This window comes from Zonotrichia leucophrys, chromosome Z, assembly GCF_028769735.1.
Source record: "Zonotrichia leucophrys gambelii isolate GWCS_2022_RI chromosome Z, RI_Zleu_2.0, whole genome shotgun sequence".
In the NCBI taxonomy this organism is placed as follows: domain Eukaryota; kingdom Metazoa; phylum Chordata; class Aves; order Passeriformes; family Passerellidae; genus Zonotrichia; species Zonotrichia leucophrys.
This window is the reverse complement of record NC_088200.1, coordinates 2859397-2931485: the sequence shown is the minus strand read 5'-3', so window position 1 is coordinate 2931485 and position 72089 is coordinate 2859397.

Here is a 72089-nt window from a genome sequence, read left to right as displayed (position 1 = left end):
GTGTTACACATGTTCAGTTAGCTGACAATCACAGTGTCAGTAGAAATAGACATAGATACACATGTTACAAGTGGCCGTGTTTTAAATTAGCACCATATAATTTTCAATGGTTTAGAGACATGATGGACTTTCCATATGAGAAGCTGCAAAGACTTGGATTATTTAACTTGGAAAGAAGGATAATTACATGGGCTTAATTGGCCTATTTAAGATGATGAATAGTGTAAGGAAAGCTGATCATTCCTTCTCTTTGCACTCCACAGTAATATGAGAACCGGAGCTCATATGTTAAAATAAATGGTAGGTAAATTTAAAACAAATAAAGGAAATATCCTAAAGCACAGCCTGCCTGTGGAACTCATTGCTCTGCAGCATTAGACTTGAGGATGGATCTTAAACCAGGTGAGAAAATTTAACATTTAGAGGGCATGATGAAAGTCCTGTGCTCACAGGTGCATACATGATGCTGGCTTTAGAAGCCCTGTCAAAGCTAGGTTCTTCATGCTGGCAGTCCCCATCCTTGCCTGCCATGAGCCAGGCAGTGTGGCTGGGCTACTGGCTGGTGAGGACTGAGCAAAAATTGTTGAGCATTTCAGTCTTGTGCATATCCTGGGTAACCAAGTCTCTCCTCTCCTTCCAGAGAGGTTTCACGTCTTCCCTGTTCTTCCCTTTATCACTGGCATACCTATAGAAGTTTTTCTTGTTGTCCTTGTCATCCCTGGCCAGATTTAATTCTATAATTCTATCAGGGCATTATCTTTCCTTTATCTTTTTCATCATCTTCCCTGACTGCCTGGACAATGTCTCTTGTGTTCCTCCCAGGCTGTCCTTACCTTCATCCTCTGTAGGCCTTCCTCTTGTTTGAGCTCACCCAGAAGCTCCTTCTTCATCCACACATGACTCCTGATAATTTTATCTGGCTTCCTACTCATTGGATTCCATGGCTCCTGACCTTGGAGGAGGCAATCCTTGACTCCCTGGGCCCCTCTTCCCTCCATGTCTCCATGCCACAGCAAGCAGCCCCCTAAAGAGGCCAAAGTCTGCTCTCCTGAAGTGCAGGGCAGGAAGGTTTGTGAATGCCATCCTCATTTCCCCAGGGATCTGGAAATTTATCATTCCGTGGTCACTGCAGCCCAGCCTGCCCCTGAGCTCCACATTCCCCACCAGCCCCTCCTTGCTGGTGAGAGCAAAGTCCAGCACAGCACCTCCCTAAAGCCTGAGGAGTGAAGAGGATGACCTGATTTTTTTTCTTCTCTGTTAGGGGTGGCCTCCACTTTTGGCTGCAAATCTTAACAAATCAGTGATTTCATCAACCATCTCACACTCTGCTTTAATGTCCCTGATGAGCCTCCCGCTTAGATTTTGGTTTAGTTTGGTTCTGTTTTAGTTTAGGAAATCTCATTGCCACTAAAATCCCAAATTCTTGGTGAAAAATCAACTCCCCATCAGAAGCAATCAGATGGCAGGAATATGAGCATATTGTAATAGTTTCTTTTTTGAGATGAACAGAGAAAGTACAAAATATTTGCACTTTGAAACTTCTTCAGACATCTTAAACAGACATGGCAAAATTGCAGCATGTGGAAATGCCTGGGAAAATTTATTCTTCTAATCATAAAGTTCCATCCTGAAAAGAGACATTACAGTATCTTTACATTTCATTTGTGTTCAAATATTTCAACAAAAAAAAGCTTGATTAGTGCCAACAAAATTCCAGCCATGCAGAAATAGGATTGCTCTGTCAAGCAAGAACAGATTTTCACAGGTGAATAGATAGAACTGTCCTAGCTGATAGAAATGAAGTTATCTGTTTTGTTCTGCTAGTTTTGCAGCCCTGAAACCCAAACAAGATTATTCACCCCGTCTTCCCTTCAGTGTATCTCAAGCCATTTTGTTTCCCCTCAATATTTCTTAGCTGATTCCAATTAATTTGGTCTAGACATAGCACATTTCAGCCAACCAGAGGCAAAATTGCTGTGAGTGGGGAGCAGAGATCTCAAGACTGAAGCACCATTAACATCCACCTTTGCAAAAATCAACAGTTCATTTGTTACAACATTCAAGTGACTCTTGAAGGTGATCCAGTAAAGTGTGAAAATGCTATACATATAGCCACTAAAAACTCAAGACTACACAGAAGCATGATACCTGTATGATTGGAAATTCCTAGATTGGAAATTCTGCAAAGTGATGCGCAGATGTGTCTGGTGAAGTGAGAGTGTGCAGGATACAAAAGGCAATGCTGGAGGATGAAGTTTGTCTCCTCTAAATTCATCCTTGTAAAGCCTCTGAACATTACACCTGTTTCAGAAATGGAAATCAGCATCTCTCTCTCTCTTCCCCCATGTTGGTAGGTTGGAATTTCTTGTCACATCTCGTATGGATTCTGCAGATCGAAAAGACATCCTGGTTCCTGCAGGGGAAAGGAATAAAAGGCATGGGTGATCAGAGGAGATATAAAAACTTTGATTGTGGTTCTCCTTTACTTTTTACTTCATCACTTGGCAAGACATTTTTTAAACATGTGTTCTTGAGTGCTGCTTTTTCTTTATTTTAATTGTTTCTCTTTTGACATCAACATTTGGTACTATCTTGTAGGAATGCCTGATTATCTGATAGTGGTATTTTTGTGACTTTTTAAGGTTAGTTAAAACAAACACCTGTATTATTCAAGAAAGTGAAATCCATAACTTAGGCCTTCCCAAGCTCAGTGGAAGAATTATCATCTTGAGTAAAATTTATTATGCATGTTTATTATAATTTAGTAGGGATTTAGGAGACTTAAAATTTGAGGAAAATGGAGTCAGGAAAAATTCTGTATGGGAACAATCTGCCCAGTTGACTAAGTCAACTGGGTTGTGTGTAGAGATTATTTCTTTGCCCCAAACATGCTGAACTGCATCTCTCTTCTCTCAGCAATGGGAAAATACAGATTTTACCCTTTTTCCTCTTCTTTTTCCTTGACTCCCTGTTTTCAGCCACACAAAAAGGAACCTACTTCTCATCTTAGGCCCTGCTTTAGGATGATGTGTGAGGCAGACACTCATCATCCCCTTTTGTGAGCACTCTAATGGTCTGTGTGAGATCAGCCACTGGGCTGGGCTGGAGTTGTCAGGGTAATGAATGGGGAAGGGGAGCCCATAGGATGGATGATTAAATGTACCTGTGTCTCCTGTCACACTGCAACAATCAGCATTGTAAAATGTGACGCCATTTTTTTCATCATTTATAAAGTTACTAAAGATTATTTTAAAAATATAAAACTGAAAAAATATATGAAAATTACCACAAATTGTCAGCTTAATTTCACCAGTAATTATGCTGATTTTTTAAGATTTCTGTGTGTTGGGATAACAGAATCACTCTGTCATATGCAAGAAAAAAATATTGATTTATGGAAGCATCCTCACTTACAGTAGAATGGTGACCTTTTCCTGTGTCTGAAAGTCCCGATTTCCTACTTGTCATTCATTACACTTCTGAAAGTTGGTGTCTTATTTGACCTTAAATCCTTGGAAAACTCTGCATACTTCTTTGTTGGCTCATTTTGCTTCCCCCTTGAAGCAAATCCATTAGGCTGAAAAAATTACTCATTATGATCACTTCTATAAAGTGAGTTTCTGGCAGCAATTAGTTCAGACAGTTAGTTTTACACACTGATGAATGCAAAAAAATGTTGGCAAAACTTGCAGTATTTTACACACTGTGCTTCATGCTTCTTATATAGAATTTGAAAAACACAAGCAATTTTAGTCAGGATTCCAAGGTCTTTGACTTAGAAATTAGCACATTATTTTTTAAGGTTTAAATATAGAGTAGCTAATTCACCATTTACTCTGAAAAGCTGCTATCTTGAATTTCAAATGGTAATCCCCTAACAGGAACTGACTGATTTGACAATACAGATATTCTGACTTACTGTTAGATTTCTCTTTTCCTTTTAAATTGAAAGCCATGCAAAATATTTTGGGGTTGGTGTTGGGAGATGTATGCATATAAATATACACGCATATAACAACTGCAGAGTAGTTTCACAGGCTTTAGACTGAGTTTAGACTGAAACAACTGATAAATTATGTACCGTGCTCAAAACCAGGCAGCAAAAGCCAGAACAACCAAGGACTGGATCAAACTTAACATCTGGGCAAGACTTATGGCCCAGGGTCAAGCCAAACCTCAGGAAGCAGAGTCAAGAGGGATTCAAACCCATGCAGAACAGCCAGTCAGGAGTGAGAGGAGGGGAAAAGTCCATGCCACAGGGAAAGATTATTATTTTGAGAGGGCAACAGGTCTATTTGCAGAAGGCAGAGCTCCAAGTTTGCTTCCAAGCAGAGACTCCAGAGCTGGAATACCTCATGCTCCCATAATGCATGTTATAGCAGCTGAGCCTTCTCAGCCCAGGTGTGCCCAGGTAGTAAAACAGGATAGCAAAGCATTAACTTGTGACAAAACAGATAACATTTCATTTCAAAACAGGCAATTTAAGAAGGAACAATGCTTTTGATATTGGTGCTTGGCTGTACTGCCCAGTCCATCCCGATCAGTGGGCAAATGCCCATCTCTGGATCAATAGTGTATCAAGGGCTCTACCTGCTCATAGCCTGGAATTCCAGGTTTTGTGATGGATAAACACCTAAATATACTCATATTTTCCAAAAAAAACTGTGGTTTTTCCTCTAGCTTAAAAAAATTAGTCAAGCTATCTGGGCTCATATTTCCAACTCCTATTCAGGTTCCAAGCCCTGCACAATCTGTTCTCCTCAAAGCAGCACAGACCTTTTGTTTCCTATTACACCCAAGAAAGAAAAAGGTGCACTAGTAAAAATTATAGTGTGCTGGAGGAGGGGCACAAGCCAAAATTTTTTGCCATTCCAAAGGCCTGCATTTAATTTGCATGTTACTAACAGTTTCTGGCAGGGGAAGCAAAAATAGGGGTTTGTCCATAAAAATATACACCCCTTTAATTACAATAATGCATACTATAAAAATAATAAAGTACTAGAGCAGCCAAAAAGAAAAAAAAATTAGGTTTCCAGGAAGGAATGAATAACATAGGGTCAAAGTAAAATAAAAAAATTATAACTTTCCTCCTCTAATCTACATTTCTAATCTGTCTTGGGGTTTTCTTATGAATTAAAACTATGTTAAGGCACAGTGAGCTAGTTTAAGATATGAAAACAAACATGATCTGAAAACCATGTCTTTTTGAGCAATTGGTTTTCATTAATTGTTCCCTTCTTAAAGTTTCCAAGCAAGGAGTGAAAAAATATATATCTAGGCAGAAAGTCAAAATTCCTTTAAAATGTGGGATAGATTTTTTTTTTATTTTAATTTATTGCAAGCTAACTCCAGGAGGTAATTACAGCCAGTTTTTTATATTATTTTTGACATTGAGCCTAAAGTTTAAACTGAGTTCCATGAAGGATTTGACATCTGTAAAGCAAGTCAAAATTATGGCCTTTTCCTGTAGTAAGTTATGACGCTGGAAGCCCTGTGAGAAACAAATTTTCTAAGAGGGTTTGCTGTTCAACTGGACTGAGAACGAGCCAAGAATCAGACCACAGGACAGCAGTGTTGTCCTGGAATTAGGGCAGGTGGCTGGAGGGAAACATTGGTGGGTTAAATGTTTCCGTGTGGACATGAACTAATTTAAGAAACAACAACAACATTGACTCTGATGCTGAGAGTCTGTGTGTGTTCAGATGTGCAGGCTGACACAGCCCAGATTAGACATTCAATAGCACAGACACCCCCGCCCTCCCAAAAAAAAAAAAAAACCAAGCAGAAAACCACCACCCACAGAATTCCCCAGATCTGCTCAGTTGAAGCTGTAAAAAGAGTTCTTTTCATTAAGCTATAGAATGGGTATATTTATGATCAAACAATGGTGACAGGCAAGCAAACCTTAAATAGGAAAATATTAAAAACATTATAAGAGCTGTGCTGTTAATAATGATTGCTTTTCCAGATTCAGAACTTGAGGGTCTTCTTAGGAATACCCTTAAGTCAAAAGCACCTTAACTAGAGGATCATCTTTTCTTTCAAAAACTTCCATTTATAATGCACTTTTCTAAGTTCAGTTAATATCAAGATTGAATTTGTTATTGCAACTACACAGAGGAAAAGAGTTTATTGAGAAAAGCCACAGTTTACTGCAGGCCCTCTTCTCTGCCTGCTGGAAGAAACATCCTCCTTGGAAGCAGCTACGCTCCCCTCCAACAGGGCACTTTGAGAACTTGCTGCAAAAGGATTTGGCCTACTGAAGTCAGCAATTCTGCTCCTCTTTGGCAACTCAGCAGGATCAAAGAGGCAAAAGCAGTGCTTGCTGGTGAGATCTGTGCAGCAGGAAATGTAGGTTGCCATTCTCGGCCCATCTGCCTGCTGACTCCACCATCACCTCCTGCAAGGACTCCTGCAGGATGTGGGCTGAGCTGTAGCAGCTCCAGAGCACAGGAGGATGATTCATGTGCCCTGTGTCAGGTGGTGTCCCTCCTTGCTTGGGAGTACTCATCTTTCTTCACTGGCTCTAGGCAGAAACATGCTCAAATGCCTGTGAGGCCCAGCCATGGGTCCCACCCTCACTGCTCTCGCTGACACTTCCTTCTCTCTTTCCTGCATGTTGCCACAAGCTTCAGCTTGCACTGTGGACTAGATTACCTGACTTTATTTTATACTCAGCTTAATTGCAACTTAACTTGGGTATAAAATAGAAATATTTTATACTCCATAGAAATTTTCTCCAGAGGTGTGAAACCTGAGTGCACCCATACTTCATCTGCTCAGAGGCCATGTCCATCTATTTTTTTCCAACTTCCGCCTGTGCAAGGGACCTTACCTGGCAAACAGCAAGAAAAGAGAGTCAAAAGTAGTCTTTATCTAACAAAGACAAACTGGCAGCCAGTTTTGTGCTTCTGCTTCTCCATTTTGTGCTGCTCTTGAGCATTTTCATCAAAGTGCCTTGGCCTTTGTCTCTCTAACCCGTGAAATCACAGAGCCACAGGACAGAGTTGGTTGGGAAGCACCTTTAAATGCCACCATGCCCAACCACCCTGCAATGAGCAGGGACATCTTGAGCCAGACTGGATGGATCAGAGCCCCATTCACCTGCCCATATGCATCTCCAGATCAATATTCTCATGTGGATTAAGAGTGTGAGCTCTGGCCACAAGGAAGGCAAGAAGGTCTGAAGGGCTGCAGCAATGGAAATTGCAGTTTTTGTATTCTTGTCCTGTGCCTCCAGAACAGGGCAGCATCCACCAGAGAGGGAAGGATCACAGCTCTGGGTGCCTGGGAAACCTCAGCAGGGCTGTGTGGCCCTTTTAAATACGGGCAGCATGCAGGATTTTCAGCTTCTCATATAACACACGGGAAATTGTCTGGAAATCTGTCATCAGAACAAAACACTGTGCTCAATGAGGCTTTATCTTCAATCATAGGTCATCCAGGTGAGACTTTCAAATGATGGTTAACTATTAAAAATAAATAATTCAGAGAATTCAGGAGCTCTCTTTATGCAGCAGCACTGAATACATTAGATCTCTAAAGTCTTGGGAGGTAAAGGGGAGGGATAAAAATCCATATTCAGTTTCCTGAGAAAAATTGTTCCTCATCATAACCATCTATAAAAGATTATTGTCTTCATTTTATTTAATTATTCCATATGAAATAATTAAAAGAGGATAACCAGCTAGTTCAGTGGTGATAAATGTTTCAAGTGAGAACACAAAGGAGAGTAATAAATGCTTCACCAGTCCTCACCATTGTTACTAGGACTTTTAATACTTATATTTTTATTGTTCGCTGGAAATTAATTGTTTGTCTTCCCAAGAAGGTTTACTGCAACTCTGTAACTTCTGGAGGCTATACAGCATGTGCCAGGCTGTAAGTGCCACTGAAATGCTGTGAGCACAGGCAATTCCTGTATAATTGAAAGGAGAATGAATGTGCTGGGTCCAGATACTGACCCAAGCCCACAGCACCTGGTATGAATATATCATTCTCCAAGTTAATGCCAAATTTGAGAACCCTCTAGCAAAGAGATAGAATTGGCCTTCACAATGGGACTGGAGTGGGTGAGATGCCCTGTGCTCATTGCTCACTGTCATGTCGCCACCAGGACATGTGCTACACCCTCTTTGTTAAACTCAGAGATTCTGTCCAGCTACAACTATTTCCACCTTAGAGCACACAAAGGAAGTGAAAGAACTGTGCAAGCATCATCTTTGTCATGATGTCCTTCCATCTGGCCGTATAGGTGTCAGGGAAGGCAGGAAAACCAAGATTTATGGGTGTTTGAAACAAATCCTTCCATTTCTTATTCATAGTTTCCACAAAGCAGGTTAGACTTTTGTGAGCAGCACCAAGGAAGTCTGTGAAAAATCCAAATTTTGGTACATTCCTCAGAGAAATACACACATTTGTAGAATATTTGGCATTGTAAAAAAACCTCTAATGCTGATGAGTTAAAAAAAATTGAAAATTAAAGTATAGTGATTGATATCATTATATAGCAGAGTGATATTTGTGAATATGCTGAAGGACATTGAGTAAATTTAGTTTGCATGTTGTGATAACATCCAATAAAAGGAAATGTTACAATCCTGCTAAAAAGTATTACAATTAAAACTGAATTTTATATTAACAAAAATCAATAATTTTGGAAGGAAAACAGGAGCCAATCAGAAAAACTGATGTTTTCCAAAAGTGGTGCCTACTGTATGAGAACCCACATGCCCCAAATCCACTTCTTTCACAATAATTCTTGGTCTATACTGCCCCATACAGGTCCTGCTGGACTAAGTGAGCCAACAGTTAATCTTTTTAACCAGTGGGTCCCTTGTAATTCAAGGCGGTTGTGCAGGATTTGTATGTGTTCCCTCCCAACTGCACTTTCTGAAAATCCATCTTTCACCTCAAAGCCCCGTTTCATTGCATTTCCCTGTCATTCCACCTCATGTTTGCTTAGTAATTACAGGACAAAATTTTCCAGTGATCAAATCAAACTGCATTAATACGTGCCTGTGTGCAGCTCAGTGTGAAAGAACCCTCTTTCGACCCTTCGGGAGCTCATTATTACATACACAATCTTTGTGTTTTTATTAGTCAGACTTGTGATTTGTGTGGTAAGGGGGACTGACAATATTGTTTCACATACATCAAAGGCTGAAATGTACTTTAACAAGAGCCAGCAGGTTACACACAAGCCCCAAAACACTTGTTATAGGTGTGACTTGCCCAAACCAAACCTGGCAGTGAGTGTTGGCAGAAATTATTCCAGTTCTCTGTAGCAGCAGTCAGATCAGCACACGCAAAATGAGAATTATGAATCTTTTTTTTTTTTTTAAGAACAAAAAAGTCTACTTTTAAAACATCACTTAATGAAAGATCTTAGTCCAGCACAGTTTGGGTTTGGCTATGCCTTATTGAGACAATTAAGGTGTTCTTGATGGCTTATATTGTTCATCCACAAAATTCAATCCTTCAGCCTCTCTCTCTGATTAGTCCAACTATGATTTAGTTTACAAATTTATCTTCCTAAATATTTTAGAATATATGAGGAAAAAGGAAAGAGGAAATACTCTGCATGCAATTATCAGGGAAGGAAAGGGAGAAGGGTTTTTTCAGTCCTCTTAGCCTTCTTAAACTTACTAATTTTAAAAAATTTAGGGTCTTTCATTCTCATTTTTTTCATTTCATTCTTTTCTTATCTGGTTGCTGAGTTTCACAGAAAAAAACATCTCCTTTCTATTCAAGGGCAACACACATGTAGTTTTCCTCAAAGTCCATCACAAAGGAAACCAGTTTTAAGAAAACGTGTCACAAACTTCCCATAATTGCCAGTGAGATCACTTTTTTTCTCTGCTTTGGAGACTTTATGGGGAACAGAGACATTTGATCTGATGATTTTTCCACCCAGTGAATGAACCCTGGACTGCTCTGGTGCAAGGCTCCCCCTTCATTGCAAACAAATTCTGCAGGTTGCACATCTTCATTCTTTATACAGGGTGTGATCCAGCCTCACCATGGCCAGAGATAGTCTTTCAAAATGGGTTTAAAGCAACCCCCTTTAACTCACAGGCACATTTTCAATTGGTCTTAATGGAAATGGTGATGGAATTTCTCTGAGGAATGATGATGTTTCTTGTCTGAAGACCATGATCTGGTCTGGTGGTTCTGTGTTCTGAGAAAGGTTGATTATAAGAACAGGAACATGGAGCCCACCCAAAGCTGGGTGGGAGCTAAGACTGTTGATCTGCAGCACTTTTCAAATTAATTCAAAGAACCTTTCTTTTGTTGACAATTTCTCTTTTTTAGTTTGGTTTTTTTTTTTTAAAGCCATTTTAGAGAAAAGCAGGGGCATTTTCAAAAATCTCTTTCAGCAGACACACTCTTTGGGGTACAGATATTCAGACTGTACCTACATAGGGTCCAATTCCCTGTTTCACATGAACCAAAATCATCTGATCCTCATTTTCACTGAAAAAAATTATTTTGGCCCTGATAAAACTTTCTTGACAGAAGTTTCACCAGATCAAGCACATTCCAGCCAAGAAAATGTTGCTTTGTTCCCAATTTTCCATTGAATATTGACTCTGTTAAATACTTACAAGTACATCTACTTCTAAAAAGCAGACAGAGGAGCCAGCATCACAGGTATTGAACCCCAGTTCTCTGGCTGATTATTAAAAAAACCTACATGAGTCTCGTAGTTAACCCATTTGTGCCTTGAGGGAAAAGCAAGACGGCTGCCATGTGCTGGTGAAGGATGAAAAACTCTGGATTGGCCATGGTCATTGGGAAGCATCATATTCCCTCCCTTCCATTCCACCCTTGTAATTCTGCACTTCAGAGGAGGGCAACTAAAAATATTTATCCAGATCAATTATTGTAATCTTTGCTCAACATCTCCAAAACATAAACAGGGACTTTGGAAAAAAGTACAGAGTGACAGGACAACAGGGAATAGCTTCAAATTGACAAAGGGCAGGGTTAGATTGGATTTTGGGAATTAATTATTGCCTGTGAGGTTGGTGAGGCCCTGGCCCAGGGTGCCCAGAGCAGCTGTGGCTGCCCCTGGATCCCTGGCAGTGCCCAAGGCCAGGCTGGATGGGGCTGGGAGCAGCCTGGGACAGTGGAAGGTGTCCCTGCCCATGGCAGGGGGTGGAACTGGATGAGTTTTAAGGTCTATTCCAACCCAAAATATTCTATCTCTGCTTCACACCAGACCAGGCTGCTCAAAGCCTCATCCACACTTAAATTGTCCTTCCTAGCCCACATTCCTGGAATCTGGATTAAAACTTGAGGTTGCAATCCTGTTGCAATAGTGATAACAGTGTGCCTGAGATTGCTTACCCCTGACATAAATAAACAAGGACCATCCCAAAAAACATGCACAGGAAACTTCTTACACGACTTTCTCTGAAGGCATCAAAAAGCTAATTTTGTACTTTTTGCACTTTCTGGTACCATAGCAACTTCAACTGGCTAATACTCCTCTCTGACACAGAAAACTCTTTGCTAAGCTGTGGTTCTTGCTACTGTTCCTCTCCCTTGGATATGTTGAGAGTCGTGCTCCGTGGTGTGACAGCTTTAGCTCAACCACAGATGATTGGGCTTGATGCAAAATTGCTGGGTGACATTTTATGACTCGTGCTATGCAGAAGGTCAGACTCGATGATCATAATGGCTTTAAAATTCATTAATCTGTGTGCAGAAATATCTGTGAAAGGATTAAAGAGAAGTTCCAACATTTATTCTACATGACAAGCAAATTGGATTTAAACAAAGGTCTTTAGAGCTGAAACGTAAACATCAAGCTGCCAACTCCAAAGTTTGAAAGGTCACGTAGGGAAAACTTGTCACTGAATGAGGCTGACTTTGCTGAAATTGTTCTTGTTTTCCTCAAAATTTGAAGGCATTTTTCTTTCTAATTTAAAAAATTGAAAATACTTCCATTTGAAAGAAACTTTACCTTTTAAAAATTGAATTGCATCTTAATGATAGATTAAGATGGTCAAATATTTCATATTTATCTAAAAGAATTTTTGACTAAACCAGAGATATAAATTTTTTCACTTTGAAGATCTTTTTTTTAGGATTCCAAGATTTTCTCTCTTTTCCGGATGTTTCTTCAATATCATAAAAATATTCATGGGCTAAGGAAATCACTCCCCTTTGAGCACTATCAACCATCAAAACTTGGCCTTGTGATTTGAAATTTCAAAGCATCCATGCTGTTTGATGCATACTGAGCTCCAGACACAGAGAAATCAATCTGTACAGCTCTGCCTACCTTGGTAGTTGCAATGCACTGTACAGTCTTTGTTAAATATTTAATAATTAGCTGTGGTTTAATAATGTGTGTCTGAAGTGACGCTGAAGGTTGGGAGAGGGTAATGAAAGAATGTTGTACTCTGAGACAAATGCCTTGAGTTGTTATGGATTGCACTGTAGTGGTTTCTCCACTCAGCAAATTGAGTGACTTTGCCACTTGGGGGGAAATAGGCAATTGTGTCTGGCAGACATCTGCTTTTGTAACCTCCAGTTTCCCAGGGAGAATCCATTTAGAGATCTGAGTGAAACCCAGGATGGTAATCCCAGGCCCAAAAAAACACTGGAGTGGAAAGAGTTTCCTTCACACTGCTCGTGTTTCCACCTCATAAAGGCATCTTTTATTCTATCCAGTGACAGAATGAAGCAAGGGTTGTGTGCAGACAGGTGTGCTCTTCTTGACATACAGACCATCCTATTAACACACAAAAATGTGCTTGTAGACTACAGACATCCAGGCATGCTCTACTATTTTCCATTATGTGGGTTTTTTTTACCCATTTTTGAAGTATTTTAGATCCCAGGTGTTTTTAAAACAGTCATCCATGATGATGAAGACCTCTTTACTCAACAGAGCCTATAAAATTTTCTTCAGTGGGAGTGTATTAAAGCCAAATCTCTAAAACACTGCTGGCTGAGGGTGCAAGCTCAGAGTTAGGAAGGCTGGAATAGGTGTGGGTCTAACACCATGGCTTTATGGGAATCCTTGCTCTGTGCCTGATGGTGTTATGTGTAAAACGGAATCAGCAGATCCTTACTGTCTAAAAGGGAGGGGCTGTGGAGCTTGAAATCTCTGATCTTTATAAGATGCTACATGTAAGTGCCATGAAAGACTGTAAGGGGACATGCAAAAGATAAAAAAATAAATTAAGATCAATAGGAGTGTGTGGAGTTTCCAGTGCAAGTCAGCTCGGTGCTAGCAGTGATTTGTCCAGAGCTCTGCCATCACTGGGTGCTGGTTTCTCTGGGCTTGTTGAAGGACTGAAATGCCTCCTGTGAGCACAGAGCATCCTTTTGTTCAGTTGCATCATAGGCTCAAAAGAAGTCACTCCCCTTCCCAAAGAGATTTCATTTATCATACAATTGACTACTTTCTGCAAAAATTCTGGAGCCCTTGCAGCTTGTGAAGGGACTAGAGAGTAAATGGTTCTTTTGAATATAACTTTGCACTGCAATGTACCTGGAATTTACCCATAGGAGAGAACACACTGGCTTGCCTCAAACTGCTGGCTGTGCAGAAAGAGTGCAGAGCATCCTTTGCTGCTTACCAGGCTGTCTTGTTCATCCCCTGATGATTTATTGGATGATCTGTACAGTTGTTCCTTCAAATAACAGGTTTTTTTGCCTTCTCCTTCATAGTATTGTATCACTATTTCTGATTAATTTACTTTAATTTCTGATTACTTTACTTTAACTTTACTTTACAAGTTGGTGCTTCAAGTGGGCACTTAGTGGCCAGCCTTAGACAATTTCATCACAGAAGGAATAATTTCTGCATGTGATGGTGCACATTTTGTACATTTTAATTTATCTTAACTTCATGCTGACCAGCAGATATCTTTGGAACAGTTCTGCTTTTTCTTCAGTACCTAGTACAATTTGAACATCTCCCTTAATTCTGTGGGCTAAAGGCCCTGCTGAAACCTCCAGTGAAATAAGGCAATGGTGTCCCCTGACCCCACAGTGTGACTTTCTGTGTGAAACAAGGTCTGCAACTTGTCTCACAAGAGTTTGCAGAGGCAATAACAGAACAAAATCCTCCAGTTTAGGTTTATTATTCCATATAAAAGGGAATATGGAAGAATAACAAAGTCAAGGGCACGTTCAGCTTTCCCTTAGGAGCAAAGGCCAATGGAATATCTCAACAACTGAAGGAATCACAGCACGAGCCTGTGTGTCTAGTGGGCATGCAGCTTTGAAAAAGCATCTCAAAGTGAATCAGTAAGAAAGATCTGGAAATGCAGGAAATAAAGAAAAATTGTACCAATAGATACACAAGAGTAAAATGTAAAAATGCATTTATAAGGAACATTAAAAGGCATGTGTATAGAAATTCAAATAGAAATGGAGGTGTGCATCATATAATTATTATAGATTTTATAGAATTGTTTTGTAGTTTAGGCTGTCTAAAAAAACCCTCATAAAATATATATCTAATCTACTACAATATTTTTTAAACATCCAGACAACTCTGATCACTTTTACACAGGCACAAAATGCAGAAAAGTCACTTCACATCTTCATTTGCACCTGTGCATCTGAGTTCCAAATCCAGCTCAAGGTAGACAGGTCCTTCTGTTCCTTGGCCTCTTTTCACCCTCCCCTGCATTGCTGGTGTGTAATTGACTCCCACTGCCACTAATGGCAGCCACAGCCTCTGGCACAGGGTAGGACAGACCTGTGAAAAAAGCAACAGCATGTGGGTGGACACATCACTCATGTCTTACAGATTTTACACCAACACCCTCCAAATTTCCCAACTGATTTCAAGGCTTTTATGTGTATTTTTAAGGCGTTCAGCAGCTATGGCCCAATATATCTGACAGAACTGTGGTCACCCTGTGTTTCTGAGGGTCAGAATCAGCAGGGTTCTTCAGCCTGTCCAGGGAACAATCTTAGATCCTTTTGGGGGTGAGATCCTCTAGCAAAGGTATGATGTTATTAAAAGAGCTTTTTCTGAGGTGTCTTCTTTTGTGCTGTTTAAATGCATAGGTTTGATAGGTTTTATCCTCATTATATTCAAGTGTCCTGAGGGTTCAGATGGAAATATTTTTGGAGGGTCATCATTGTCAAAATTATGGATGCTAAAATCTCATAAAGTTCTTCCACAGTTCTTCCAGTAGTCCTTCTACAGGCCAGTGAAGTATTGTTTCTTTCACTGCATTTCTTAAAGCTTCATCTAACCTAGCCTGAAGGCAGACCAAGAAATGTTATCCAGCTTTGTGGCCGTAAGGAAAAACCACATCACATGACATACACCTTACCCCTATGGATTGTCTCCTGATACCTATCCTACATTTTCCATGGTACATGTCCATCCATTAAGGAATATCCTTCAAGTTTTTCAGACTTGCATTCAGCATAATAGTCATAACCAACCCCATGTGAAAAATTTATTGGAAATAAATCCAACCATTCCATTTAGAGAGATACATTTGCAGAGAAATGAAGTGAGGGGAGATGAATGCTGGGTTGGACATTCAGAAACAGTCTGTCACTCCTTCAAAATCAAGATTCAAAATATTTTTTTTTTTAATGCTCTTGAACAAGTAAGTGGCTCTGAGTGTTAAGAAATCAAGATGAGCTGTCTATCTTTAATGTCCTGGAAGTTGCATACTCCTGTTTAGGCTCCCCATCTAGCTGAGTGCAACTCATCAGGACTGGAGCTTATGCAACCAACACAAATCTGAATATTTCAGAGGCAAGAATGATGCAGGAAACACAGCAGATAAGGCTGAACCTAAGGATTATAGAATTACAAAAGAAAAAATTATCTAAACCTTTTTCCTTCTGGACTGCTCATCCTTGCCTGAGGCATCACTTATTAAAAAACGTATATATATATATACATATAACAAATTAAGCTCCTTTAAGATTTATTAGCTGTGTGCAGTTTAATTTTATCTTGTCAGATTCAGTCCAAACAAGCCTCCTTGCTGTGAAGGTAGCAGTCAGATTCGTGTCTGTCTTGTCTGACTGCCACTTTGGCAGAGCTTTGGTTGTGGGCTTTCCTGGTGATCCTCTCCTCCCGCTGCGCTAAGCAGTGTGATCCCATACAGCTCCCACTGCAAAGTCTGGAGTTACTGTGGGCTTAGCTCTTGTTTCCTCCCTCATCTCATGCAAGAGCTCATTTGCTCACAGGAAGAAGCTGTCAAAAAGGTGCACACCCCACAGAAGAAAATGCAAGTTTAAATGGGAGTGAAGAAATATTTTGTGCTGCATTTTGTGTGATGGGGTGAGCTCTTGGGGCTAGCACAACTGCTGTGTCATAAGCTACTCTCTGCAAAGCTCTTACTCTGCCTCATTTTTATTTATAGGCTTAAATCCTCCTTTGTTTTCCTGAAAAAAATAAGTGCCCCTCATTGGCTGGTCAATAGATTCTCAGTTTTACCTTGCTTGTTGGTTTTCCATTTCATTAATTTTTGTGTTGTGCCTATAACTATTTTCACTTAGATAATTAATACTAAGTCCAAACTTCACCTGGTTACCACACAGAAATGTGATATCAAAATGCTCTAGAAAAAAATATTGGACCCATATTTGGATTCTTTCACCATGATATTATTGTTCAATAGGAAACAGGCAAATAAGTGTTGTTTGACAGCTGTGGTATCATTTATGGAATCATAGAGTGGGGTGGGTTGGAAGGTTCTTTAAAGATCATCTCATTCCACCCCGTGCCATGGGCCGGGACACCTTCACTGTCCCAGGCTGCTCCAAGCCCCATCCAGCCTGGCCTGGGACACTTCCAAGGATCCAGGGGCAGCCACAGCTGCTCTTGGAATCCTGTGCCAGGGCCTCACCATCCTCACAGGGAAGAATTTCTTGCTAATATCCCATCTAAACCCACTCTCTTTCAGTTGGAAGTTATCCCCCCTGTCCTGTCCCTCCAGATCCTTGTAAATAATCTCTTTCCATCTTTCGTGTAGGGCTCCCTTCGTGTACTGGAAAGCCATAAATTAGGTCACCCCAAAACTTCTCTTTTCCAGGCTGAACAATCCCAGTTCTCTCAACCTTTCCTCACGGAAGAGATTCAGAAGGATTTACTCTTTATGACTCTTTGTGTGAGGCCCCTTTTCTCACATCCCAGCTCAATGAACAACTTGGCAAAAAGGCGTTTGCCTGACTTTCCGCTGTGTTGCATCTCTGAGTGTGCACAATATTCTAACCCAACCCAGGAAAGGGTGAGTTCAGGCAGAGCCAAGCATCCCCTGAGGCTGTGGAGATGTGAGCAGAGAGGCAAAGCCCAAGCCTGGACCCAGAGCATGGTGGCAGCTGGGCACAAACCTGTGTCTGTGTGCCCAGCAGCATGAGAAACAAGCAGCTGGGGTGATAAAAGCCAGGCAGCAAAATCTTGGGAAAATTGCCCCTGACACATCCAGGGGGTAAATCACCCATTCCCAGGGCTGACACTGGAGGCTGTGACATCTGTTTGCAGCTCTCCAAAGCCAGGACAGCTTGACTAGGGAGAGGTTAATCCATCCATGTCCTCCTGGCTGGTGTTGAGTTTGCAAAACATGTAGCTGAGAACTTTTCAGATTAGGGGGAAAATACCAAAACACAAAGAGGTAACAAAGCTGGCCCTGTTGAAAGTAATTATATTTCCTTTGACTTCACTGTCACGGGGATATTAATCAAGATACAGCTATTATATAACTATGGAAATAGAATATTATTGCCCTCCCCCTTAATGGAAAGGATTACATGGAGATGTCTGACCACTACAAACATTGGCTCTTGGCTGAAATGGAGCTTCCTCTGTTTTAGTTCTAACATCAGTTTCACATCTGTGTCATGACTGGGAGATTTATGTTCTCCTCTACATACATCATTAAAAAAATGAGTGAAGCTGCCATCTGATTGCATTTTTTCAGTCACTTTGAGAAAATGGAGTGAAAAGCTAATTGCCTCCAACCTTTTCTTAATTCCCACAACATCTCACTGAAGGAGAAGAACTCTAGGTTCTTCCATAGCTTAATTTATTATAGAATTATTGAGAATAATTTTACAAGGCAGTAAGAAACTTCAATACATTACTAAAAATGATAAAATTTAAATGCATAAATCACAGATATTTTAAAATCAGCAAACAGGAACTTGGAGAACTCCAGGGGTATGTGTTGTTGGTCCAGACATCCTGTATTTTATTGTTTTAAGATGCTTCTCTTACTCATCTGGTAGTTTCTCAACATGCCTCATGTTAAATTTAACATGCTTCTTTCCTTCATTTTTTTTTTTTCTGAACTACCCTTTGATGATGAAATATGGACCCACGTAGTCAAAAGTCTTTGGCTAGAAAGTGAAAGAAAGATGTTTCTTGCTAACATCTTCCCTCATTGGCCTCTTGTGGCTTTTCCTTTAAGCTCACCTTTCATTTCTGCAGATCCAACAGAGATAACAAATTCAGCAAGCACCAGCATCCTCAGTCAACAGGGCTTAGAGCAAGAGACCTCTGCACCGAGTGTGGAGAGTGAAGCCTGACCAGAGCACATCCACTCCCAGCCCCCGTGACATGAATCAGGATCACTGGCTTGAAAAACCTCTTTTCAGCTTACTGGCAGCTTCACAGCAGTGCAGTTTTTAAAATTAATTCCCTCTGGTCACACAACTGGGCCATTTCTCCCTTTTGCTGTGCAGAAATAAAGGATGTGAGAAACCACAGAGTTTTCTTCTTGCTTCCCCTTGCTGCAGGGATCCCCACTGCCACATACCAAGCCTTCATTTTTTTCCCCTGAGAGGCAGGAAAAGACAGAATAACAAAGCAGCCACTATTTCTTTCAGCAGGAACCTTTCAGAAGATGCAGCAGCCCCAGTCCTACGTGCTTGGCGCATCAAGGAATGATTCATGCTGTATCTTAGCAGGTTCTCAGGAGACAGATAAAACAGAGGAGCTTGACCATTGTACACTGTGTTCTGCATAAAATCTGTATAGGTGTGAGTAATCTCTTGCTTGATTGCTGTGTCACTGGGCTATGAGGGCAGGCAAAAATGATGCTCACCTTCCATGAGGCTGCTAAGGCACACCGTGCACTGAAGCCTCTCTTGCCTGTGTCTGTCGTGCAGGTGATTACTCCTGCATTAGTCATTCTGGGTTCCTATAGAGATCTTTTGGGATGTGATTCACTTCACCCTGAAATAGACCTAAATTCATCCAGATGAATCGTGCCTCAACCCATCCCCAGCATTCACTACAAAGGGAGCCCAGGATGACCAGCCCTGGCATTATCACTCATGAGGTGGATGTGTAAATCTGGATCACACTCTGGGGACACATTTTATTTCACTGTGTGAGACCACATGCACTGAGACTCCGTGGTTCTCTCTCTAAACATTGCTGGTAAAGTAGATTTTCTCAGTATAAGTGACAGTCCCTGTGGGAGAACCCTGTTTCACTAAAAACATGGCACCACAGCAACTTGTCATTTTAAATGGCAGATGCAAAGAAGTAAATGTAAGAAGGCATCCTTGAGAATGCAGTTATCTAGAGGAAGGAATGTGGAAGGCAAAGATGTCACTGAGGTTTCAATACTAGGTGAGAAAAAAGGATTTTCATGCAAGGTCAATTTTTGCTACTTTTATGGATCATCGTTGTAAGAGACTACACATAAAATAGCCATCTAGATTCTATCATCAACTAAAAAATGTAGTCAAAGCAGTTAAAAAAAAGTAGGAAGGCACTTATCTAATCAAAAGTTAAGAATCATATCAAGGGTGAAATTAATTTTGCCCTAAAAGCTACTAACTGCCCTAATGCCTGGACCTACCAGGTCTCCCTGAATGCAATGACAACAAAATCACGTGTAGACATCTGCACTGTAGACAACAGTGTTTAGTTTAGGTTGGTTGTCTTTAGGTCTTACAGTATCTAAATTCAAGGTACCCAGCATCCCTGTGGGCCATCAGACAGAAATATGCTTTTTGAGACAGTAATCATCTGACTGCTTTGAGCACCCCTCTGAGGCTGGGATGAATCACTTTGCAAGAGTGTCTGTGTCAGGATAACCATTTTCTCAGCATGAAGGTTGTCTTTATTACCTCCTTTTGTAATTTGAACTACACTTTTGAGTTTGCCTGTATGACTAGATATTTATTTCTATGACAAGAAGGCAAGGAAAAGAACTTCTTGAACAAAAAAGCTGCAGTCACCCATTGGATATAAATGATGTGTCATTTTAGCCATAAAGGCTAGAAAATTGAAGGGGGAACTTCTGCATGTTTAGAAGTATCTTTTGTCTTTATTGAAGCAGCTCCTTGAAAAGACTTGGCCATTGGAAGAGGAGAGTGGTACTGAGCAGCACAAACTCTTGTTGTGCACCTGGGAGATTCTTGATTTGGTCATGCCAAGGATCCTTGACCCAAAAGTATTTATACATCTGGAAATAATAATATCTACATCTTCCTCTGGAGAGGCCCAAGTGCCTTAAGGCTTAGAGATTGCTCAGAGAAATTATGATTGCCCCATCCCTGGAGGCGTTCAAGGCCAGGCTTGGTGGGACTTGGTCAAAGGGAAGGTGTCCCTGCCATGGCAGGGGTGGAATGAGCTGATCTTTATAGTCCTTTCCAACCCAGAAAATTCCATGAGCCTATAACTTCTGTGATTTGAGATTCATTTCACCCCACTGAGTGTGATTTGCATCACTTTAAGTGCAGACACAAGACAAAGGTGCTTCCCTTGCTCCTTGGTGCTTTGGTTTCTCTAATTAGAGGGCAGCCTTGTGTGGGATTCAGGGACACCAGCAGGGAGAATTTCCCCCACAGCTCTCCCCTGTTCTGGTCAGGATGGTTCAGACTACTCCGTCCCTGCAAGTAGTTTTACTCTAAAATCTCCAGTCTTAAAGACATTTTTTTTTCCTTCTAAGAGGGTTGGTAAGGTATTCCTGAGAAAGGAAATAACAAATCCCTGTTATACAGATAGACTGAGACACATAATTTAAGGAACTTGTCCAAACTGAAGGTTTTGATGACTTGGTTCATAAAAAGCCCTGGTCTCCTTCTCCTTCTTCTACTGTTTTTATCGTCTCCAGATAAAACCTTTTTTTTCCCCATCAGAAATGAGCATTCTTTTTACCACTCTCTTCATTTTTATCCTGTATTTGAACAAGACAGAACTGTTGAGAATGATAGATTCTTCTTATCCCAGTAACTTTTATGGAAAGGAGGGCATTTCATCATGGCCTGCTTGACAGGTGATTCAAGGTTTCATCTCAACATTTCTGAAGAAGAAAAAAAGCAAAATATGAAAGAAGGTGCTAGGGGTCTTTTTCACTTACATCCAGGTGTGTGCACAAGTAGCAGAAAACAACCAATATACTTGAGCAGTGATTTTCAATAAAGCTCTTTTTTTGTTGGGTTTTTTTCCTCTTAATATTAATGATAATTTGCACTTCCTACCATAATGATTATTTTTAAAGTCTCTTTGGCTTTGAAGAGATTGTGAAGGAATATAATCTGAAGTAGTCTATTACTTTATCATTTATTTTTCTTTTCTTTTCTCTTTTCTTTTCTTTTCTTTTCTTTTCTTTTCTTTTCTTTTCTTTTCTTTTCTTTTCTTTTCTTTTCTTTTCTTTTCTTTTCTTTTCTTTTCTTTTCTTTTCTTTTCTTTTCTTTTCTTTTCTTTTCTTTTCTTTTCCTTTTTCTTTCTCTGTTTCTTCTTCTTTCCTTTTTTTTTTTCCTTTTCCTTTTAGGGACAGTCAATGCTGTAAATTAAACTGCTTGAGTTGGCTTTGTGGGTTTTTTTGCATACACAGCAAGGATAACTACACATCAAATTTATGAGCATCGTGCGCGGGTTGCCATGGCAACGCTTCCAGCCGCTGTACACCAAATAACCTTGTCATGTGAACATTTATCACAGGCACATCAAGTGCAGCTCTGCTCCATGCAGCTCTTTGGCTAAACAGCAGGATCTTTTCCTGAATAATAATTGGTCATGGCCTTTTCTGCTATGAGTCAAAATTAATAAACTTCTAGATTTGAAATTAACCATCGACAGGATAATCTGAGCGCCATTCTTCATGGCTGTGGTGCTTGGAGAGAGGAAACTTTGCAAGGAGCACCGCTCCCTTCTCAGGAAAACTGTGGATTTTATTTTATTGCCATTATAACCTCTCAAAACCCATATATAAAATGACAGGCTATGTCTGTGTGTGCATAGAACATGTTATTGGGCTGTAAATGAAATGTGAATTTTAACTATTGAATCATTTGTGGGAAATAAAGCTTACTTCTCTTTTTTTTTTTTTTTTTTTTTTTCTTAAGGAACTTCTAAAGCCAGAGCCACATTCTAATCCTTCACACCTACCTTTGGTGATATTTTTAGGGGAAATTTACAGGCTGAACATCTGGTCCTTCAGTAGACCAGTTTAAAGACTTTCTTATGCATTTGAACTCCTCCCCATGCACCAACATTTTAAAGAATATACAAGAATTTAACTATGTTTCTAATTTATAATTTCAGAGGGGAAGATTATGCATGAGGGATTAGTGAGCTGTGAAAATTACTACAACAATTTTTATACAATAGTGTAAAAATTACATCATCAACAAACTCCTGTTCATGCATACAAGTATAGATATAGATGATATAGATATAGATATAGATATAGATATAGATATAGATATAGATATAGATATAGATATAGATATAGATATAGATATAGATATGGATATAGATGATATAGATGATATAGATGATATAGATGATATAGATATAGATATAGATATAGATATAGATATAGATATAGATATAGATATAGATATAGATATAGCTGTTATAGGTATAGATGATATATAATTTTTGTTGTTATTTTTCAAGAAGAAAAAATATCTTAAGGTGTATGTATAGAAATTTAGAAATCTTCCATCTCTAGTGTAGCCCTCATACCTAATGCTACCATAGGGCTTTTTAAACCACATTTTCTTAAATGTCCAAATCAGTAAAGAGCTTTGGAAGTAAATATACAAAACAACAAGCAAATATCAACAATGTTTTCTTTCTTTCTTTCTTTCTTTCTTTCTTTCTTTCTTTCTTTCTTTCTTTCTTTCTTTCTTTCTTTCTTTCTTTCTTTCTCTCTCTCTCTCTCTCTCTCTCTCTCTCTCTCTCTCTCTCTCTCTCTCTCTCTCTTTCTCTCTTTCTCTCTTTCTCTCTTTCTCTCTTTCTCTCTTTCCTTCTTTCATAGGTAGGATTAGTGGAAATAATATATGATTTTGCCCATAGGTGTGTTTTTAAATCAGCTTCCATTGTACTACAACTTCTCATAATCACCGCATCTAAATCAAAACTTATTTGACTTGTTGGGAAGATTGTTGTGAGTTTGGAATGGACACCATGTCAGGAAATAGGCACCATGTCTTTAACCTGTGTTGTTTGCTGCAGAATGGGTTGCACTTTTCCCCATACATTTCCACTTTTATCCCTAATTCACAAGCTGAGTTGGAGACATACCCAGTGCAGGTGGCAGTATTCAGTCGGATGTATTTTTGCTGGATGACTTCAAATCCAAATCAAGCACTTTGTGGAAAGTTATTTGGTCAAGCACAAGGGTTTTATTTTTACATCACAAGGCAGTATTTTCTGCCTTTAAGAGGTGCAAAATGTCAGACTAGATCATTTAATCTTATGTATTAGTCACATGCACCCCTCTTTAATATTTTTACATCCCCTGAGATGTAGGCTTCTGGACACAATTTGTGAGCACTAAATGCTAACTTTGTGATTGTCTTGTGAAGAGTGCCTTCCTCTTCACCAATATTCTCAAAACATTGCCTGAAAAAATAGGCTGGGTTTCATGTAGAAATCCATGGATCTTTTGGATTAATTTTATTATTTTGTGACAGCCTATATGAAGCCTTGCTAAATTCTCTGTTTGATATTTGCAGAGGGAATTAGATACACAACTCACTGAGACTATCTACCCTCATACATTCCTTCACTTGCACTGCTCAAAGTTTTCTTTATTCATAACCAGGTATAAAGTAAAAACAAACACCAGGTTATATATCCAAAGGTGGATTCCATTTATTGAGCAGATCAATACATGTAGAGAAAAAAATATGGGATTATTTGATTTTATAAGGCAGTTGATTTCTGAGTTCCCATTCTTGTACAATGCAGTACAAACATATAGCTGATGTGCATAATCAAGGCTGAAAATGAATCTTCCTGGGGTCAGCTGTGTATCAGACATTTTGTTTTGTTGTACTTCAGCTTCTGAAGAGATGAGTCACCCGCTGTAGCTTCTCACTTGTTCTTCTCCTTTTCATCACCCCTTGTTCTGGAAGGCAAAGGAGCTGTTCAAACAAGGAGTTACTTGTAGGAGGCACAGTGAAAATTAACTTCTTGATCTGTTGAGAGTGTTCACTGGAGCTGGTGAAGGGATGTTTCAAGTGCAGCAGTCATTGCTCATGCACTCTGATTCTTCAGAAACTCCATCCAAGAGGGCTGTGAGCTACCTGTGGGTTACACAGACACTCAGCTGGGAATGAGGTCTTCTGCTGTGTGAAAATAATTGAAGAGAAATCTATGGTTTAGAAGTTTAACTAAAAATGCTCCTATGAAATGTCAGGCTGTATCATAGAGGAGCAATGCACGTTCTTTTTAATCTGCCTGTCTAGCTTTTCCTGCAGTAGCTATTCCAACTCCAAAATCATTAAGTAATTTTTTTTTTTTAATTAAAGATTATTTTTTTCTTTAACAGAACTCCTACCTGTCTCCCCTGATCAAGGAGAAATAATCAAGTGAAGTGTATTAGAGTTGTGAGGCCCGGGCTCAGGTTTCCCAGAGCAGCTGAGGCTGCCCCATCCCTGCAAGTGTCTCAGGCCAGGGCTGGAAAGGGCTTGGAGCAATCTGGGATAGTGGAAAGTGTCCCTGTCTATGGCCAGGGCTTGGAATGAGATGAGTTTTAGGGCTCCTTTCAACCTCAAACATTCTGTAATTCTATAATTCTGTGTGTCTATGATTCTATGGAGTGTGCTTATTTCATGCACAAATGGCAAGACAAAACCGCTAGCAGAAGTTTTTTTCCCTTAGGCCTTTTTTGATGAGAATAGCAATTAGGTTAATTCTGGTCATATTTTTTCTGGTTGTGGTGAGTAGCATCTGGACATGAAAGTGTTGCCTTTGTTCCAAACTGGAATTGAAACTTGGGGTAATATTAGGAAGGAGGTAGGTAATATAAAAAAGGATCTTTAATGAAGGCCTTCAGGGCAGTTATGGAAAGATGTCCACAAAAGCCCACTGCCCCGCAGGGGTGAGTGAATTTTTATAGGTTTTAGAAAATTAGCATAATTGATGAAAAGCACCAGTTAGGAGGACAAGTGGTGATGCAGTTCCCCCCCAGGCCAAGCCCCTTCTCTGCAGTCCCCCCTTCAGCACTAGCTGTACTTTGCCCATGAAAATGTGTCTTGAAGGCTGTTCTCAGCCTTGGCTCCCAGGAAAAGCCAAGATAGCAGCGAGCCTTGTGCCTCCCGGGGCTTGGAGCTCTGGAATTTGTTTTGTCCTTCTGCTTAGGGAAGGGCCATGGAAACCTACTGGGGAAACTAGCTACTAGTACAATAAATGACAGAGTTACAAATAGGTGTGTGAAGAATGCAGACAACATATAAAAGAAAAAATGACAAAATCTAAATGGCATCAAAAGATGTCCAATTTCTCTTCCCAGGACAAATGGAAAAAATGTCACATCATCAAGAAGCTGAATGGATTTCCACTATTATCAGATAAAAACTACCAAAATGCAATTAAAATATCAAATCCACCAAATTCAGACTCTTGTCTAAGCTTAGAAACCAATTCTGAAGGTAGGTTGAGCTATTTTTATAGACTTGGGAGACTCAATACTTTGCTTCTATTACTGAGTTGATTTTCATACAGCCAAATGATTCTTGGGTTAACTGCAGAATTATAAATATTTTATGGCTGTTTGATGGATGTCGAGTACGTGTTGTTCCATGGCACTTTCACAAGGACTTTGAAACTTGTTGAGCATCGTGTGCCAAACCAGGCTCTGCCACAGAGGTGAAGCTGTGGGAAAACAGTGTTCCCACCTCTAGCTACCATGACCCAGCACCAGCCCACAGGGCTAACAAGAAGCTAGCAGCCTTCAGAGTGTTGAGCAGAACTTTGGAGCTGAAAAATCACAGAATTTTTGAGGTTTTCTACAATTCTCGCTGCAAAGCTTATTAAGAGATTAAATTATGTGTATTTTCTACAGCAATGGGGAGAGCACTGCTGCTTTTCTGGAAAAAATGATGCTGAAATTATTAGCCATGTTAAAGAATTAATGGATTTTTATAATGTCACCTTTTTCTTGGTAGCTAGAGCATTCATATGCCAAATCATCACATTCTTATTAAAAACCAGTTGTTTCGATTGGTGGGTGAAACTCTAAAGAAATTTTATGAAAGTTCTCTGGAAGTGTATCTCAGAGAGACTTGAAAAGAGACATTCAATGGGATTGAATGGATACTCTGAGTTGAAGAGAAACAAAAAATGCTTAATTAAAACTTTCAAAAGTCTAAAAAATCAAAAATATTAGTAGAAGGTACCAAAAGAAATTCTACATATTTCAGTGCTCAGAGAGTAATCAAATTTTAAGTAAAAATTTTATACTGAGAAAGCAAACTAATGTTTAGGAGGAAAAAAGTATTTATTTGAAGGAATTTTTCTGGCCTGAATTAATTAATCCTGTACTTTATTTTCGAGATTTTTGATTTATAGTAATTTTTATCAAAGGCTAAAATTTTCTAGTTTGTTTGCCAAAGTGAATGAAAATTATATTAAAAGAAATGTTTTCTGGTCTGAGGTAAGATGGACCTTTATGCGTTCTGATATGATCCCAAATCTTTGTAAGACAAAACCATTTTCTAGTTTATTGCTGGACTTGAAATATTCTTTCTCCATCTAGTCCTTGTGAAGGCTTAGCTCAGTTAGGACCTGTTTCCAGATGGGAAAGGTGACACATGGAGTAAAATTGAGATAATTAAGAAGAAAGCACAGCTCTGACATGAGCTTATCCTGAGCTTGGAAAAGAGCACTATGATCACCTGGTGATGTCAGTTATTTTGGAAGAAATGTGGTGTTATCTTAATGATCTCCAGAGAATGTCAGCAGCAAAAACTAGAGGAGAAGCTGACCCTTTCATGGCTTAGTGACAGTATTTAAGATAATCACCTAGAAGTGTATGCAGATGAGACTGACAGGAAAAAATGCATCTGGGGAAAGATGGATAGGGAGCAAAGGATGCTGAGCCTGACATGGTAACTTCATCCTTGGAGTTCCATTGCTTGATGGAAAACTGATTTTGTAGGAGGTCACACTGTGCTTATTGTCAATTTAAATGTGAAAAAGAACCATTGTTTCCTCTGTCAAAATTATCAAAGAATCTGTGCAAAGCATTGGAATTCTCCTTGTTTTAGCACAAGACGTGGTTTTCAAGAAAAGGGGCAAGGCTGGAAGCAAAAGCCTCTGGAAATGTACCAGAGTCTAAACTGACAAAACATCCATCTGCAGAGCCATCAGCAAGGTCAAAGCACTGCTGATGGGGAAATAAGTGATGTGCTGCTGCTCATGTGGTGAGCAGTAGCAGATGTGAGGGCCTTGCAGGTCGTCCTCCTGGGCATGGAGAAATCAGCACTGACAATTCTTTCTGCGTGGATACACCAAGCTGGGCAAGCTCAGGTGTTTGCTTTCTATCCAACAGTATTGTTGGAGTACAGAAATGGACACGCAGAGCACACCCATCCTCTCTCTAAAGGTCCTCAATCCAGGCTGCCAGGTTTGTTCTAAATTGTCTCGAAACCAGCTGTCATTAGGCAGAAAACAAACTTTTTCTTCTCTTCCCTTAAAACACTATATAATAGTACAGAAACCAAATCAGTTTTTAAGTCCAAACTGAAAGATATTGCAGGACTTAATTTGCCACACCCCTTGGCCTCAAGGTTCAAAATCTGTTGTTGAAGTCTGTAAAAATAATTTTTTTTCCTTTTAAGATTTTATTATCCAAGAATATTATTGTATTCCCACAATGTACAACATACATATTCATGGACACATATAGGTTATAGCCCTTTCCTCTTCCTAATGACTTAAGTTTTCTCTCTTATGTTCCCCCTCTCACCAATTAATCAGCTCCTCAGTTTTCTCCACAAACCACAAAGAACAATCCTGTTCACAAGGATCTCAGTGACCAGGCAATATCTCAAAAAGATTAATAAAAATTAAGGTCTCTCTTCCAGTTAATTTCACCAGCAATCCATCTCTTGAAAGTCTTCTTTGCTATTGAGGAATGTCATAATAATTTTGTGACCTCACTTTTTAATTTTGATCATAGACTACATTATTGGAACAATCTGTTTCATCCTGTAGCAGTGTGAAGCCACAACACAACAGGAGAATGAGCTGATTTTGGGATGGTGATTATGAACCATAAGAGGCTGAGGGATGTGTCCACTCTGTGACTCACTTCCTTGCTAATTTCCATGCATCCCTTATGGACACTTCCAGGATGAAGGTTGCCATCAAGTTTTTACTGCTGGCAGCTGCAGCCGAGTTACAAATTGCGTAGCTCAAGCTGGGGCTGTTCTTTCAAGACCCTGGCCACAGAGTAAGGCAGCCCAAGCCAGAGAAAGTCCAAAAATTGATTAAAATATCTCGGATCTCCTTCTCTGTTCAAACTCTCCCACAGCACCATGAGAAACTTCCCACTGCCTCTCCCAGCTTGGGCAGGTGTTTCCTATGGGGAGGTTTTGATGTCAGCAGATGGAAGAACAGCTGAAAGGCAGGAATGGGTGTCCAGAGATATCTCAGTGGAAGGGGAAATGCCCTAAGAGAAAGCAAGTTGTCATCACACTGTGGCCTTTGCCAATTCTTATTAGAACCAGCTGAAATTTGTCTTGTAACCAATTTATTTCCTATTGAGAACGCTGATTTATCAAGATTGAATTGTGTGGGATGGAAGGATGGTTTCATTGGGTGCTTGGGGGTAGAGGGAGAAGATAATATTGTCTAATTTTTGACATTGTCTTGACAAGGGAAGACTTCCTCAGGCAAGCTGTACCAGAACAATGTGAAAAAAGAATGAAATCATGAGGGGCAATTAACAGTGTTACCATAAAGCTGAAAATATAGATTTGTTTCTCTCCTGGATAGGGAAACCTAGTCTCATTTCAGGATGGTTTAAATTGAGGGAAGTCTGAGAACCGCAGTGTCTTAGAGCCAGAGGAGACCTCCAGAGTCCACAGCTTTGTTCAGCTGTAGTTTTGTGGCTGTGGGTTAATCAATTGATGATAATTACCTGTCTTATGAAAATCAAGTGTGGTTTCATTTGCTCTCAGTTGCCCAGCGGGCAGCAGGAACATGCCACAGCTTTTTGTGAGACCTCAAGGTAATTCATGCTCATAAACACAGGGGGAAGGAGGCTGCCTTCACCAAGCACAGCAAAAAGCAGACTTTTGGGCAGTGACTCATTCAGCCACACAAGCCCCAAATGGTTTTGCCTGTTGGTTTTGTGGCACATGGACTCTGTCCCTTCTAGACAGGAGTTCAACTCGCTGCAGGAGGTGAAAGCCACAGCAAATGCATAGGTCTCAGAGACAAAAGTTTGCAAAGTTGCCAATGGGAGGGGGGGAAAAAAACCCTTCATATTGGTTTAGAGACCAAACTACTTAAAACAAATATCCTAATCCAATGGAAATTATATGGTCCAGTCTGAAAAAAAACCAGATTGTTTCCACTGTGCTGTAAGGAAAGGTCCTTCTTAAGCCTTCTCTTCATGAAAAATGAACTTTTAAAGTGTATTTCATCTTCTAAAGCAAGCCTTCCTTTCACCATTGTTTTTTTCATTTGTCTACTTCTAACATTGAAATTGAACAAATGCAGCACGCAGGTTGATTCTGATCCAAATAGCTTCACTTTTGGTAGTAGAGAATCTACCTTTTAACCTGTATAACCTTTGGAAATCTCTGTTTATGGGCTCCTTAATTTTGTTAAAATACGGTGTTACATTGAATTCAATGTTTTTGGAGGTCCAAAGAATTTCAGTAGGTGCAGAAGCAGCTTGTGACACTTGTCTGTTCATGCAGACCTTTCAGAGTTTTTGTTACTGCAGTGAGAGTCACTGTTTTGCTCCCGCAAAAGTTGTTTGCAAGTTCTTTTTAAGGCTCCATACATTTTCTGTGCTTCACTTCTCCTGGGGCAATTTTAAGAAAGGAATATTTGCAGTGAGCTCCCTGGGAGGAGCAGAAACACTTGCAGATTTTCCTTAGACCCTATTGATCTCACATGGAAAAAATCAACAAAGTACTGAGCTCTCTAAAATTAATACAGATTTGGTGGTGGGTTGGCTTGGTGTTGCAGAAAGTATTCCTTGGCGTAAGGAATAATGATAAATCCACAACTTCTCTCATTCCTCACTGTAATATTGCATGAATGGCAGCAGACCTCTCAAGCTGTGGGTGACGTGAGCAATTCCTCAAGCAAGCACAGGTTTATATTTCTAAGTGCAAGTCCCTGTGTCCTGCTGATCTCAGTGACTTGCTGTGCCCTGCAGGATTCTGATGAAGAATGAACCTCTCCCTCACCAATGGTTGTGCACTGTTTTTGGGGTGTTTTTTTTAATTTGCTTTTCCTCAGCTCTATACAGTTACAGCCATGATGCAGAGCTCATTCACAAGTCCTCAGTTTCCTCCTTGCACCATTAATGATCTGGAATCAGCATACATTTGAGGTTTTTCATTCTCTCTATGACCTTTCTCAAAGGTTTTTTTGCCAGTCATGTGACTAATACCCTCATGGACAAGCTGGCATGGAAGATAGCAATATTATCATGAGATTCTTTAAAAGCCTGCTTTAAAACAAACAAAATCTTGTTTCCAACACTTCTGTCTCTTCAGAGGAGACGGAGGTTTGATTCCAGAGAATAGCAAAGGAACAGAAGATGGTTTCCCATTCTATTGCTCCTGAAGGTGAAATTCTGAGGTCAGGTCAGGTGGCTGATTATGTCTGAAAAACCAGAAGATGAATCTGTGAATATTGACTACTTGAACTAGCAAGCCCAGAGCAATGCAGTTCTGGGCTTAAGGTTTATTTCTTAAAGCCTGTTAAATGTTATAGCTCATTTACGTTCCAATAGAATTAAATATGTGATAATGTAGTGTTCTTAATTGCAGTCTTCAGAGTAATTCCTGCCCTTTCTAAAGAAGTATCCCTTTGATACAGAAATGATTAATGAAGAATTATAATTTAGAAGAGATAGTCATAGCCTTCAATCTGATGTGCATAACACCAGACCTCAAAACCTTGTAGCTATATCTGCACCAGGAACTTAATTGAGTTTAAATAATAGTTTAGCTCATTTTCAAGTGACAGAAAGTCTTCCGTACTCTCAGTTAAACTGTTTCAATGGTTAATTATCTTCACTGTTAAAAATGTACTCTGCATTCCTACTCTGAGCTCACAAAAGCTTTGTTCAAGACTACCAAATCTCATTAAGCTTTGCTCTCCATAATTAAAAAATTGTCTGTTTTCTAAAATCTCCTTCTAACACAGATATTTGTAGACCATGACCAATTCACCTGTTAGTATGCTCCTGGATAAACTGGATAGATTTGACTTCTTAAATTTCTGATGGTGAGACAGGTTTTCCCTGCTTTAAAGCATGCTTGTAATGTTTCTCTGGTTGCTTTTGGATTCACTCACAGCCTCTTTTAAAGGGTAGAAACCAGCACTAAGATATCAGCTTCCTTTCCAAGGAACATTGTTTCCCTTCTTTATATGATAACTCCCCTGCTTGGATGTTCAGGGCTGTGTTTGCCCTCCTCGTGACAATATTGGGTACTTACACACATTTGGGAACCTACATACCCAGCACCTATTTTAGCAGGACAGCTGCTTCTTTTGTGGTGTCCATAGAGCCTTCTGCTCCAGATTGCAGTCATCTTAACAAAAAAATTCTCTCATCTAATATTGACAGGGGGCAGGATGAGGTTAGATATTGGGAATTAGGAATTGCTGGCTGTGAGGGTGGGGAGGCTCTGGCACAGGGTGCCCAGAGCAGCTGTGGCTGTCCCTGGATCCCTGGAAGTGTCCAGGGCCAGCTTGGATGGGTCTTGGACTTCCATGTCCCTGCCCATTGAAATGGGGTTAAATGAGCTTTAAGGTCCCTTTCAAACAACCCATTCCATTATTTTTTTGATACTCTATTCCTGAGTGCCCATCTTATGCCGTTTTATGGGTTCTGAAGAGACTTACAATCAAACACTGCCAGTAGAATTATTGCTCCTTTATGTCAAGGGCTGTGTACCATAGAAGCCAGTAATTACCTGAGACTTACTGTCCTGACTCATTTCTCCTCCAGCAGCTCCAGCATCTCAGACAGGCACTCGGGCACTCTTGAGATTCTTCACAGCTGATGTTGTGGCATCCCCTGAGGTCGGCTCTCATTCCAGCACCTCCACAAGGAGTGTGCCCACAGAGCACCCCGAGTGCTGCCATGCCCCACCTGGCTTTCAAAAACTGCCAGCCCTCTGCAGACACCCGTTGTGAGGAGGCAGCAGGAGGCGAGATCAGTAGCATAAGTCACCCTCTGATTTCCTCTTTCTCTCCCTGAAGAGATCATTCTTGCCAAGAAAAGTACTCTGTGGGAGATGGGTATTTACTGCTCTTTCAAGATCCAATTCTACTTGAGCTGACCCCGTTTACATGCTCCTTCTCATACCCACTTATCTGGCAAATTTCCCAAATTCTGTTGCAGGAGAATAAAGTCATCAGTTCCACTTGACTGTGCAATTGTTGGAAATCTGCAAAAATGCACGCAGCAGTGGACAAAAGAGAGGGTGAGAAGAGAATTGAAGTTCAGAACATTTTATGAAAGGCCTCCCCCACTTAGTGTCACTACTAACTCTACAACCTGAGGCAATTTATTAAGAGTTTGGAAAAGTGGCTCAGAGAGCTGGATGTGGAGATTTCCATTAGAAATAGATGACTACTTTAAAGGTTGCAATTGGATTCTAAAGAACAGGCTAGATGAAAATTGTGAGAGGTGAATAGCTACTGAATAATGTGGGCTGGGGGAGGGGAAGAAAATTGCCACCTACTTGAAATAAATGACTCTTCTAAAATAATGGGGTTTAAACTTTAAAATTGTTTTGTTCCATGACATGCAGAAGGATGTATTTATAGTTATTTTCAACTTCTCCAAACAGGCAACATTTGCCTGGAAAATAATTTTCCATATAAAAATATGACAATGTAATTATCCTCTCTGGTATTTTCTACCTTTTGATGCTTTATTTATAATAATCTTTCACATTTTTCAGCAGTTTTAGCTATCTATATGAATTCCATCTGTGCTACAAGACAAAGAGGACATTAATAGGAACTGAGTCACTCCTCCCTCTTTCCACTAACTTCTCCTTTAAATTAATGCAATGAACGCTTGCCAGAAATAAAAAAGGGTATGATGGGCTAATATTACTAATGGTAATTCTGTTGATACTGACTTGCCCCAAAAGCCAGATTTTCAAGAGTCATATCAGAAGATGATGGACTATTTTTTTTGCTTTTTTTTCTCTTGCGGGCCATTTTACAGTAGAGATTTAGTTCTAAGTGGTACAGGGGACATTTTTTTCTGTACACCTACATTTACCCCATATACCTGGATCTCACAGACTCTGATTGCTTGAAGCGTTGGTGATTTAGGAATTCCCTGAAGCCTTCATTTCTTCTTCTGGATGCAGTTCAAATTGTCCAGTGTCGGAAGGCACATTTCATGACCTTGAATCAACACTTTCCAGTGTTGAAATCACAAACCCATTAAATAATTAAGGTTGGAAAAGCCTTCTAATGTTGAGTCCAACCATTAATCTAACACTGCCAGCTCCACCACTAAACCATGTCCCCAGGTGCCACATCTACAAAATTTTGAACACTTCCAGGGACAGTTCTTCTGGACAACACTTGACCAGCCTAAGTACACAGCTTGTCTCCCTGCCTTTCATGTTCTGCCCCCTCAAGTTTGGTGAAAGATATTCAGATTACTGATTATTTCCAAATCTCCTCCCTGAATAAGTACATAAACCCTAGCTGTCCAGAAGTGGGGTCTCAGCAGTAAAATATCCTATTATATATAATTAATACCCTATATGACTAATATCCTCATCACTGAGAATATGCAGGTCTGTGTCAAAAGGGCTGAACATGAGATTTTGTGTTGTGGAATGGAACCCAAATGTGGAATGGAAAGACAGGAACCACTCTCCTGCCTTGTTGACAGATAACTGCTTAGAAAGGATAGAGGATGGGCAAGTGGGAGACTATTCCATACATTTCTTTTTCATTTTTTTCACAAATCAAATCAAATTCTCAGCCTCAAAGCAAATTTCTAGACAGTTTGAAGACCAAGGACAGGGTGGTATAATTGGCCATGTCTCACCTATTTGAGTTCCTCATGATAATGATGCTCGACAGCATCACTTAGTATGTCCCTGTTACACCTCATTTTCAGCACATTTAAGCAACTTGTGATCCTGCTAGTACATCTGCAGGACCTATGTTCATTTAAGCACAAATGGAAGAAGGTGGAAAAGAGGGCATAATCTGGGATGCCTTCGAGACAGCCATAGCCCCTAAAACAAAGTGCCAAAATTAGGAGTGCAGCCACCATGGGCTCCTCTTATTCAATGGTGAGGAGGAGCCAGCAGGTGCTCCTGTTCTGATGGTGATTCAGAAGTTGGATGGTTTGCTTTCCCTCTTTTTACCTCTTCAACTCAAACAGCAAATTCTGGATAAATATCTCCAAATTCCTGTTATTCAAAAGAGAAAAGCACCAGAGAGGGCAGATGTTGGCATGAACTTGGAAGTATATGCTCATGAAAAATAGGTTCCTGACTTCTCTTTAGTCCCAGATTCAACAATTCCTCCAAACAAGGTTATTCCAGATATTTTTGTTTTCACCTTTCCTTTCATTTTATCACTCCAGACTTATCCATCTAACATGAGTCACAATTTCAGTAGCAAAACAAATACCATTGGAACCCAGACTTTCTGATGAATTTGCTATTAATTTAGCTAAATCGATAGGCAGAGAGGCCAAAAAAAGCAAGATTACTCAGAATGATACATCCTGTTGAAGATGGAGAGAGGCAATGAAGAAATCTTAGCAAGCCAAAATATCATTGATTGGTGACAAAGAGTCTCATACCTCTGTAAAGCATTCTTGTTTTCCTGGGTTTTATTTTCCTGGAAGGTTTAGCAAAATATAATCCTTCACCCAAAGAGTATGAACGCTGCTGTGCAATCATTGTCGCCTTTCTTTTTCCACTCACTTCTTTTACTGAAATAGACTGAACCTGATGAGTGGAAAGTGCGTTTTTAAAAACTTCTCTTTCTTTTTTTTTTTTTTTTTCACCCACACTCAGCAGTAAAAGGATGCTGGGGAGGTAATCTGTGTGTCTGAAGTTATAAAAAGCCGAAATATCATATATAGCAGCACTAGCATCCTCTGGAGATTGCAGGAGGAAAAGGATAAGGTATAGGGCTGCATTGGGTGAAAAAGGAAAAATCCTAACTCTACTACCCTCACATGTACAGATTTTCTGTGTCTGAGACAAACAGTCAATCCTCACTTTTCCCACTCACACCCTTAGTCATGATTTTTCATCAAACTCCCTTCTCCTAGCTGATGATGATGCAAGGAGATTGATTGCTGGATGAAATATGAAAGGCACAAATGATGCCAGTAGCCACAATTTTGCAGTTTGCTGTCTGGAAACCCAAACACTTGGCCTGTGTTGCAACTCTTCCTCTAGAGAGAAGAGAGTGAGAATCTCTTTGGTCCTCCAGGCTCAGCTCCCACTGGCCCTGGAAACCTGATTCTGCCATGAAAACTGGTTGGGAATTTTGTGACTTCAAAAGAAAATTCTCGTTTCTAAAACTGAGTCTATATATCTTCCAAATTTCTTCAGCCTCCCAAATGGATTTTTTTGTTGTGAAAGGAAAACCTGATCAAGACCCTTAGACAGGAATTCTGTGATCAGCTGGAAGAAACCACTGGTTTCTGGAATATCTCTAATATCTGGAATTAATTTCTGGGTTAAAAAGAAAATACTGACTGAAAATAAGGGGAAGGAAGTGGGGCAACTAGGCAGTTTGAAAACTAGGAGCAAACACTGCATCTCTCCAGCTGTGAAAGCAGCTGACCTTGATGGGGCTGTTCCCAATCTTTCCTGATCATTTTCCAGAATGAAGAGGTTTGTAGGAAAGCTCTCCCTCCACTGAGAGCAGTGTAGCTGGAAAGGAAAGGGATGTTACACCCATCTCCTATCTCCACACAGAACTGCAGCACAGAGAGAGATATATGCAAACCCCTGTTTACTGCAGGCACTGCAGAAAACCTCTTAACATTGGTCTTAAGGTAGCTTTTGGTCTTGTCTTCCTTAAAAACCTTGGAATGTCCCCATTGAAAACAGAAAAAAAGTAATTTTCAGTTTTCTGGTAAAGAGGAGGGGATTTTTCAGCTTGGTCTGTTGGCAAACTGATGATGCCCCGCAAGATGTTACTCAGCACATCTGAACTTAATCCAGAGTCGAAGTTTCATATCCCCAGATGCTACATAAGCTCAGAGGGAACAGTGAGAGGCTGCCTCAGAGGAGATTTCAGATCAGAAGTTGATAATCAGATGGGGTAAAAAAAGGCTATAATTAGAACAGATAAATGTCCATTAGAAATGTGTTCTCTTTAGGGCCCAGAAACCATGAGGAAAAGGGAGGAAGAAAGAAGTGGGTAGGTGTCAAGTTCTGGTTTTGTCATGCAGATTTAACACTGGTGATGAGATATCACAGAGAAGCATGTCCAAACATCATTTTATACCTAGGAAGGAACAGAATTGAAAAGACCAGAGGATGAGGATTAGTCCTGGGAGTTCAACTCTCCATGGTGATTGAGGGTCTTAGATCAAAAAGGTCGATTTGACAGGTCAAGGGAAAGAAAGGCAAGGTAGGTGTGAAGAGTCAACAAGCAGGAAAATAAATTCTGCTGATTTCTGTAGCATGCAATTCACATCCTGATATAAATACATGCTAACAACCCCTGTCCCTTGGAGAATGTTAAGCAGACTGTAAAGACAAAAACGTATGGTCAGCAGTACTTCAAAGTCCTTACTCAGAAGAACACACTAAATCTGTGGAAGAACAAGAGTTTGAATCCACAGCCTTGAACAAAAGTGTGTCAACATTGTGTAGCACCTCAAAGAAGCACATCTCAGTCAGATTTTAAGACAATCATGAGCTTTTATCAGCATTCAATGGCAGCTACTAAAAACTGTACTTATTGCAGATCTGCAATAAAAAAGAAAAAAAAAGAAAAAGAAAAAAGGAAAAAAAAAGACAGCTATTAAAATTTGGTAACTCCAGAAACTGGTTGGCTGATAAAGTGATCATTCTTCTTAAAATCAATCTTCTCAAAATCACAAGTCTTAAAATCATTTGTGGCTCTTGAACAGAAATAAAAGTTTACCTGGCTGCGTAAACACCGAACAATTTTATTCAGGAAAGAATTACTTAGTACCAATTCCAGCACGAAGCCATTGTAGTCAGCCACATAACCTGCCATCCAAGCCCTAAGCCAACTCCAGACCTAATTCTTTCATTTTAAACAGTAAAACCACTGTTGTAGAAAGGAAATCCACTGTTGGGCAATTTGTTCTCTTGCCACATGCATTTCTGGTACAAAATAGTCAGCGGCACTCAGGCATTAGGAAGACTCCAGAGAAAGTTAATACAGATGATTAGCCCTAAAGGGGCCGTAAGATGATGAGAAGCTGAGTGAATTAAATTTATTTCCCTTAGTGTGAATTGGTGAAGTTATGTTGAGGTTTACAACATTTGTGCTCAGAGATCTCACTGCATCTGTGTAATGGGAGGGATGTGGGGGGGATTAGTTTGGACAGACAGCAAATTGCAGGAGGGAGGGAGAAGAGGATATATGAGGTCCTTTTATTCCATTTTTCTTTTTCACTGCTAGCTGATTAAGGAAAGCAAGGGCATCTAGGATTCTACATTTGAAAGGCTGCTAGATGACTGCAAGAAACATTAGGCTGCTTGAACATGTCAGCACTTTACACTTTATGTAGGACTGAGCTGATTGCTATGGTGAAGAGAACATAAGTGATTCAAAGGTGAACCAGAGGTCTCCGTGTTAGAGATGTGAATATCTAGCAGGATGGGGGAAGGGAGCCTGGATCCATAAAATGCTGAATTCTTTCTTGTCTCTGAGCAGGGTCTAGAGTGATTTTATGTATATTTTAAATTTTGTATGAATTAAGGAGCAACTTGGAAATGAAAATGTCTTTAATTTGGAATCAGATCTGGAAAGAGAGGTAACAGAGTCCTGCAGCTTCTTTGAGCAACATCTTTATCCGAGAAAAAAATCTGGTTAAAGAGTAAAATGGGTCTTGCTTCCTGAGCAGGAAAGGGAGCTGCAACAAAGCTAACTCAGGGCCACTAACACAGGGTCAAATGCTGATGTAGGAAAAGCTACTTCCCTGTCCTGGGCATTAACATGCTTTCCTGTGATTTGTCCTGATCTCCTGGAGCACAATAAGCTATAAATTTTAAGGTTTTTCTCTTGGTTTTAGGTGGGCAGGCCTCAATCCTGGTTAAACTCAGTAGTTACAAACTCTTCACTCTGATTTCCTGGGGTTCCATGACAAAGCTTGGCCACTGCAATGGGAACCATCCTGCTTGTCTCAGATGAACACCTCAGGACACATTGCACTGCCTTTTGAAGGTGCTTTTCTTTAATGACCACAAAAAAATAAACAGTAGAATTTTATTTCTTGGCATTTGGTGGGAAAAAAAATCTCATCTGGCCTCTTGGTTAACCTATGGGAAAGAGTATATGCATTTCTCATGTAGATTTACTAAATACATATCATCTTTAAAATAATGAGTTCCCATCTGGGATGCATTATGTGAATTATTTTTTCAGAAATCATAGGATGTTTTGTTTTGGGAGGAACTTTAAAGATCATTCTTACTTCCAAACACCTGTAAAAGAGGTGAAAGAGAACCTGTATTTGGCTTGTAGTGGGGTGTAGAAAAACAAAAGACAAAGTACATATTCTGGGGGTAAAAAAAAGGTTTTTCAGCTGGGATATAATTAAAATAAGCCTATGGTCAGTTTTTGGCTTCCACTTTGTCTTTCTGGAGACTATTTTTTTTAACATCTTAAAAGAAAAGGATTAAATAAAGCAGGATGTGGAGAACACGCATTAAAAATTTCACTGTGGTTGAGACTATAGACTTGTAGAGGAAGTAACATGATCATAATTTAATAGTTATAATTATTCCATTATTTTTTTTTAATCAATATCTGTCAGGGCACAAATTAAAGCTCTTTGAGGATCTATGTGCTACCTAGATTTCCATCATCCAGAGGGGCAGACAGCCTAATGAAAACTCCAGCATCAGACAGTGTAAGGGATGGTGAGTGTCTGTGTGTTTATCCCAAGGATGGATTGGGCTCTGTGCCCTCATTGATCACAACATGGTTGGGGGGTGTTACCTGCTCTGCTCATGTGCCCAGATGAAATATCAGCTTTGATCAGGATTCTGCACTGTGAGATGGCATCCCTGAAAGGAAAACATCTCAGAGGGGAGAAGAGGTCAGGGTTTCCCTGCAAAAACAGGATCCTGGGCTACACACATATCCAAGATCCCAGCAGTCGGGTCTCAGAAGGATTCATGGATGAAGGGCTGACGGATGAAGACCTGGAGAATCCAGCTGGCGCAGCCAGCTCCTGGCCAGATGTGCTCATTGAAGCCTCTCAGGCTGACTTTCAGGATTGATTTCAGGGCATGTTGTGAATCAGTGGCACTGACAGCTCAGCCTGCACCAGGCTGTCAGCTCAGCTCCACAGGATGGGTCTTCCCAGTCAGGAGCTGCCAAACCCCACAGCTCTGAACCAGGACCTACAGACTCACTAACCTGGGTCATTTTTCCTTTAAGGATTCCTGTGAATTCTTGCTTTAGGGATTCAAGAGGTAAGAAAAGATTAAAAGAGCAGCCATCCTGGTTTCTCTCAATGAAAATCACTGAGACTTCCCTCCACAGCAAGTTCTCCCTCACTATGACATCCAGCCAAGGGCAGGTAGAGGGTAGTGTTGGGAACTCCTTATGTAGGTACTGAGAGTTGCTCAAGACAGGAAAAATTCTGCTGTCTGAGGAACTGAGCCCTGCAAAAGTGCCATGACCAACTCCCAGAGTCTCTGCTGCGTGGCAGGCAAGGGCAGCAGCAAGAACAGGATAGCACATGGGAGACCATCAAAGAGAGGGCTTTTAAAAAGTCTGTTTGAGACAAATTTACTACTCAGATCTCCAGGGCATTAATTGGTTCCACTTTTACTGTTTCCCATCAACTAACCATCTGCAGGCAACACCTTTTAACAACTTGCTGTAATACATTTACTGGACATTTTGTCATTGTAGTATATTTGAGATATCAGAAAACAGCTGGTAGAAGGCCATAAACAAAGACTTTATTACATATTGTTTATCATCACTTTAGTTTTGGAAGGCTAACCTAGAACATTAATGCACAGCAACATCAAGATGCATCTTTATTGTTGCCAGGAAGGCTAAAGGTTACCTCACTAATAATATGCAAATGGAGCCTTTTACTGCACATAATGAATAATCACTTTAGATTAAAGACAGAAATTTCCTTTTGTAGTGCTTGCAATAAAACCTTTTTGCATGAATTTAATAATTAATTTAAAGAATTATCACTTCACTGAGCCTGAATACATTATTTATTAAATGTAATTGAAGTATTTATTAGGCGAGTAATAAATGATGGACAACAGCAATGGGTGGTTTCACTGTTTATAAAATAGCCTCAGCCTGTGATTACAAGCAGGGATGGTAGCCTTCCTGCATTGTTATAACACATAAATTATCTGCAGGAAAACAGATATAATTGCTTGCATTACTTACTGGATTTTCCTTGCTATTTAGCTCTTCTTGGATATAAAAAGAGGAGAGCTAGAATTTTGTTACCATAGACTGTATTAGGCTGACAGTCTGCACTCTATTTATGCATGATCTTTTTATTTCTAACTCTGGACTCAGTAAAATTTAGGTTGCTGGTGTGCCTGTCCAGTATTTGACAGTCCCAGCCTACACATAAAGTCAGAGCACTGGTAGCAAGTAATTTACACATCAGAGCCTTCAGATGAGAGCAGCATTGACTTACACTGACAGCAACAACAGCACAGCTCCTGAGCAGCTTCAGTTTAAGATGAATTCATTAGAATATAATGAATTTAATAGCAGGAGGATAAACAGGGAGATCAGCAATACCAGCCGTCCTTTCATGTTTTCTGGAAGAGCCTAAAACTGGATACTTCTGGATAAACTGCTCAAAAACAGCAAGCATGAAGTTGGTCTGAAAGTCTCTAAGCAGCATCATGGGGCTTAGGAAGGCAAGGAAATCTCTCTGTTGGTAATTATTCCATTCACTCCAGGCCATTTGGTCTAGAAGGTCAAGCTGGCAACTTTGATATTAATTGTTATTCGACATACGTGTTTTAAAAAAGCAGTTTATTTTCCATCTCATCCAATAACCTTCAACCAACTTGTAGAAGAATTGCATAAATAGTTGAAATTATTTTAAGAGGTACTCTTTATGAAAAAAGAAAAATTTACTTTCCTTTCATCCACACTACCCAAGAAGTTTAGGTTTCATGTGGAAAGATATTTTATTTTCTGGGCTGGCTTTTTTGTTTTAAAAAAATGCTGCAGTTTTTCACTTGTAATAAAAATGCCCAATTTCCATTCTAGTGTTGGTGGCAAAACCTTGAATCTGTAATATAGCCATAAAGGGCAGTGTTTGCCATATCAAAGACCACAGTGTATGTGGCTTGCCCTGCATGTATTCCATATCCTTGTCCCAAAACACATTTCCAGATTCAGAAACAGATTAAAAGGAGACCTCAGCTGAAATGCAGTTTCTAGATGCACTCCTCTTGCTCTCTCCAGTCTAGGAACAAAACCCTGAGCTTGAAGAACTAGGAAGATCACATGAATACTTAAAAACTGGTGGGGTCAATTTGGACCCAAAAGTTCTGTCAAGAAATGCCAAGGTTTACCAGGAAGACGAATTTTCCACATATATTAAATATTTGAGATTTTTCCTATATCAAAAAAATTACAGAACACCAACAGAGATTGAAAAAGTGTTTCTTTGATGACAAAAGGCCTCTGTCCATCTGAGACGCAGACCATTTTCTTATACTCAAAATATATGAGTTTAAAATAGCACGCTTACTCATATTTTTACATATTTTCTTTAACAAATATAAAGTTAAAAGTAGGCTGGTATAACACACTACCTAGCCAGAATTTTAGCAATACCCTGAATCACTCCTAGATCAATTGTCTTAGATTAAGTGAAAGTCACATTTTGTGTCCATAGAACTTCACTGTCATGTCCTGCCCACCTGTATTTTAAGTAAAAATTATAGAATATCCTTAGCTGAAGGTGACGCACAAGAGGTCCAGAAGCTTGGATGACCTACAAATAAATACAACCTACACGTTTCAAATTGTATATCCTAGAATGATAGAATTAAGATTGGAAAAGACCCCTGAGATGATGGAGTCCAGCTGTTAACCCCGCCCTGCCATATTCACTGATAAACCACGTCCCACACCTCATGCTCTTTTGGATACTTCCAGGGGTGGGGATTCTATCACTTTCCTATTCCAATGCTTGACCACTCTTTCAGAGAGGAAGTTTTTCCTAAAATCAATTCCACTGCATGGAACAGTGGACACAGTCCTCTCCTCTTAACAAAGGAAAAGTTTTTTTGTAACTTTATAGGAAATGACACACACAAAACCTGTGTGAGAAGCCATCCAGTCTTGTGAACATGTACATGTCAAGAACAGAACCACTCTTGGCGCTTATGTGGCAGGACTGGACATTTTCCTATCATTCATCTCAATATTTGCATTCCTGAGGGATTTCCATGTTTTCTGTATGGTTGCCTCAGGAAAAAATTGTGGCATCTACAGGGAAACTTGCAGAAAGTTTTAGTAACTGTCTCTGGTGTTGCAACCTATGATGTTTCTTCTATTTGCTTTGATGATTCTCAAGTAATAATTAGAGTAATTGTGAATAATGAGTAATGGAGACTGATTTTCACTCCACTGTAGTGGTAGAAAAGGAGAATGAAGATGTGACAATGGATGGGAACCTTTCTGATTGTCCTTAGGAAACAGGTCTTTTTACCTGTTAAGTAACCACTACAGTCAGTTCTCTGAAACACTCAGCTTTTTTCGTGCTGGAATTTTTCCATGTCGCTTTTTTCGTTTTAATCTACTAGATTCAGACATCTTATAACAAAAGGGTTAAACAGCCAAGTGCCTCTACCTTCAAAGTCTTGTAAGATATTCTGTGTGAAGAAGCTGATCTTCCTTCTCCAGCCCTCTGGAAGTCTGACAAAGGCAGGGGAGTGTGCTGGATAAACTTTTCCCTCAGTTTTCACTGCAAAACCTCTCAACCAGCTTAATTGATTCTCCCACTTGACTGTGCAGTACAAGAGTTTGATGTGTTAAGTTTATATATGTCTATAAAAGTGAAAGAGTGGTATACAGGAGACACTTGTGACTTGTGGTCCATTATCTTGATTATTAACTTCTCTGAAGCCCTGTAATGAACAATCTGTCATTCACAAGCTTGTAGCCCATCATGGCTTAATGTGCTGGATACTTGAAAAAGCTAAGTAACAACCCATTAGGCTGCCTGTCCCACCACAAGAGATCTGGACTGCTCATGGAGGGAGGGATAACAGGAATCTCTGAGTTTTCAGGATGTCTTCTGGATTTGTTTCTTGTAATAAAGTGTCATCACACCCTTGAAGTCTTGGCACAGCAACTCAGGTCCAGCTCATTTTGCATTTATGTGTGGCTGATGCCTGCCTATCTACTGTCATCCTCTGGCCCATTGTTGTCAATTATAGCCTGGAAAATTCATTTCCGCTCACACATGAGGACTAGTGCTTTCAGCTGTATGTCCAAGAATTACTTCTGAGGGCTTCCTAAGATAGCTTTGAATGGTAGGTTGGACTTTTCCAGTGATGCTGAGTTGTGGAAAAGTTTAGTACCTGTGCCAAATTACCTTTAAATCCTTCCTGTCCCACACTGGCTATCTGTAAGTACTTGTGAAAACTTTCATGCTGCAAGAATCATCCTACCAAGCCTGGTTTTTGACCATTCTGTCGCTATTTTCAGAAGTTTATCTCATCTGATCATATTGGTGGCTACAAAGTTATTTTTGCTGATTTAAATTTGTTATTCTTGGCCAGATTTCAGAGGTTTTTCATTAGCAGACAAAAATTGCTCAGTGAACATGTTGGGCACTTTATGTATGAGAATGAAAAATCATATAAAGACAGGCATTTTTTAAGAGCATGTCCATAAATAATTTACCGAGGGCTACAAAATTATTTACCGTCAATAATCTAATTGTTACCAACTCAAACAAATAAATGGATGGTATAATGTAGGTAACATCTTTTATTGATATTTTTATCTCCATCTTTATCAGATGTCACTTTCTGTCAGCAGCAAGCTTAAAATATCTATTTATCATTTCTGAATCTTTTAGCACTGTTTTATATTAACACCTTTCAAAAAATATTGACCTATTCATAATCTTCACTTTTTATAGTCCAATAAATGCTTCTAAAATCATCTACACTTTCTTTTTCTGGGATATTTATAGGGAAACTTGTACCAATATGTCAAACTCCCTGACAGACTTTTCCTTAAAGCAGACATAACAATGTGGTTTTGTCATTTAAACTCATACTCAGTAAATAAGAATTTTGGTGATAAATTTTAACATGAGGCTGCTGTTAATTCTTTCATGCACACTCAAAGTAATTAAACTGCATCAATAATTCCAACTAAAAAAAATGTGTTTCTGTTGTCTTCTGCTTTCTGGAAAAATGATGATCTTTTGCTTTGGTTAATAAGTAATTTTCTCTTTTCAGTGGATTTTCAAGGAGTTTTTATCCTTCCTATGTGCATGTAAATATTTAAACCATGCCCAAATTTTGGGACCATAGGGTGGTCTAAGGATATATGACACATATTTGTAATTATTACTGATTTCCAGCATCTACATGTGTGTGTGTAGCTGTGTCTAAATAACCCAAAGCAAAAATACATTCAAAGGCTACTCAGTAGTTACAAATAAGGTTTTAAAAGTCACAGATCTTAAATTATAATGCTAGGCCATGATGCAGAGTCAACAGTAACAGAGGTGAGCAACAATATCCCCTCACAAAGTACAGTGTAAACAAAATGATTAGCAGCCTCCCAGTCTCAAAATAAAAAATAATAACAACCTTGATTCATAAAACAAACAGACCTCCTTTGGCTCCAAAATAAATACCAGCTTGTCAGACTGTTTGACTATATGAAGCACCTGGCACACTCTTGATACTCTCCAGGTTGTAAATTATAATGAGAAAATTTCACAGACCTGAGCTCAGTGACCCATGTGGTTCTCTTCATCTCTGCGTTCCTGTGATTAACTATTCAAACAAGATCCACAGAACCTGGCCTAACTGATCTGCTTATCTTCAGATGCTCAGGAATACCTCTCCATCTGTTTTCAATGCATCCACCCCCGTGGCACCTGGGGTAATTAAGCATTAAAAGCGCAGGCAGGACTTCAGTTAGCCCGCTTGAGCTGTTGCAACCTGAGCCTCACTTCAGAGCCCAGCCTTCAGAGCTGCTTAGGGGTGGCTCCTGCCTTTCATAAAGCTCATGGCTTAGCCCAGTTTTCAGATGCTGAAGCCCTTTAAGGTTCTGAAGTTCAGGGGGGATGATCTCCACCCAGGAGTCAGGCAATGCCTGGAGAGGGTCTCTGCATCAGGAATCTGTGATTTAGGCACCAGTTAGGTGTCCAGATATTCTGTATCCTAAAAGAAATTGAAAGATATTTAAACGCCATCAAAATCCCACATGTCTAAATTCATATGAAGATCATTACTTTTGTTATTGCAGAAGGCATCTCCAAATTCCAATTCTCTTTTACAGACTCAGCTCTGTGCAAAGGAGGTACATACAGAGCCCCTGTACCAAAGGGCTAGGCAGTGCAGGAGGCAGACTGCCACAAGGGAAGCTGCCAGTTAAAATGACCTTTGCACTCTTTTTTTTTTCTTTCTTTTTTTCTTGCTTATAATTCAGAAGAGACATTTGTTGGAGAATGTTTCTTGTCTATTGAATATGGAGTAATTTTCGCCTGCTTTATTAAAGGGGACTTTCCTATTCTACCTCCTTATGTGCACATTCCATCACTTGTCTTCACTTACCACTTTGTCACTGGTACATTTGAAAAGATAAAAAGAAAAGAAAAAAGAAAAAACAAGAGAGAGAGTGAGAGGTCCATACGGCTTTCAGGAAGAAAAGACTTAAACAGGCTGAGAATTAGTTTATACATTGATTTGTCTTTTATGTTGTTTAGAAACCCTGGACTGTGAGACAGGAATTTTTGTCATACATCGTGCACACTCTCACACTGGAGCAGCCTTTATTTGACCTCTTAATCAATCTGTGCCAGTGTAGGGAAAGAAGAGGGAGATACAAGATAGCTTATATAAACGCCAAGTTGGCTGTGTTCCCCTGAACCATCTGCACTTCTACCCATGGTCAGACTAAACGTCTGCTAATGGCCTCCTTCTTCTATGATCCATTTACATGTCCCTCTTTCTCTTTTTTCTTTTTTCCTTCTTTTTTTTTTTTTAAGTGAAAAACAAATGGCATTATTGGACTTGATCCGCTTCAATGCAGCTGTGAATTTCAGGCCTAGAAAGGCAGCCAAGGAGAAGTCAGACAGCAAAGCCTTTCTGCTTAGAGAAGCAAGGCCAAAACTGCTGATTTGGCTTCATTATGATACATGATATAATTTTTTTAATCTATAAATTTTAATATGGTCCTTGGAGGACAAATTTCAAGCTGATGTTTTTTCCATTTATTTTCTTCTTCTACCACCCTTTAGCAGCAAAGAAGTTTGTTGGAAATATTCTAGGTTATAATTACTGGACCTTGTAAACTGTTAGCCCATCTGCAGATAGGATGAAACCTTAAAACTAAACAAATTATATGTGGCTGATAAGATGGTGGCCAGGATTGGCTTTCTGCAGGAGTAGGTTTTGGCCACAACCAAATGTATTCTCAGTAGTGCTTGGGTAATAGGGAAAGCTGTATTTTGTGAGAAACACAAGAGAGGAAGTGGAGACCAGCCAGAAAAACAAGACCCTGAGTCCCGCTGAGATCTCCAGGTACTGCTACAATATAAATAACAACTAATCATTGCTCCTTAAAGCTGCATGTGAATCTTTAGTGCTTCCTCTTAGACCCTGGCTCTGTGTGATGTCAATTTTCCCTATGGCCAAAAGACTGAAATAATCAAGTGTTGACTCCTTGTCGACAGCACTGACACACACATCTGTGAGGATACTACCCAGGCTTGCTTTTCCCAGGCTGTGTGAGCAAGGCCCTGCTCTGATCTGGAAATCCCAGAGCTGTCAGCACAGCCCTGGGCCAAGGCCAGGACCTGCAAGAGCCTCCTGAAGGGCTTCTCCTCCTGCACACAACCTCTTATCACCATCCTCTTCTGCTTTGTTAGGAAAAGGAGGGAACTCAGGGGAAGCAAGTGACTGTTTAAATTAAATCAGTGCACCGATGTGTCCCATTTCAAATGAAAAAGGTACCATTAAAAAGGGGGATACTAAGTTCCATCAAAAAGGCAGTATGGAAAGATAAGTTTTCAGAGTTTCTTTGTGTCTAGAAACCAATACGTACATGTAGACCACTTCTCCTAAAATCTGCTTAGGACCTGTGTCCTAATTGTAATTTAATTGTGACCTATGATTTAATATTTTAATATACTCACACCTCCATAAATTTCTCTGCTAAATTTCAGGACTCAGATTTTCAAGGGTACCAACTGAAAATCTGTAATAACTGGGTTTCTGTATATTTTGAATAATCTTGACTGTGAGTCTTGAATCAGAGCCCCCAAGTCCGTATTTCACAACCTACACAGAGATTCTAATTTTCAAAGGTGTCCAGTACTTAATACCCTTTTTCTGATATCAGCAGAGTGTGTGATGTGTCCAGAGCACACCACAGGATGTTCTGAGCCCTGCCTGCCACTTGTTATGTCCAGGTGACATAAATCAGCTCTCCCATGTGTGGCACTCCTCCTTGATGCCTGATTATTTGAGTGCAAAATCCATTCCTCTCCAACCAAATCATGAACAGAGGCAATCAGCACAAGGGGCTGTCTTCAGATGAAGGTCTCCCTAAAGTCAATTAACCTTTCAGAAAAGAAGCTTTTTAACCATCTTCTTTTGCCATGAGGCACCTCTGTAATTCTGTGTGTGTGTGTGTGTGTGTGTGTGTGTGTGTGCATGACCTTTCGGAGCGTCTGATTTTCTGGGCAAAAAGCCAAATGCTGCAAGTCCTTCCCAGCCATGGGGTGTTTCCAGCCTGGGTGAAGACAGCAGATTAGATCCATCATTTGTGTCATGGCAGACCCTGACAGCTTTGGCACGGGGTAGAATTTGCGTTTGGAGCTTCTTAAAATTAAAAGTAAGAGCACTGAGGAATGAATGAGGCCACTTTCACCTCTGCACATGCCAAGCTCTGATTAGAGGTGGGCACAAAGGGGTTCACAGACACGATGGGAATGATGGGGCTGGTCAAGCCAGAGCTAGCTGTGCATTTCTGGGCTAGGGTGCATTTCCCAGCAGATCCCAGCCTGACATCTATTCATGAGCTGCTCTCCCCACAATTTCACCTCTGAGTCCCCCAAGTCCAGGTTTCAAAACTGCATTCTTCAATTTAAGCCTGAGTTCAACAGAACTAAAACAGCTACAGAAATCTCAGCAGTGTAGGGTGCTAAAGTAAATTGCCAGTACATCTTGGAAGTTTGAGGTGAGCTGTGCCTCCTCTTCCTCTGTTCTGCTGAAACTACAGGCACTGATTTATATGTACAGGCAGATTCTACTTGTGAGCAAAACCGAGCAGGCTCACATCGCCAGGAATAACAGCATTACTTTTAATGGAAAGAAGCCATTCGTGACCCAAAGCTCTGAAATTGTTCCACACAATGTGTTGAATACATAAAGTCTCAGGTTTCCTTTGAAAGAAAAATGTTGGGGGTTTTGTTCCAATCCTACAGGAAAAAGAAAAAGAAAAAGGGAGAGAGAATTATTTTGTTATGCTTTCTCCTCCCTGTGAAAATCTTCATTGTGGAAGCAGCAGGTACTGGTTAAAAAAAAATTCTCTATGAATATCAGCATGAATAATACAGAAAAGTTAATTCTTGTCAAAAAACAAAATTACAGCTCATAAATAAGTAGTGTCAGTGCAAAAATAATCAAGATCCTCAGCCAATCACTGGCTTCAGTCATTGAAAATTGCTAAGTATAATGGATTCTCTATTTTATTTGAAATAATTTATCCAACAGCCCAGGTTATAGGTCATGCACTCACAGGAAAGCTAACAGCTGAAACCATGAATCTGCTCTTTCATAAATAAATGTTTCACCAGTTCTCTTACAAAAACATGGGGCCAGGGCTAAAATCATGAGCCCTGTCTGTATGCACTAGATACACTCTGGTCCTGATCATGTACTAAAGAATTCAGCAAAAAAAATATGGCTCAGCCACTTTGCGGAAGAGGTCCTGGGCTGGCCCTCATGTATTTTCTTTAACTTTATAATATTCTTGTCCAAAGCTTTATGCTATGAGATTTGTAATTGCAACAAAGAGGATTAATTTAATATCAATTTTGCATCTGTGTCAATACACGTCTCTCAAAATGTAAGAAAAAACTACTACTTGGATCAGATCCTGAAGAACACATAAATCAGTGTGGGCAGCTCAGAGAATATTGGAGGTGCTACAATATGAAATGTAATGAAGATTAATAAAGGGACAAATGCAGGATAAAATGCATAAAAATAAGTGTTGTGCCATGGCACAAACTGAAAGGAGCATTTGTTGATTTAAAATTGCTTCTTTTTGTCCCCTACAGTGCAATTCACACAGTCTTATAATTATATACCCCATCACATGAATAAATAAATAGGTGCCATCACTGAGTGACTTTTGGATCTGTGGGTTTGTAGACAGCTCCTCCATAATATTTTTTCTTGAGAATCTTCCCCTGAATACAGTGTAAACCCATAAACAGTCCTCAAATGAGGGTGGTATTTCATGTCAAAACATGAGAAACAAGACAAATGTTTTCTCATCTGACCACAGTGAACACTCAGGGCACCACAGTGAGGATATAATTGAAACACAGGTATCTGTACAGGACTTTGTGTAAATTCACAAAATGGTCGTTCCTTCTTTCACAAACGGCTGATCCCTTCATTTAGAATAAAATAAATGTTATAGGTGCTTAACCAGCTTGTAAAATCATAATCCTTTTTGGTGAAGAAAGGTATAAAAACAACAATTTCAAAGCTTCTGAGGGTCTATTTCTATAAATTAGCTTGTTTGCTGGTGAATATTGTACTAACACTGTACTAGTAGTCAAAACTCAAGATTAAAAATATCAGCTTTTCTCTATCAATAGGTTTTTTTTTTTGTTTGGCTGATTTTTTCTGATTTTTTAAACTAAATTTTATTTATTTGCTGAGTAGTTATGTCCCCTTTATAGATTGAAAGCAGGTGAATGGAGAAACTAAAAAACCAAGACAATTTAGCACTTCTTCCTCAAGCCCAAAACCCTGCTGATGTGTTTTCATCAGTCATCCCCAGCTCCTCCAGCTTAGGAATGATGGAATAAATTGTTCCTGGTACTGCAGTAGCTCCCAGAGACACAGCTGCACTGACTGTGCTCAGTGCACACTTGGATGTGTGCTTTGCCTCCTGAGCCAAGCTGAGAAGATAACGAGAAAATTCTCAACGGGTCATTTATTTAAGAAATTAAACATGAATCTTCCAAACCAGTGTGGACTGGACACATTAGCCCTGTTTTCACCTGTGTGTTGGAGATGTTTTGAGACCTTAAAGAGATATTTGTGTACTCAGCTTATTACTGAGATCACTAACAAATTTGGCAGAGTCTATTAAGTGTTCAGGTACTATGGTAATTAGCTCAGTCTGAAATCCTCACCAGATGAAAAAGTGCAGCAGAATGACCTTTTAATCCCCTTGCCTTCATTTCAACATCTTATCAGCATTTCACAGTTCCTTCTTAATATGTGACAGTGTAGAGAATTTCATAATTCATTTCAGCTGTTGAATCCAAATGTGAAATTACTGGAGGAATTCTCACAGACACTTCATATAGAGAATTTTTGTATTTTGGGGCTTGAAATGGGTTCATCCATGAAAACCACTTCTAATGACTCAAGTAGTGTCAAACACAATGAGCAGAGTGGTTCTGTCCCAGCAGAATAGAGTACACGGTGTGGCTAAACCATTCTTGACATTACTCCCTGTAATTTAGGATGAGTCAGAGACAGGCTCTTCTCCTGTGTCAAAATCAATGTCTGAATCCTTTTCAAACAGTCTTAATGTTCTTTGGAGTGACTCCTCTCCTCCCACAGGGTTTGCTGGCAGCTTGGTCAGAGTTTGAAGCACTTTGGGTGAGGTCCCCCAGCAGTGCTGTGGCTCACAGGTATTGGTCAGGTGTCGAAGTGAGGGAGCAACCACCTTTGTTGATTTTTCGCATCTGACTCCGGTTTATTCATCAATCAGTCACTTTTTATAACCGTGTTAATTAAGTTCCTGCATATTGCAAAATCTGAGCTCCTGACAGGCTGTAGAGAAAACTTCAGCTCCTCCTTTTGTTTACAATACCTGAAGTTAGTTTACTGAAACCAAGATCAGTGTTCCCACCATGATATGAAGAGTTCTCAAAACCTTCATATCTATTCCCAGACTGGCTGTCTGTTCCCAGTAGCAGCCAAGGACAGAACAGTCTGAGAATCTTGTTGTTTATATAAAAGGTAGCTGAGAACCTAATTATTTACAGGATCAAGCCTGGGAAAGGCTGCTTTTACAGCAGGCTTCTATATTTCTTTAAGGCACCTATCTTTCTTGAACCAGGCTCTCCACAGTCAGGGACATGGTCTGCCCTCAGGAGCCCTTTTCAGAGAGCAGAGGGGTCAACAGGAGACACATCAAGGTTGTGGGAGTAGAACAAGGCTGTGGTGGCAGCTCCTCTTTGGAGATTTGATCTCTGCTTTTCCATGTAGAGAACAGCCTCATGCTGTCAACCCTGAGGAGTGTCAAGAGCTATTTCACCAGCACTGCTGCATTTGAGACCTTAACTTGGATTTAAATTTGTAAATGTTGAGCTTTTGATTGTTTGTCAATATTTGTAGAGTGTTCGTAGAGTTTGTAGAAGCAAGAGAACACAAACTTGCTCTTTAAGGGATTCTTGTAGTTTTCCACTCTGGGTTTTTTTCTATGTAAGACAAGGCTCATCAACCATTTTAGGTGAATAGTTATCAGTTCAAGAAAAGAGATATTTAGGAATAGCTGTGAGGAGCAGCAACCTGGAATTTTGCTGATGAAACCTAAAAAGTCCTGAGTAGAGTCACCTGGTCTAAAAAAACATGAGTAGAGTTATCTGGTCTACTCCTCTCTTTGGAGAAATACCCTGATTCAACACCTCCGTACTGATGAAAAGCCCATCCTAATGTAGCACCAAAAAATATCTGAAAGAATAAGGGTGTCTAAAACCTCAGGTTACCTGAAAGTCTCGAGTTTTAAGTACATCACCTTCCTGAATATAATCATTGTCTAGTAGAGCTGATGGAGAAGATTCAACACAGTTGAGTATTTTCAGCATTGGGTCAGCCTCAACCAGACAGAGAGAGATGTGGGCATTGAAGGGTGTCTTCAAAAGCAAAATACAAGTGGTTTTTTTTCAGTTCTGAACAAATTATTGTGTGGTGCAATATTGCCATTGCAATTAAACTTTGGGGCCTGAAACCTCAGAGTATAAATGGTGTGGATTTCACCTGCTTGTAGATAGTGTTTTCCTTTTCCTGGAACCTGGTTATAGCAATGATAGATAGAGAGAGAGAGATACTCCTGTGATTTATGTCATAGCTGCCACCACGATATTTGATCATTTGTGGTGGGAGGCATGAATGCCAGTAATCTAAGAGTTACTTAGATTCCAAATCCTGTAATGTGTCGGCAGAAATCTTATGACTCCATTAAGCTGTTTTATACTATATGGAAAATAGACATATCAATCATCTTCAGTTAAATATTTAGAACTCACGTGATATTTAAAAGAACAATGATCTTTAAGATATAAAAATAGTATACCCACTTAATCTATTCTGCATTCCCATAGACTTAGAGTTACATGGAAAGCAATATTGCCCCAGTGATTTAAATCCACAGCAGGAAGAACTAAAATTAACACAATGCTGGAGGATAGGTGAAAATAATCTGCATGCACGTTGGAGCTGTGGTGTATCCCAGAGCTTTTTGCAGCCTACCAGAAACAAAGATGAAATGAGGGAGCGGTGGGTGATGCAGTAGGAGGAGGAATGGTGCTGTGGGTGCTTGTCACTCTCTCCAAGACAGAAGAATTCAGTGGGGTTTGAAACCTGTGAGCTGGGCTTCCTTTGCAGTCAGGGAAATCAAGACAATTTAAGAGAACAGGGAAAGACTGTGTGGGTGTGCACAGAGGATGGTGGTAAATGCACTATTTTGGAATGTGTTAGCTGCACAGCTACCAGGATGGATGAAACAGAGGAGGAAAGTGGCAATGGCTACATTCCTGGAGAAATCTAGCTCCAGAGACATCATGGTGCAGGATACTTTTTCCTTCTCTTTTCCTCCACAGTTCTTTGCATAAATCAGGTCTTCAGGGTTAAGGAGAACAGCTAATTGTTTTTCTCTGGTTATGTTTTAGCACTGGTAAAAAAAAAAAAAGGAAAAAGAAAATAAAAAAACCAACTGAGATCCATAGCAAAGTAGGAAGTGCCAGACTGGATCAGACACGTGGACTAGCTAGGGAGCATCCAGTCTCCAGCAACAATCTGGGTCAGATGCCTCTAAGGAATGTGAACTACGTCTGTAGAAGGCCGATGTTGGGTAATTTGTTCTTAGTGAGAATTTCATCCTAAATCATAACAGCTACAGATTGGTCTTAACTCTGAAACATTAAGTCTTGCATTCCTTGATCATTCTGGATATCCTGTTGATTGAGCAGACCTCGCTGATTTCTTGGCCCCAATGACATCTTGTGGTGAGGAGTTGCACAACCTGATGCCAGAATTCCAGCCTTTCCTCGGTTTTGAATTTTTGCTTCTCAATTTATCCAAGACTTTATGTTTCTAGGGTTGTTGGTGTTGTGTTTTTTTTTTTTTGTATAAATGTTCATAGTTCATGGTTTCTTCTTGGTTTTCATCTTCGTGTGTGTCCCAGAACTAGATACTGAACATCTTTAATATTGAAAGATTTCACAGGATGGACCACTAAATGTCTCTACCCATTTGACAAGTAGGATGTGAGTGGCATGAGCAGAATTTTTTAGCAAGAAACAAAAATTTTGCTTTTCATAGAATAACCTGAGTTGGAATGGACTCTCAAGAATCATTGACACCAACTCCTATGTCATTTATCCAGACTGTTTCACATCTCTAGAGGTTCACATCTCTAGAGGTTCATCTCTAGAAGTTCACATCTCTAGAGGGCAGAATTTGCTTGTACAGTGATCCCAGACTCTCCTGTTTCGCTTTGTGTGAAATAACAAAGAATTCAGATGGCTCAAAAGAGGAAGTTTAGGTTGGGTGTTTCAACATAATGCCCAAAAGCATTTTAAAACTGGAGGTGGGTGGAATGACAAAAAACCAAACCCAAAACCAAAATGAAATGTCATACCTCAGGAACCCAACTTTCTCCCCCTGCTCCTGGGGACCTTTTATTTTGTATGTAAACAGAAATGTGAGGGCAGTCCAAAGACTATAGTGGAATCTAGTTAGAGTCTTTGACTACCAAGGAGGGCTTCTGTTATGAGAGATCTGGGCTCTCCTCAGAGGGCATCAGATGCAGCAAAGGAAAAATCCAAAGAATATGAGAAAATCGTTTTCACTCTGAGCATGGAAATAAACAGAAGCAGTTGTGCAGCTCTTCCTCAGAGATGTTCAGGACATGGCTGAACCAGACCCTGATATGCTGGATTTAACTTTGAAGCATAACTTGCTCTGATCAAGAGATTGGACAGGTGACCTACAGAGTTTCCATTCCAGCCTGAACTACTCTGTAAATTTGTGACATTTATGATGCTTACCTGAGATTAAACTATGTGAAATTCATCTGAGGTACAAAATGTACTTAAGGACTCAGCTATTTAGAGCTCCAATTTAAGCTTTTACCTTCAAAAAACCAACTTCTCAGGAGAAAAATTGTTTCAGAGGGAAAAATCTCACTATTTCTGGATCCCACAAAAAAAAAAAAAAGGCATCCAACAAATACTGTCCAATGTTAATTAAATTCTGTGTTTGAGCTTCAGTCACTGCTAGGTGATGAACCTGCTGCCATGATAGCCTGACAGTTATTTCGATTTATGACTGCAAAGAAATCTAAAGCCGAGAAGAGATCAAATCTCAAAGCTAAGTAGAAGAAAGGGAAAAAAGAAAACAAACCCACCAACATTGTGTTTTGACTGCAAATTCAAACCTCTAGAGTCAGAGTTTTTAGGAATTCAGTTATTATAGCATTGATATCTGAAGCAGTAGAGGAGTTCCACAATTATATCTCCTCTACTTTTTATCAGAAAAGGGTGTGTTGATCATAAACTTCTTCCTGATAAGTACGGGAGAGAAAATGTGGGACACACAGATTTTTTTGCATAAAACCAAACTGGGAGTCCTGTGAGTTGCCTGTTACTGGAAAATATAACGTTTTCAAAGATCTTAGATCCCATACTCGGTGAAATTGGTGCATCACAAAATGCAACCCAGAGTTGCTATGGGTATGTTAGATTTTCATACAAAGAACATATCCACAGGCAGGGCTGTTCCAAGCCCTCTCAGCAGGCACTGTGGTTCAGTTTGTCGGGGCAGACTTGGGCAAGGGTACTCCCAGCACCTCCTTTCTGTGCAACTTTGTACTCTCTGACCATACCCCTCAGATTTAGGGTGGTCACTGATCTGCAAAACATGAAAATGGAATGGGGACCTCTAATCCTGTTGTTCACCGGAAAAACAAGCTCAGGTCACTCTGTCCCTTGGAGATCTGGTGCAGAGCATTGCAGAGAGAAACACTGGTAATGAATGGATAGAGTGACGGTGCAATTACATCTGACACATGTGGTCATAAATCAAACCTGACAGAAGTCCCAGAATTATTTTACAAAGCTCCGTGCTCCTGGAATGTCCAAATCTTTGAGGCAAAACATAAAACCAAAGTCCTGTCTCTTCTTGTCTTTAATGAGCCTATGACCATATTTTAAATAACTGAGCTGTGAGGACTGAGGGCAAAGCATTTCCAGATCAAGGGCAGCAAGATATACATTAAAAAGAATGGGCAGATTGAGGGGTTTTTTTCCTCTATTAAGGCTGCAATGTAGAGCTGTGATCACTAGCAATATAGTGCTGGCATCTGGACTTGTGTCTGTGCTGCCAGCAACAAGAGAAGAGGGTGATGATCAGATCTTTCAGATAAAATATATATATAAAAGAGAAAAAAGTACTTTCATCTCAGAAAGATGAAAATTATGTTGCTGGTTCTCCATGGAAGGTGTTCAGATTCTGTACTGAACACTGGGAGAATTAAAGTCATAGACAGGAAGGCAGACTTGAAGTCATATCATAGAATCACAGAATCATTTATCTTGGAAAAACACTCTAAAAACATCGAGTCCAACCATTCCCCCCACACTGGCAAGGCCATCATTGACCCATGTCCCCAGGTAGCACATCCATATGGCTTTGAAATCCCTCCAGGGATGGGGACTCCAACACTGCCCTGGGCAGCTGTGCCAGAGCTTGGTAGTCCTTTTGGTGAAGAATTTTTCCCTAACATCCAATCCAAACATTGCCAGGGACAACTTGAGGTTTTAGCCTGTCCCTGTTCTCTGGGAGTACAGCCCGACTCCCCCGGCTGTCCCCTCCTGTCAGGAGCTGTGCAGAGCCACAAGGGCCCCCCTGAGCCTCCTTTGCTCCAGGCTCAGCCCCTTCCCAGCTCCCTCAGCCTCTCCTGGGGCTCCAGCCCCTTCCCAGCTCCGTTCCCTGTCCTGGACACGCTCCAGCCCCTCAGTGTCTCTCTTGTGCTGAGGGCCCAGAGCTGTCCCCAGCACTGGAGGTGCCTCAGCAGCGCCAGCACAGGGACAGGCCCTGCCCTGGGCCGGCTGGACACAAAACAGCTGATACAAGCCAGGATGCTCTTGGTCCATCCAATCCATCCAATAAAGAATTGGAGATTCTCTTTTGCCCTCATACTGTTGCTAATATATTTGCAAAAAAAAATTTTTGTTGTCATTTATGACACAGGCCAGATTAAATTGTAATTGAGCTTTGGTCATTTTCATTTTCTTCCTGTACAACCTCACAACATTTTTGCAGTTCTCCTGAATTGTTTGTCCTTCTTCCTAAGGTCATTAGCTCCCCATTTATTCAATAATTTCCGGCCAAAGCTCTCTGTTCAGCAAGGACAATATTTTTTCCCCTGCAGGCTCATTTTTTGGCATGTGGGGACAGCCTGTGCCTGTGCCCTTAGGATTTTGTGTAGGTTTGCCCTGGCTGCCAGGCTGTGTCTTGTTTAGCCTGCACAGCTGGCAGTGCTCCTGGTCCCCAGCACTCCCTGAGGGTTCTTTTATAGGGGAGGGAAGTTTGGATTTTACTGCTCCTGGCTTGGGACCCATCAGCTCCTGCCTCATAAGCTGCAGGCCCCTGGCAGCTCCCTCTGCTCCCCTGGTGTTCCCCCAGTTTGGGAAGCACCTCTGTGTATGGCACTGGAGTGTTTCACTGTCAATTGGGTGCACCACAGCTGCTCCCCTGACTGATCAGGACCTCCTTCCTGGCCTGTTTTTTCCACAGTTTTGGTTGGAAATAGAACAGCTCAGAATGTCCTGTTCTGAGGGCAGGGCTGGGTTAGGTGACCTCCAGAGGTCCCTTCCGTGAAATTACTGCAAGATTCCACGATTTCCTGCTAAACTATTGTGTAATAGCAAGAAATAGCCATCATACTTGGCCATAGTCCAGTTCATGGGGGTTTCGCCTACCAAAGATTGAACAAAAAAAATTGAACAAAAACAATGATACAATTTTGCAATTAAAATAAGAAACTTTAATTAAATTGTGTTCTCTTGTTTCTCCTGAGACTACATAATGTTTGAGTTCCCACTGATGATATCTCACACTGACACACCACAGGGGTTTATTCCTAGAAATTTTTGTTATTCTAGTTCAAAATGTTCCATGCGAAGAAAGGAGTGGCTTCAAATAGAAATTTTCTATTTCCTGAAATTTTAATCTACTAAGATTTCCAAACACTTAGTATAAGAAGTGGAAACAGGAAAGTCTAATGGCAAGATTTATAAAATCAATCCAACATTGAAATGTAGAATATTAGTAGTCCATAAATTAAAATTATTTCATTGGACTGTATATGTCCTTCCTTCAGCCATTTTACCTATTTTCCATAGATGACCAGAAAAGCTTAAACATCTTCTTGTTCTTAATAATTTTAGTTGACAAAACAAGGCAGAAGTTTACAAATTTTGTCTCTCTGCAGATAAGTCATGCAGGCCCACCCTGTCACCTTTCTCTAATGAACTGGTCACCTTGCAGAGCTGGCAAGAGCTGAATATTTTTCACCAGGCTTGCATGTGTAACTGCCTTACAAAATACTCAGGATTTGGTATCAGTCAAAATAAACCTATGCAAAAATTGACCATTTTAGCAGATGGAGTCAGAATAGCTCACTTGCATGCAGTAAAAGCCTTAATATTTCCATAGCTGGCAAGTTTCCTGTGGTCTAAATGGTTGGAGCTTTTGGGTTTTTGAGAGCGAAGACCTAAATCATAAAACATTTAACTTTAACTCATAAAACATTTTCTATTTCAAATATCAATATGCCTTACAGATTTTTGCCCCCCAAAAAGACAGAGAACTAGAAGGTTTAAGTAATTTGGAGAGGGAAAATATATGTTTCATCTTCTGCCCCACATCCTGAAGCAAAAACAGTGATATGGTAGAAGTTCAGTTTTGGCTTCTGTGACATTTTTTACAATCAGACTTTTCTTGATTGCTGCTCTACAGCCAGAGCTCTCACCTCTTGTCTCCCCTGACCAATATAATTGTGTCAACAGAAGTCTGCAGTACAGAGGAGATCAACTTCTGAATTTTATTGTGCTGCTTCTGTGAAGTCCAGTGTAACAGGAGAGTGTGTTATGAAACCAGGCAATAATATTACACTGTATAGCCATTTAATACACCCTGGTTTTGTCAAGAGCAAAAACCCTTTATCAGAAACAATGCCTGTTGGAAACTCAACTACTTCTAATAGCAGGCTCTCAGACTGGAGTTGCCTGATCCATGAGGAAGCCAAAATCCTATTATAATGCTATGTACACTTTATTAGCTCACACACTTCTTGACAGTCAGAAGATTTGGACCAAAAGAGACTTTGTCAGAGCTGAAAAGTGTTTTGGGTTGCACTGGTACTAAAGCGTGTTTCAAAGGAAGGGCTGATGTTTCTCTTGCACTGCATGGCTTGGGGTGGGAACTGACATGAAGTTTATTACAGTGACTTTTGACCACTTACCCTGGCATTGAGGTAGATGAAGGATGGACAGATCCTTTTAGAATTGGAACAAATAAAGTCCTGAAAAATTTCCCCACACCCATGTTTTACCTTTTCCTTAAACTATAATATTCAGCTTTACTTCAGAATGAGGATTTTGCCATCTCCATGCCAACAAAGTTGAGTGTCATGTTTTCTTCCCAATGGGACCTTCATTTGAAGAAGACATACACCAAAAGCTGATTTGAAATGGATCTGCCACTATCCAAGCCCCTCTATTTTAGTGTGACATGCTCTTTAGCACAGGGTGGACTGAAAATCTTGGGCTCTGGTTTGGACTGGAAATCTTGAGTTCTGGTCCCAACAGCTACCACAATGATGGGGTTATTTTGCCTGCTACAAAGAAAGTCAATGCATCTTTTCCCCACCTTCTATGACTGGTAGAGTAAGGTGTTCAGAGGGCATTTTGTCTCTTCTAGCTGCATGCTTAATTATTCAAAAGCAACATTTCAAAGAAAAATTTATTTGCTTTTTCCTTCTTCCCTTTCCAGTTTTCTACAACCTGCTGCTGTACTGTTGTTATGCTTTGTAAATTCTCTACTCATACTGCTCTACAGAAAAGATTTATTCCACTGATTCTGTGTTGAAGTTTTAACATTGCTCAAGTCTGGCCATATCCAGGCAAATAAGTGACAAGCTTCCACAGATGCTACCCATATGCACACTCACAATTTAGACTTAACAGTAGTTAAGTCTTCCTATGTGTAATAACCAGAGATAAACCCACAGAGATATTTCTGCTTGCTTTATACAGTCCTGAAGTGTTCACTGATGCACCAGTAAACCTCTGAAAGTGGGAAGTTTGGGGGCTTTGTATGGATAGCAGCTCACGGAAGCTTTGGAAGCATCAACCACTCCTCTCCATAGCAGTTCATCTGACACAATTGCTGGCACTGATATGTGAGGATACAAAGTTCCCCATGGACTCAAACCTCACTTCTTTACTATCCTGGTCATCTGAATCATGGTGATTACTGCACAGGAAAGATGATACCTTTCATCCCAAATTGCATGGATGTAAATGGGATGAGCATCCAGATCTGCTGTGTCACATCTGCTTCACCGTCAGTAGTCATAGTACTTATTTTCTTTTTTTTTTTACCCACTCTTATCCATCTAATTGAGAATTGAAAGCAAAGCCACAAAGTCCAATTGATTTTAAATTTTTTCTTAGCAAAAGAAGACTGAAATAAATAATGAAAAAAAGAAGAGCTGAATCTTAACTGAGTGTATTCCCTGCTGAACCAGGACCACCTGCCTTCATCCTAAATTCACTCTGGCCACTCCTGCTTTCCCACCACTCCTTGCAAATTAGATATCAGACACCTTCTTGAATTTTCACAGATCTCCTGTTACTTTTTGTTAAAGAAAAAGCCCATTGATGCAGAGAGTGTTTTCCTCCTCTGGCTAGATGACCCAGGGCAAAATGGTGACCCTCCACACAGCACAGACCCAGCCTTGACATGGAGCTGGTTCCCTGTACAATATTTTAACAGGCTAACATGCAAGGGGAGAAAAAAAAAAGGACAGTTACCCTGTGAAATGAAAGCTCAATGATTTAAAAAGCAGCAGTGTGTGTGTGAGGGAAGGAAGGGGGCTGGGGGATGGGACGGACGATTTCACTTGTCAGGTCAGAGGTAACAAAAAATTATCCTGATCCAATAGACCATGAGAAAGGATATTGCTGAGGTATGAAAAAATTCTTTTGGGGGGACAAAGTGTATTTTTTCTGCCCTTTCTCTAAAGCCCTGTTATTTTTCTGTTCTTTGCTTGCATCTGTTAAATGCTGGAATGTCTGCAGGGACGTTTTTAAAAGCTGCACAATGTCAATTAAATTTGCCGAGCAGTATATCTTTTTGGAGTACGTGTGACCTTTTCTGTTTGTCATTTCCTGGGCATCACACCAAGTGATCCTCTTAGGATGCTGGCTTTGTGGAGCAGGCTCACAGCAGCAGGACTGCAGGAACTGCAGGTTTCTGGGACCGCTGCCAACCTCCGGATAATTGCCATCAGCAGGAAAGAGCTAGAAAAGCTTGGCTGAGTCCATCTTTTACAGATAGATTGACCCCTTTCTGCCACTGCAGAATCACAGTCAGAGAGAAACACATATCCAAAAAGAGAGAGAAGGGAGGGGAAGGAGGGGGAGAGAGGAATGATTACAGCAGGAAGGCTACATCTGATCTGAACAAGAGAGATTTGGAGGTTATGCTCGCTGCTTTGCCTTCGCCAATATTTATAATATCTTCTGTTTTAAGACAGACAAATCTGAGAATGAGGCTAAAATGCTGAGCTCTGTTACAATAAAACTGGTGCTTTTGTGAGACCAGAGCCAGAGCTCTGAGAGAGGGGAGGGAAGGGAAGGGTGGGAATTCAGTACCTTCATGTGATACATCTGCTGGGAAATAACAGTTTGAACATATATGCAGCAATCAAAAGGCAGACAATGAATGCGTGCTGAAAGCCACTGCAGGTGCTTGGTAAGGGAATGGAGGACAGCAAAAGGAGAGAGGAAGGAGGCTGTGTGCCCACTCTTAGTGGCTGAGATGTTTCAAAAAAGAGCAAGAACCACAATTTCACTTTATGATAGCTGAGAAAGCAGTAACCTTAATACCCCCATGTCCAGCAAGTGGCTGAGTGGGGTCAATGGTGGTGACAGGGCCAGGAGATGATTTTAGCAACCAAGATTTAAGATACACCAGCTCCTTCATGTGCTTGTGCCCCTCAGTTTCCTGCAGGGTTCAAATTCAGTGCTGCTGGTAAACACCTGTAGTGACTGCAGCCCAGGAGCCCAAAATCTCCATGTGGGAATTTCAAGGTGGGAAATCCACCTGGGATCCCCACCCTGAGCCAGAGCTGCATCCCCCCCAGCATATCTCAGTTGATGTGGGATGGGTGATGGTCAAAATCTAGCTGAAATACCAAATTGCCTGGGGTGCTTCCCCAGGCAATCCCAAACTGTGAGATGGAAGATCTCTTTCCACTTGGGAATGGAAAGAGGTGAGTGGGGTTACAGGGCTAAGCACTTGTCCCTCCAGTGCAGTTGTGTGACCTTCTAGATATGGGCAGCACAATTCTGCTGCCTCTCTCCTCTCCTGGAGGAAAATCCTTCCATCACTCATGGAACTGCAGCTGTCATGCAGCAAAGAGCAATTCTGAGCCACAAAAATGTGTAAAAATATGCGTGACCTCTGGAAATCAAGAACTTTATGGAAAATAAAGCTTCTGAGAGAGGATGTCTCCACTGTGTTTAGGTCAGTGCAGTCTCATATTGATATTAAGATGTTTGATGCTAAAGACATAACACCCAAATCCATTCACTGGCATTTCTTTTTCTCTTTCCTCACCCACGATCTATCTCTTAGTTGCCAACATAAATAATACTCAGGTTACAGTAATGTCCTGTGGCTCCAAACTGGGGGAACTCCAGTGCACAAGGTGCTGAGCGAACATGTATGGAGGCATAATCCTGTCAAATATTATCCAGGTCATACGATCTGTAGCTATATTCCTCCCTGTAGAGAACACTCAGCCTGGCAAATGCTTGGCCTCTTTCTCTGTGTGACACTGAATGTCAGTGAGTGACATCTCACAGATGATACTTTATTGGTAGAGCAGGTGCTGGTGGCAAGAACTATATTTAGAGAGCAGAGGTCTAAAAATGGGTCAGTCATTTCCAGATCAGATTTGAGTCTTTCATAAGACCTTTCCCCTCTCCTTTCCCTGCTCACAAACTGAGAAAGTCAAGGGGTGCTCCCCAAACCTCCAGCAGGAGAGCCATGGGATCTGGGATATAGAACCCAGATCCTCCCCAGAAAGGGAGATCTGCATGTCAGAGGAGCTTCCACATACATCCATTACAGGCTGTATTTTTTTTTTTACAGAAAAGAAGGCAAACCCTGCAACATCAGCACTGCAGCATTTGCACAGCCCCAGGGTTACAGTGGTGACGAGCAGGTGAATGCACCACCATGGGCTGAGCAACAATGTGCATTTCTGGCCACCCTCTGTGGGCCATTTCCTCACCCCCTCTGTGCCAACACTGCAAACACAGACCCAGTCCTGAGGAAAATGTGAGAGAAGCTTTCCTGGACTGCCAGGAGGAAGCAAATGTATGCAGGGCTCTCTTCAGGATAACTAGACTGCCCTGGGTGGCTTCTCTGTTTGCCCTTGCCCTGACACATTTTCTCTCTTAAGCACCCTAAGCTGTAGAAGCAGTTTGCTGTGCCAGGGAACAAGGATGTTTCTGAGAGCCAAAGGGGAATTTGGATCTGTCCAAATGACATCCAGACACCAGCACACCATCTGCAATGTTTGGGACTTGATGACTGACCTTAAAACTGCACTTTTGTATGAAGGCCTTTCCAGCTATTACAGTCCAACACCATGTTCAGAGTTTAAGTGTGGGTTTACACAGAGAATATGCTAAACAAGGCAGAAAAGCAGAGGAGGCATTTCAGCTCCTGCCCAGCATGAAAGTTTGAATTCTTTCCTGGAAGTAGGCTCCATTTGATCCACCTGTGGGTATGCGCTGGGTGCAAGGAAACATGATGAGATACTACACTTCTGGCCTGAAAAAACAGTGCTTTTTGCTCAAGTTAAATTGAAAAACATTGCCAGACCTCAGCTTGTAATATGCTATTCAATTACACCTTCCACATGCTGCTTAGAGTAATCCTAGTCTGAGTGTGGTCCATGGCAAAAAATGAGAGAGCAAATTCTAACCTTTTGCCTGAAAACCCATTTGTTCATTCCTCAGAAACCAAACAAGGGGGTTTTCAATGATATATGTTTTTAAGGCATTATATTGTGCTTGCAGGACCTGTCAGCATCAACAAAGTCATTCCTCCTGTGGGCAACATATAAAAAGGAAAACACCTCCACATTTCATTTTGTTTCCATTTGCCACCTCCATTTACAGCTGAGGCTTGTGAGTGATTTGAATAGTCTCACTGAAATCAGGAGGACAGCTCACGGGCTTAGAGAGAGGCACGTGATGGACGGCTTTACCAAATCACCCTCCAACACCAGATGCTGGAAGACACAGTGTTGGTAGCTGTTGGCAGCTGACCTGAAGAAGTTAAGCTTAGCAGTGGATGGAGCCCCCCAGGCTCTGCAGCTCAGCTTCCTTTCCTCTCTTTAGCACAAAATATTTTAAAAGAAACTGAGACCAGCAGCTTTTCCCCAGCCAACAAAAATAAAGACACTTGCAGCACAGCGAAGTGCAGCATGCCTGCCTTACTCCAGGCTGCTCTGCCAGGGAATCAGAGGGATGGATGGATGGCTGATGAGCAGCAATTGAAAGATGGGCACAGAGGCAATAGCACAGTGGCTGAGGTCCAAGCCCAGAGCAATGAGGCATCCACGAGAACTATTGCAATTGTCAACACTGGAGAAATGTAATTTGTTGTTTGCAAATGCAGCCTTGATGCTTAAAATAAAATAAAGAAAAGCAAATACCTCAGCTCTGTTAGCTACCTGGCCAGTGAAGGCTGCCCATGAGCCAGATATATAATGCTGATATAAACCCCACAGCTCAGGCAAGATCTACTGGATGGATTTGATCAAGGACTAGTGCATCTTTAGGAATGTGAGTCAACTGGAAACAGATGTTTTGATTCTGAGGTGCTGTAGAAGCAAAAGTCCCTTCTGTCTATCTTCCCTCTGTCCCCTCCAATCCTTGGATATATTATTAACACTTTTTAATCTCATTTTATCTGTGTGTCTTAAAGTATTCCTGCTGTAGGCTCCTAAATTGTGGGGAAAAGTAAGAGAGGGATCAGCAAAACAGAACAACAAAAAGCCAAGCCACTTACAAATTTGTACATCAACTAAGTTTTGTCAGAAATCTTCCTTCATCAGTGGAAATCCCAACCTCACCCACTAAAGCCCTTCCAAAAGGAATGCAGTTGGCACTGTATTTTGTTTGTGTTAACAAATTCAGGCTATTACAGGCCAAGAAAGAGGGAAGAAAGGCCCTTAGAGCCTTTTGGAGAATGTGACCCTGTTGGAGTTCCCTTAATGTTGTAAAGGGGGACTCAGGAAACAGGGACTCAGTTCAGAGACATTTGGGGTGCGCTCTTCTGCAGCAGGTGACTCTGTCAGGCAGGCCACATCTGAGACAATGAAAAGTAACACAGGATTGCTTTATTTTTAAAATTATTTATGAGAAAAATACACCCATCTCCACCACCCCTACAATTCTCTGTCACATTTCTCCCTGCAGAATCATCCAGAGAAGCATCACCAAGCAACCCCACAGCCCTTCCTGCTCTGGTCCTTCCCCTGGGCTGGGTGTCAAACACAACCCTCCCTCAGGACAGTGTCTGCTGACACATCCAATCTACCCAAAATGCTGCTTGGGAGGACCCAGTGATTCTGCCTTAGTGCCCTTTTTGCATTTAATTCCCCATAATCACTGGCAGAGATCCACCAGTGCTATCAACCTGCTTAGATAGCAGCCTCTGTCATTCTGGAGGACTACTCATTCAACATTTATCTCACCCAAACTCCTCCTAGTGCTCATGCTGTCACTATCTGTCCCACCAAAATAAGGCAATTAAGGATCATCCTGTTGCTTTTACTATCCTACTCACCCCTTCCACCTTTCTTCCTTTTCTTAAGTTTGCTCGTACTCCCAAGTCTAAAATTTGGAGAAATTTTTGAGAATTTTAGATTCCTCATAAGCAGTAAAAACTAAGACTAAAACCATGTTTGTAGTCCCAGAGCTGGGATTCCTAGTGCCACCAGTCCCTTTGCAAGAGCTGCATCCACACAAGTGGATACATCTCCCTTTTCAATACTGGCTCCCTTTGTGCAGCTGGCTGTGCCAGGTTTTGGCTCAAAATATGAGTGTGAGTGAGCAGAGCATCACTCATGGGTTTGGATTCTGTATGATTTCTAGGCAGATACCAATGGATGCCCAGGATTATGAGATGCTGTGGCAGGTTGTATCTATTGTATTTTTTTTTATAAGTTATGGTGGTGCAAGAGTTGTTCCTGGACAAGGAAAAAAAAACAACTTCTTATTTGCATTTTTCCTAGTTGAAGGGAAATCTAGGAAATAGGAGAGGATGTGCTCTCCCTGAGCAGCCCAGGCCATATTCATCTACATCCTGGGGAAGGTCTGAAGTGGAGGAGGGATGTGAAATAGCCAGAAAGAAGGAAGTAAGCACAAAAAAAAAAGAAGTGAGATTGACACAGAAATCAAGTTTTGGATGTAAAAAATGGAAAAAACATGGGTGATGAATTATATCAAATCCTTTTATCATTATATCTATCCTCCTATTATCTCCATCCTTCTTCTCATGTCACCAGAGGAGTCTGATGGAGTTGTGATGCCACCATCAGAACATTTTCACAGCTCTGTACACACTGTAGTTACCCATAACTCTGACTGAAACTGTGAGATGAGACCTGCGGGTGCTCTGAAAACTTCTGTAGAGTTTACATCAAGCTTCAAGTTTACAAGAAAAGCAGGAAAAAAAGCAAGTCATCTGTGATTTTGCAGCATAAGTGTAACACATGAGATCTCCTATTGTCTCATCTGTTTTGGGGTCCCTTCCTATTGTCTTTTAAATAAGACAATAACGAATATGTTAGTATTTTATTCCTTCTTTTCAATAGAATTTGCCTGACAGAAGACTGAGTTAAATTACAGAATACTGAAATATTTCTTTCTTATTCATCCTAGGCTAAGCATGAAGATCTTACCTTCTTATTCTCAGCTGCCCAGGTATCTTCTTTTCTCATGGAATAAATGAGGAAACAAAAAACCTTACAACTCCCTCTCTCCCTTTCAAATTTCTCTTCAAGTTAGGAGAGGCAAATAAGGGCCTACTGCAAAAGCTGGAAATAAATTATAGCCAGAATGGCAAAAGCAAAATATTTCTCCTCTAAACATGTTGCTTTTCCCTCTGTATGTCTTGGCAGCCTAACTCTGACAACACCCACCTGAATTCTCTGCGCTCAACAGAGCAGCCCAAGGATAAACCCTCCAGTAAATCCTATGTGACTGAAGATATAGGAGCCTGCCTGTGAGTAAAAACATTTTAAATATGATTGCTATACCTGTAAGTAACCAAAGAGCCCTTTTGGAGCAAATAATTTCCTTGGAAACATCTGAGTCCAATCATCCAAGCCTGGGAGCCCAAATTTATGTAATACCACTGCTTTCCCCTCCTCATTGTCCATCCCCTGCCTCAAAAGAAAAGAGTTTACCCTGTCCATCTATCATTTAAATGGTAATGAGCTAAATGAATTCCACCTCACTTCTGAGCTTCAGAGTAAGCTTGGGCTTATTTATTCGTATAAAGGCACAAGAACCCGTTTGACATTGCTGAACATGTCCCAGATTTATGGAAAATAAAACTGTACTAATCTCGCGCGTTTATTAGCTTTTCTGTCAGATGCCTCCATGAGTATTCAGAGATGTGAATTTGCCCTGCAGTTCTGTTCTGACTGGAACAGCATCCCCTGAAATGTAAATGTTATCTTAAGGTCATATGCTGATGAAAACCCCTGTTTTGCCAAAGTCTAATTTCTTGGTCACTTGACAAAGCAGCTGCTGTTCAGTTATATGGCACAAAGAATGCTATTAAAGAGGGATAAGTTACATGTTTGATTTGGCATATATTATACAGCTTCTAAAGATAAAAAAAATTACAATGCATAATTATTTTTCCTGATTTAGCTGAGTAAATAAAAGATCTTTCACAAATATGTGTACAGGAATGATACTTCTAAGTGATTTTGTTCATCTACAAATAATGTAGCCCTCTGAGGGCTTCTGTGACTGCATTTTAAAGGATCAACACAACTATCCTAATGTGTGATGTAATTTATTTGCTAAATCATAGATTGTTATTGAGACAAATTCCTGTTTTGAAGGAGAATACAGAGATTAGACAGTTGCAAATGTTCTGTGACAGCAAGCTCTGCAGCTGATGCACATTAAGGAAAATAAAAATTGCAAGGTTTAGGTAATCAACAGCTGGTGTCAGCTGGTACTGTACCACATCAGTGCCTCCAAGGTTGGTAAAGATTTTTTTTTTTAACCATCTGGTTATCTAGCATTGGTCAATGTCAGAAGGACAACACTGAGACTTCTGCTCCTGCTTTGGCATACCAGGACAAATGCTCGCTTGTGCAAACAGGGAACATGCAGTGTGGGTCAAGGAGGACAATATGACGTGTTTTAGGAGATGGTGCTGTCATTCTCAGTCCTTTCAGTGTGTGATAAAGGGCTGACAGCGAAATCATGCAACAGGGATGTAAAGTTTGGGTTACACAAAGCTCCGTGTCAGGAAGAGCTGGAGCATTGGAGCCCTAGCAGGGTTTGGTCTCCAGGTTTGAGCTCTGAGGAGTTAGTTCTGGGAGCAGAGATAAGTCTGGGAGCTCAGTGTCTGGTGATGGGTGGAGAGGGAATGTTGCCTGCACAGCGTTTGACCTTCATCTCACAAGGAAAAATGTCAAATTTTCTCAGAAAAATATCAACAGTGTTTTCTCTTACCAAAAAATTGCTCCAGTGCAGGAATACGTGGTCCTTTGCAACAAAGAATTTTAAAAACCCCTGGGGATCAGGATTTCTCTGGTCTCTTCTGTTTTCTTTTCCTCCCTTTTTAATTATGAAGTTCAGAGAGGTTCCACGTGACAATGATAATTTAACATTTCAAATAAGACTTTATTTTGCAAGACATCCAGCATTCATTTAAACATTAACTCTCTCACACCTAAGGAAGTAGGGAAGTTGTTACAATGAGGAATAAGCATAAGCAATAATGAAGCACTCACTTTCAGATAGGAAAATAACTCGGCAAAAATAAGATTCATCAATATTCAGGTCAAAGAAGGATATGCTTTTTCTAAAAAATTATATAGTAGGCTGGCAGGGGATATCTCTCTCCTGATTACTGACAATTTTGATAGATCACATCACAAACTTTAGTTTCCAGAGGAAGATCTGAATCAGAAAAGCCTTCTGGGTATATTTTAAAGTGTAAGGGAAGCATCCTGTGTTTAGTGATTGCACCATTCATTTCAGGGATATGTGATACTCCCAGTCAGCTGCAGATGAGAAAGGGTTTCCCTTCTTTGGAACAAATAAGATTTTTTGCTAGAGATTGGGTGGGACTTGACCATTCCCCAGTGCAGCAGTTCTTCGTCTCAGTACAGTCTACACCATAATGAGAACATACTGCACTTTGTGTCTCTCTTATAAAATTTAATTCCCATGCTGAAGTTTCCTGCTCTTGCAATTTGCTTCTTCAAATTAGCCAAGACACCTCCCTATGACACACAATTCTTGTGAAACTTGTTAGCTCTGCTTAAAATAAGTAAGTAGGTAAATAAATAAATAAGCAGGCTGGCATTCATTATTGAACTTGAGTAACAGCCCAGCAAAAAAATTCAGCAATAAAACCTCCACATCGTAAACCATCAATATTTGCAGTAAACCATGAGCTGAGAGGAGGCTTGGTAAAATAGCTTCCACTCCTGAAATGCCATATCCTGATTGGTAAAAACAAGATACCAGCTGAGCTAAAAGGGAATCCCAGTGTACCTGCACAGAATCCTGTCCTTGCTTAATGCATGCGGACAGAGCACATTCCGGAGCTACAGGTATGGAAAGGAGAGATCATGAGAGGAGCCTGGCAAAGCAGGGATGTTTATGTGCACCTACTCCATGCACAAAGGCTTTATGCCACCCTCGTGGTCCCAAAGAATCCACTTAACATCCAGCTGACACCTAGGTGTAAAAAGTGAATGATAAGGCACTGTTCATCCTGGCTGCTCAGACATCATTGCTCTGCCCCTCCTTTATTTACTCCCCGATGCTGTTCCCATTCTGTTCTGTGTAGGGCTCTCCTCTTCCTCATCCCTAGGATGTGGGGACCTTAGGGCTGAAGGGATCGTCTTGCTTAGAACACCTATGTCACAGGTTATTAGGTTTCACTCAACTCTTCCTGAGATTGATTCCAGTAATTGATGTCCTGTGAAAATTCTCCTCCGAGAGAGAGAGAGAGAGATCCAGCCTTGATTTAAAGGAAGGGTGAAATAGAGAGCATGCTGTTTCCCCAAGCAGTTTGTTCTGGCTTGTAATCTTCCTCACTCTAAATCACACTGATCCTTCTCTAAGGGTATGAAAGAACCCTCTTCTAAATGGGTTCTTCTCTCCACACAAATATTTCCCCAGTAGTGAAATTACTTCTCCATCTTCTCCTTGTCTGTTTGACTCTGAAAGATGTCTCATCCCTTGGGATTTTATTCTTCCGCTCTTGTGTTTTTCTGAGATTTCTCCTTTTTTTTAAATTATACTTTTTTTTTTTTTTTTTTTTTTTTTTACATTTTTAATACAAAACAAACTGGAATGCATGTGGAATTACCGTTTGAATCACGCTGAATTTGCACACAGGTGTAGGGTTGCAATAGCATTTTCTTGAAGGGGGAATATGCCTATGAGAAAGAACCATGACTTTTAACATTAAAATTCCTGAAGAACAGTATTTACAGTGTTCTTGGAGCACTTAGAACATGTAAACATTATAGATCTGGAAATGTAGATGCACATTGTCTCTGCAGACTAATAGCCATGGGAGTAGGGACATTTTTTCCTATATTATTGGGGGCTGGACCTTCAGGTAAGTTTAGCTGACTAAAGCCAGTAAGAGAAAAAGAGGTGGGCAAAACTCAGAAGTTGGATATGTCAAAAAATGGAATTAATCAGATCTTGCATAAGAATGCAGAGTGCGATAACCAATGAACTATGTAGACTTCTTTGAATTATCCAAATACAGAATATTCAGCTCTTAGTGGAGTCCTCCTGCCCTGAACTCGTGGTCAGAGAGAGGTTCCTGTCTGCTCCAAGATCTTTGCTGACAATTTGGATCTGGACCACAGGTAAAAGCTTCAAACAGGCTGAGCACCCAGCATCACCTAATTCTTTGCGCACTGCATAGTATGCATCTTCCAAGAAATGTCATTCATACTCACCCATTTAGGAATTCAACACATCATATTTATATCATGTTCCTTGCTCACTGATTGTATCATTTAGTCAAGATTTTAATTAAAATACTTCTACAATGTATTGCTGTAAAGGTATAATTACTGTGGCTTGAGCTTCCTAACTCTCATTTCCCAGATTTTGTCCAGGACACAACAGAGCAGT